This window comes from Equus asinus, chromosome 12 (genome assembly GCF_041296235.1).
Source record: "Equus asinus isolate D_3611 breed Donkey chromosome 12, EquAss-T2T_v2, whole genome shotgun sequence".
Taxonomy (NCBI): Eukaryota; Metazoa; Chordata; class Mammalia; order Perissodactyla; family Equidae; genus Equus; species Equus asinus.
This window is the reverse complement of record NC_091801.1, coordinates 67064109-67136197: the sequence shown is the minus strand read 5'-3', so window position 1 is coordinate 67136197 and position 72089 is coordinate 67064109. Positions and strand designations below refer to the sequence as shown.

Sequence of the window (72089 nt, the reverse complement as noted above, 5' to 3'; positions counted from 1 at the left end):
CACCTACCACATGGCCCTATATGGGGAAAAAGTCACAAGATGAGAAGAGGTGAGAACACCGCTTCCTGGCAGCTTTGCTGGGGCAACAAGAAAGACCCGATGGATGAAATGGCTGTACAGGATCACCAGGCAAATGGGAAATCCAACAAAAGTTTACTTTGCCCCAAACATAGCACAGAAGCAAGAGAGAAAACTGCAAGACCCAAAAGCACCATGAAGCTCAGATAGCGGTGAAATTAGGGCCACCTAGCACAGTGTTGACTTCACAATGACCCAAGACCAGTGGCATAACTCTAGAGATGTAAAGCCCTCAGAGGGACTGAGGCCATTTCTTTTTTTACAGCAGAATGGGGACCTACGGATAATTATTAAGCTATATAAAACGAACTTATATTTCTTAGACATCTCTAGACGGAGAGGTAATGCCTACTAAAACTATTTTATTGTCTATGTCACCCATTAGACTTTAAATTTCATGACAGCTGAGACAAGAGTTGTTCTTACACATTTCTAATAAATTAGTATTCGATACAAAATTTTAGGTTAATGAGTAGAGAAGGTATTGAAGTTCTTATTTCATAGTGAGCATTTGTTTGTTAATTCACACTATACTTTCCACATAGAAAAAGGAACTTTAGATTGATCTTTCTGTCTTACACCTTAGAATTTGTTTTATATAACTGTTGTATGTGTGGAGGGGAGATTTATTTAAAAAGTCTGAATTCAAATGTGTTTTATTCAAAATACTTTCTTCCTTGGAAGTGAATCTGAAATTTGGTGTACCAATATATATTCAAGGCCAACTTATATTGAAAATAATACTGTAAGTTTTGTCTGAGCTTACTGACAATGAAAATATGGCTGGGAAACACAGCTGGACAGAATTAAGTTTGTTTCCTTCCACAGTGGTAAATGAGGTCAGTGTCTGGAGTAAGACACTGTGGTCGGTTATATTTTGTCAACCTGGTGAACTGCCTCCAACCTTATCCCAAAATACCAGGGGTTTTACTGCCCCTCCTCCAGCAATAAATCTGCCTTACCAATACGAAGGATATACTGACTAGTCATTTGAAAATGAGGGGTCTTTACTTCCAGAAACTGTATTAAAACAGTAAATACATACTTAAACAAACAAACGAAACAAAAAGACTTTGAAATTGTTAGTTCAATACCATCAATTGGTAGATGAGGAAACTGAGGCACAGAGTGATTTTTTTTTTTAACGTGAAAGCTAAGGTTAGAATGTACATTTCCTACATTGCACTTCAAAGATTTCTCCAGAATACTGCTTTTCCATTTATCCCTTTATATATACAAGGAAAGAGAAAATTTAGAAGGTTGTTTGTATCTTTTATAAGAATTGCAAATATCTCTGTGCATCTATGGTTTGGTGGGAGATTTTGTGGTTAAGAGTAAGCCTGAGCCAAGAGCCACGCTGCATGGCTGAATAGAAACCTGAAAATATCTTTAATTACACCATTTTTAAGGTAAACAATTCATTCAAGTGTGTTTAAAAATCAGAGCAAATGATTGCATCTTGATGCAGGTCTGGCTACAAAAAAGAATGTATCTGTGTGTGGGATTAGAAAGAAAATCTTTCATTCTTTCTTTTTTTAAAAAAAATAAAATATTCTTCCACAGATGAGATGAAGGAACTCACAGAGCCTGATTGCTATGATTTTAGACGACCATTACTTGACAAGCCAGGAGAACCCTGCAGTTCCTGACCTTTCAGGAAATTACCGGATGTGAGGTAAAGTTGGTGGGAAGAAGCTGATATTTAAGCCAATATGAAGTAGTTAATTTAGACTTTGGGAGTGTTAAGAATAATTTTCAATTAGTTATGGTAATATCTCACAAAGAAGGTTTAGACAGAAAAGTGGGAAAGAGAAGGCCAGAACAACTTCCAAACGGATTAAACTGAAAGGAAAACTCGGGGACGCAGATTAAGTAGGCTTCAGCGGTATAGACATTACCCACATGATAGAGGAATACAGTTCAACAAACCAGAAACAGTCCCCCTAAAGTGATATTTAGAGAAATTATGGTGGGCATAAAAATATAAAACATAAGGGAAAAGCCTGATAAATTAAACCACATTAAAATTAAAAACACAAACTCTTAGTCATCAAAAGATACCACAAAGAAAGTGAAAAAGATAAGCCATGCACAGGAAGAAAACATACTTAACACATACAGTTGACAGAGAGCTCATGTCCAGAATATGTAAAGAAATCCTACTTATTAAAAAGAAGGAAATGAGAATAAAGTAAAAAGAGAAAAGACACAAATGGGCCTTTCTCAGAAGTAGAAACACAAATGATCACAAACACATGGAACATTGCTCAATGACGTTATCGGAGAAATACAAATTTAATCACTAAGCCAGTATTTCACACAGACCAGTTTGGTAAAATGATGCAGTTGGATTATATAAAATGTTTGTGAGAATGGGGAGCAAGAAGGACTATTATCCACTGCTAGTGGAGGTGTAAATGGGTACAACCACTTGTGGGAAAAAATGGAATTACCTAGTAAATTTAAATACGTTAATGTCATAATACACAACAGTTCCTTTATTTGGTGCGTGTTCCAGGTAAACTTGCGCATGTGCTCTGGTTTGGGAGATGGGCACCAGGATGTTCACAGCAACAGTGTCAATATTAGTAAAATATTGAGAAAGACCCTAATGCTCAGCCCAGCTAAATGAGTAAATAACCTGTGACATATCCATGAGAAGAAATAGTAACCACAGGATCGAGTTCACCCATTACGAGCAGGGATAAACCTCAAACATATAGTGATGGCTAAAACAAGCATACACGACTACCCTATTTACATAAGGATCACAATCAACCAAAACTAAATACTTTATTAAATACAGATATATAAGTAAGTGGGGAAACTATAGACAAAAGATTAAGTTTACTTCTGGTGGGTAGGAAAAGAGATGGGTAAAGATAGGTTTATGGCTAAGAAGCTGTTGGTTGCGTATTGGCTACACACATGGCTTTTTATCACTATTTAACCATGCAAATGTGTCCTATATGCTTTTTAATGTCTCATATATTTTAATATAAAAATGACAAAAGTATCAGTAAGCTGGAGAATAGAAAGGGTAGCACAAGCAGTATATTGGAAAAAACAAAGTTGTTATATATTTATATATATGCTGCTAGACGACCCAGACACATTCTGCTATCTCAGTTGTAGCTTCCATTTCCCCAGGAAGTCCTTTTTTGGTCCAGTCATCCTACTCAGCACCACCCCACGCGTTCCAGGTTAAAGACATTAGGGTTTCACGAGAAACAATGGCAAATTATTAAACTTTCCACTCTCTGTTTCTAACTAGCTCATCATGACTAGTTTCACTGGTGAGAATAGATGTATTTTATATTGAGTATCCCATACAGGTCCAATTCTGGCTAACACAGCATTCTATAGGAGATAAAGGGATCATAATTAACTTTTTATACTCTGATTGTCAGAATCTTGGTTGTACCTGTTGGGAAGATGGGTTTGAATCTAGACCCAATGCTAATTTATCATTTAATATTTGGCAGTTTAATTTATTTATATGAGCTGGATTCTTCATTTGTAAACGGGAATAGTAATTCAAAACTCTCAATGCTGTTCTGAAAATGTACACAAAACCACATAGCACATTATCTGGCAAAACTAAATGACAGCTCTAAAGGAAACTGTCAGATGAGCTCCAGTTAGCCTGCATATATACAGAGTATTTCATGGAGAGATTTTTTTTTTTTTTACTTTAGACTGACTGGATTTCCTTCACACTATGGGTTGAGAATTTTATAAGTCGAGTATAGGGTTAATCTGTGTGTGTTTGTGTGCTCATAAAACAAAGCATAAATGATAATATGGTAGTAACAATTTCAAATTTCTCAGCAGTAAGAATTAAAACTCTGTTGTCTTCTTCTACCTTGCACATTCCACTATATTTCTTTACGCCTCCACTGTGTTTGCATTGCCATAGCTGTTTCTCTGTATTAGAACACACATCGGGATGGCAGAGAAGACCCAATCCCTTAGTTTGCAACTGTTCAAAGTTCAGTCCTCATTCTCTGTCTTTAACTACTCTAGGGTTTCTGTTTAAAATTCCCCCAATTTAAGAAGGTTCTCTCCGTCTTCAATACATTCAGCAACATGTCTGCTGCCAATTACTTATCACCAGGGAATTGCATTGCTTCGTGTCTGCTCTCTCTCCTTCTGCATTACATCTTCATCTCTTAACAATGATCTCTGTGTTCTGCTTTTGAGCCGAGATGGCCAGTTGAAGTTTATATCCATTCATTTTAGCAGGAAGAAAATCTAAGAAACATGCCTGTTACAGAGATGCCTGAGTTCAATCTGCATACTCTTTAAAAACCGAGGATTTTACACTTTAAATATTTTACATTAATGATAGTGGAAGAAAAATAAGTACAATTCCGAATGGCCCAAGGATTTTTTTTTTCAGATAAAGAGAAAAGATAAAATTTGATTAAGCTCTATTAGCTGTTCATCAACATGTCTCCTGTGCCTGACACAGTGTTTGGTATGTGGTCTGCTACAAGGCCACTTATTCAACAATGTTCATTTGAATGAATTAATGCACTAATGAATTAATAAAATTGACATATACGTAAATGTCAAAGGAAACCTTTTATTCTAAGCCTTGACATGACAAGACTGAAAGTCTTGGTTATTAAGCAAATGTATGAGTCTCGAGGAATTCTTTTCAAGATAATCACTTAAAAAAAATTTTTCATCTTAGAATAGTTTGCAATTTACAGAGAAGTTGCAAAGAGAGGACAGAGTTCAAACTAAACCCAGTTTTCCTTGTTGTTAACATCATACATATATTTGTCACAACTAATATGAACCAATATTGATATTGATACATTATTATTAACTAAAGTTAACACCTTATTTGAATTTTTTTTAGTTCTTAGCTAATAGGTTCCAAGATCCTTCCAAATGGCTCCTCCTCCTCCCGCCAAGTGACACAGATCGCTTTGACTCCCATTTCATTGGCCAAAGAAAGTTCCACAACCATATGTTACTCAAGGAGCTACCATTCTACAAAGTTTATGGAAGGCTGAGGAAATGAAAATATTTTGGTCAATGGTACTAAAATGATTACTATAATTAGTAATAATTTATGTATGTACTGCATCTTTAGAGTTCACAGAGTTGTTCAAGAATGTTTATCATCTTTCATTCTAAGGTCAAAGATAAAGGTAGCAGGGACTCTGGAATCAGAAGAATCCAAGGTTAAATAGCTTGTTCACAGTTGCATGGCTACCAAATAGCCAGCCAAATTCGAACCCAAAACTTTTGACAAGACTCTGAAAAACATATTCTTCCCAGTGAACCACAAACATCTCCTGCCTTCATTTGCTACTTTTTGTTTCGTTGACCTAGCCCGAGGAAACCTAAGGCCCTGGAGCAGCACTCAGCAAATTTTTCTGCAAAGAGGCAGATAGTAAATTTTTGAGATTGTGCAGGCTACATGGTCTCTCTCATGACCGCTCAGTCCTGCCACTGCAGAGCGACAGTGGGAGTAGAGAATACATTGACAAATAAATGTGTTCCAATAAAACTTTATTTACAAAAGCAGAAGGTGAGCTGGATTTGGAGCATGGGTCACAGTTTGCCAACCACGGCCTCAGAAACTGGAGGAATCTACACAATAATCTGTGATATATTAATATACGTAAGTCTGTGACATATACAACTCAAAATTCATTAATTTGCTTATCCCATTACTCTTTAAAACTCTCTTTATCAGTGCTTTTTTTTGAGGAAGATTAGCCCTGAGATAACGTCTGCCACTAATCCTCCTCTTTTGCTGAGGAAAACTGATCCTGAGCTGACATTCGTGCCTGTCTTCCTCTAGTTTATGTGGGACGCCTGCCACAGCATGGCTTGACAAGCAGTGCATAGGCCTGCACTCGAGATTTGAACCAGTAAACAGCGAGCCGCCGAAGCGGAATGTGCAAACTTAACCACTGGGCCACTGGGCTGGCCCTATCAATGCTTTTTTAATCCTTATCATTGTATCGTAAAGAATAGTCTCTGTTCTTTGTTAATCTCCTGTTAAAATCCTTCTATATCTCATTGTAATTTATGATTACCTCTAGCCTAACAAAATTGCTATCTCTTAAGAAGGAAAGTATATGCAGATCAAAGAATTTTGAGACCACACTTAAGGATATTGGAATTTGAACTAAGACTGATACAAGACCAGGGTCAATTGAAACTATAAAGGGTTAGCAAGGCACATGCTAAAGTTTCAAAAAAATGGATCATGAATCTTAAAGCCTTCCCATCCTGATCTGTGCTGTTTTTTACCCAAAGATGCCCTTCAAGTCTTTGCTAATCTACCCCATAGTGAAAAATCACCCAAGGTGACACTTTAAAAAAAATTTCCAACCTTTCCTTTCATTATTTTTCTATGATTTAAAAAATATATAGATAGAAATCCTGTGTGGTCTTTATCACACACACCATACCAACAAATGATGAGAGAAGCCAAAAAATGTGCTATAGGGTATTTTTGAAAGGCTTTCAAGCTACATTTATATAAATTATTTTCCTCTCTTGGGTAATCACAATAAAAGAGTTGGATTGAAACTTTAAAATGTTTTTCACTATTGAAATATATTTATATACAGTTTGTGAATAAGAGCATGCTTATATGTAAATAATACATATGTTTATATATTTCTATGTATATGAGCACACAGGTATCTGTACATAAAGCAAAGTTAGGAGTTTAAAAGGAAACCAAGTTGGTGGGATGTAAAAGCTAAGGAGATTTCCAAGTGTTCCCCATATGTGGCCTGCACCCAACACAACAAAATATTTTCATAATGATTAATGAACAGGACAATATTCTCCTTTTAAAGAGTTTCTTTGGCTCATTCAGGGTTATATTTAAGCTCCTCTTATATTCTGATACTAGTTCGAATGATTGAATGGAACTTCTTTAGAACTTGGTCTCAAATCCAGGTATAAGAATTTGGTGGATGAAAACTGGCCTCAAACTCTTTGCAGCTCCTCCCAACAAGAAGTTTATTTTCCCAATCTTGACATTGGGCTAACCTTGTGATGTGTTCTGACCAGTAGAATACAGTGAAAGTGAATTTTGTACAACTTCTGAGAAGGGCCTCAAGATGTCTTGTAGCTTCTGGGCTTGCATTCTTGGAACAGTGAGACCACATGGAGAGAGAGGTCAGACAAGAGTTAGCACCGATCTCCAGATGCATGAGTGAAGCTTTTTTGGACCATCCAGCCCCAGGTAAGCAATCAGGTGGTCTCATCACACATGTGACCCCATATGACCGTAGCAGAAGAACCACCCAGCCAAGCCCAAACCTACAAAGTAGTGAGACATGATAAATAATGTTTGTTTAAGCCATATGTTGAAGAACAAAATATGATCGTTTCTGAAGTCCCCTAAACATGTTCTCATTTTCTAAATTAGGAATATGTGAATGGATGAGTTTGTGTTTTTATATGTGTATGTGTTTGTAGGTATGGATGTTGTGTGTGAGCACAGTGTAAATAATAGTGGGACACCACTAATATTTATCGAATTCCTGATATATGGAAACCACTGTGAGATATGTGTTTGTTTGAACTACATCTTATGTGGTTATTCTGATTATGATATCAGTTTTAACCAAAGAACCAGTTAATTTCCCTCTTCCACTTTGGCACATGAATAATTTAATTTTCTATGTCAACCTAATAAGATGACATCACAGGCACACTCAAAGGAAAATATTTACCTGCATAAAATTTTTAAAAACTATTGCCAAACACACAATAGACAAAACTAAATGATAGATAAGTTAAATGGGAATATTTTTAACTTATCTAAAACACCTAATGTTCATAAGCTTTAAAAAATCTTTTTCCAAAATAATAGTGAAATTCAAACACCCCATAAAGTAGAAGGAGATACTACTACTAAAATTACAACACACTGATATCTAAGGAAGAATATGCATTCAAAACAAAATCTTGAAGCAAAAATTGACGTCATATGTTTACTGACCAGAACTATTTTGTTAATTCATACATCCACTCAAATGACATTGTACGATGCTAAGTATCAGGAATTGAAAGTGAGCAAAACATTATTCTTCCCTGAATTAGTCCAGAGCCAAGTGGAAGAGACGGATAAACAAAATGAACAACGTAGTATAATGAGTTAGTACAATTTTTTGAGATATGCAAAGAGTATTAAAGGATTTGAGAAACTTTGCAAGGACATAAGAGAGAGAGAGCTTCCTACAGGAAACAAAGCCAGAATTTTCTTCGAGGAAAAGTTAGAATTTTCCTGATGAAGGAAGTGCAAGGGGAGGTGGGAAAGTTCTTGTGGGAAAGTGGTAACCATATGCAAAGGCTAAGAAGAGAAATAGCACACTGCATACATGGAAATACAAGAAGCACCATTAAAGGCAACGATGAAGTAAAGCTTTGTAGCTAGAAGTAAAGCTAAAGAGATATATCGTACCCATTCAAGAGTTCCATTCTAAATATTCTTGATTTAAGCTGAAGTTGTAGGCGGAAGGCAAGGAACTAGCAGGTCTGTGACATGTTCAAACTGGATTTTAAATAAACCTTGTTTTTTGGAGGAGAATTTTTAGGAGTAAAATTAGAGGGTAGGGGATGAATTAGGAAGCTGTAGCAGTAGTCTAGAGAGGAAAGGAGTAGAATTAAAGACGATTCCTGAGTTTAGAGCTCAGTGTATCTATATGCAACTATGAATTTTTTATTCCTTATAGTGGCTAAGGTAGTACCCATGATCTCTACCTCTTGGTGGTCACAACTTTGTGCAATCTTCTCTCCTTGCATTGGAGAGGGACCAGTGGTTTGCTTCTAATCAATAAAATATGACATAGGAGATGAATCTGACATCATCCCTATGATTGTGTTAAAATACATGAGACTTCACCTTGCTAGTCAACTTGCTCTAGAGACTCTCCTTGATAGCTTGACAAACTAAGGGGCCATGCTGGGAAAAACCCACATTTCAAGGAACTGCAGGCAGCCTCAAGAAACTGAAGACAGCCTCCAGCTGGAGCCAGCAAGAAGCTGGGGCCATCAGTCCTACGACAGGGAAATAAATTCTACCAAAAAACTATGTGAGCTTGGAAATGGATTCTTCCCGAGTTGTTCCTCCAGATGAGAATACAGCCCAGCTGACACCTTGATTACAGCCTTGCAGAAGACTCAGACAAGCTGTGCCCAGACTCTTGACCACAGAAACTTTGGGATAATAAATGCATGTTGTTTTAATCCTCTAAGTTTGTGATAATTTCTTATGCGGCAATAGATAAATAATACAAGTATTTATTATAAAATAAATTTATTTCTCTGTGTGGACAAGTCAGGTCCTCCAGAATGCAAAACACTTCTGTAGCTAATTCTTTAAATTTATATTTTCCAGGTTAACTTTTAATGGCTTGCATAACTTGCTTGTCTTTTAACCCTCCATAATGGTTTGGCAACTCAGATCCAGTTTACAGAAATTCCCCTTAGTAATAGATTTAAGTACTTATGTTTTCAGTGCCAAAAATCCTGAGTTCTTGAGTGATATTTTTGGGAATATTGCTTAGATGTCAACCAAAATGCCTTTTTTCTATTGCACTGATCTCACACCAAGAAGATAAAGTTCCCAAAATTCTCTGAATGTTTTGATTGATTTTAATGATAGTGAAGTCTAATGACATCAAGCTAAATACCATTTCCAACAGCAACAGTATTATCAGAAATCTCTGAGAATCCAAAGGAAGTGGCTTCCAAAGGTAAAGTCCATTGAGTGGACTTCTTTGTCAGTCAAGACCTACTCAGGGAGCCTCTTTTTGTATCATATTTGAAGAACATTCTTCCATTCTCCAGCTTTCTTCAATCTCCTCTCTGAGTGGCATCTCTTCAGCCTTCTGATATTGTGTCCTAGTTGTGAAGTTCTTCTGAGCTTCTGAGAAGATTAAGAAAATTCAACAGCAAGACAATTATCTTTTAATACTCACCTGCATGAGAAAGCTACAAAGACAGAAATATGTGAGAAGGAAGACAAAAGGATGCATCTAGAGCTCATTTTTCAGAAGGTTACCATCACACTATCCCTGGACCATTACTATGACCTTCTCTTAGCAATGACCATACCCTAAATATATCTGTAGCCCAAGGCATAATAACTGATACTAGTAGTAGGCAATCTAGTTTTTCTTTAATTGTGGTCAGAGAATGGAAAATTTTGAAGAATGAAGGTTAGAGTCTTGTCCCACGTGCTATGAGAATTCTGTATTTCTCAGGCACAGACATAGGAATTGAGTTTGATTTCATGAAAGACATAAGCATTGAACTGGGTTCCATGTGATGAATAGAATTTAGAGAGACAAAAGTTTTAAAGATTATATAAAGTGAGAATAAGTGCTCATAAGACAACCGATTGCACACATAATGGAGGAGGATGGGTATGGTCAAAGAGTTTAGGGTGAGGGTGGGAGCTGGTGGTCAAAGACAGGAAGGAGCTCTGCCTTTTTTGAATGTAATATAGCGATTGCAAAGGAATGGAGACAAAGTGAGGTTATAACTGTTTAGAGGGAACTTTAAATATCTCAATGAGAATTATAAGCTTCATATGAAGTATCTCTCCTTAAATTTTACCCTTTTTTTTAGGAAGCTTTTCATGCTGTTCCTCTTTGATTTAAGAGTCATTCCTTTATTCTCCCATGGTTATATTTTTCACAAAATAAGGTAAACGTCAATCTACTTGCCACTCTCTCCCAGTGAATTATAAGCAACTCAAGGACATAGATAATACCTTCTTTTGTCAAAAAAAGAAAAAAGGAGTCAAGTAAATAGGGAAGAAGATAGGAAGAAAAGAAAGCTATAAGATGCTAGACTTTAGGGTCAAAAGAAGCCTCTAGTGATGTGCCACATATTAGGTGAGCTCTTAAGAAAGCCAGTCAAACTTTAATCTTCAGTTTCCTCATCTAAAAAATAGAGTTAATAATAGCTATACAATCAACCTCAAAAGATAATCGTGAAAGTGAAAAGAGACATTGAAGATAAGAGCACTTTAGAAAGTGAAAAACTTCACAAAAGTGGCTTGCTACTTCTAGACTTTTTGGTAAAGTAATACGGTTATAAATTCAGCAGGGCTTTTCTTCCCTATTTTGGTATGTGAGCCTCTGCCACAGCATACCCACTGACAGACAAGTGGTATGGGTCCATGCCTGGCAACCGAACCCAGGTCACTAAAGTGAAGTGTGTTGAACTTAAAGACTAGGCCACTGGGGCTGGCCCATAAATTCAGTGCTTTGAGAAAATTAATGAAAGAAATAGCCCTAGCTTTAAAGTTGGTCATGAAAACACTATTTATAATATAAAATGTTAGAAATAGCAACAACAGGGCAGTGCTTAAAGAAATTCCATTTAGTCATAAATGAGACAATTGTGTAGCCAAAATAATGGTGTGAAAGAATTTTAAATTGTATGAGAAATTAGTAAAACTATATGAACAAATTTTCAAAATATTACTAAGTGATACATACACATGTATTTTTGTGTATGTGCATGTGCAAAGACATAAAACAAATGTAACAAAATAGTAATGTTATAGATTCTTTTTCTTATTTTCAGTTATCTTTTTTTTGTGAGAACAGTTTGTAAGTTGCAAGAGACAGAACTCGTCCCCTCATATACCATTAGCTTGTGTTAATTCCATCAGATGTCTTAGCTTCAGGAGAGTCTGGGAAAGGAAGCAGTTGTCATTTTCAGCTTCTATGTAGAATGAAGACTTTTTCAGAAAAGAAGAGGAAGGGGATTACTCTTGTGTGAGCAATCGATGTACTCTAGCGCAAAAATGTAATGATTGTGTCACAAAGAAGGAAACGAGTCTAGCAGTAGGTATATCCCGGTGTGAGAAAGACTGGAACAGAGTAACACAGTCTCCATTTCCACCTTGGGCTGGCTGCCTATGTTCTCAAATTGACTCTTTAGAGCAATGAAGTGGAAGAGGTACTGGGAAAGGAGTCATGAGACTTGAGTTCCAGCCAACTCTCAATCTTCAATTAGTTGTATGACGTGAGGCATATTGCTTAAATTTATTTATTTTCTAGTTTATATAGAGTAAAAGTCCCTTCAGGCTCTGAAATGTTATGTTTCTCTGAGTATGAGAATATAATTTCCTGGCCACAGACAGTCATATATTCTTTCTTTCAACCTTTAGTTGTTTAGAACACACGAAGTGTCTAACTCTTTGCAAAGGATCATCTGAGGCAAATAGGAAAAAGGAAAGCTATAATGTGTTGCATTATGTACCAAGGTTCGTCAACTAGTTTATACATCACAAAAACCTTGTGAGGATAAAAAAATAGCATTCACCATTTTATAGATTAGGAAGGGAGACTCAGGGAGGTGAAATAGTTAGGAAATACTTGAGAATAATTTACAACCAGGTACATCAGACTCCAAAGCCAATGCTTTTCCCACTAATCATACTTTTACATTTCTGAGCTTGTTTTACATGATAACTTTAAGCTTATAAAGGCAGATGTTGATCTTGCATAGATACTGGATGAATATTTATATGTACTGAATAAATATTTGTTGAAGGAAAGAGAACGAGGAGAGACATTGTAAAGACTTCTGAACCATGTAAGCCCCCTGCTCCCCAAAAAAATGAAAGAGAGAAAAGCAAGAAAAAAAAGAGAAAGGGAAAGAAAGAGATAGAGACGGAGGGAGAGAACAAAAAGAGGGAAGGAGGAAAGAAGGAAAAATCAAAGGAAGAAAAGTAGAGAAGCTTTCAGGGCAATAATGATTCAAGTGCTTCTTCAGCAGAAAGGAATGGATGAATTGAGGTTGAATTAGCCTCATTGTTCAGCATTTTTCTTGTAGATTTGATGTCAGATTCTTCCCCTCTTCTAATGGGGTCTATAGTGGGAGGCCAAGGGGGAGGCTGCTGATTGTATTTAATTATGTTCAAAGAAAGTTAGAGAACACTCAGCAGATGTCAGGCTTGCAGCTGGGATCCCCTAACAAATGCTGCTCTGCTATCTCGGCTTCCACATTATTGCACTAAAGCAGGGCCCAGAAAATGCCCAGCAGACACATTGGCTGGGGCTGGGCGAGAAAAGATAACAAATCTTAAGGAAACATGTTGTCTATTATTTCTCATAATGAGAGCTGCCAGGGTGTACACTGAGCAGGCCTCCGGCTGATACTAGGACACAAAGGATCTTAATGCATCCCACACCAGGATGTCATCTGCAATCTGGAGCAACAAAAGAGATTGAAGCCTTGGAAAGTAGGCTTTGTTTCTTGATACTGTATATCCCAGGGAGGACAAATAACAACCGCACAATTCAGCTTTCCCAAGCTCCATATGCATTTAAAAGGAGCTGGTTGACTGCAATTAGGATACCTCAGCTTTTAAAAGCCGATCCTCTCAGCAGGCAATGGAATTCTATCATGGGCGATGCAGTGTGAGCATGTTTCGTATTTAACATGGAGGCGAACTCATTGAAGGAGATGACAAGGAGGAAAACACTAATGACTTAAAATTCACATCCCCTTCAAAGGAGTCTTCATTGATGCCTCCCAGATGGAGTAGGCTAGTTTCACACTTTGTAGGAAAAAAGTTATCCTCTTTCTAGTTCTATCAAACTAGGCCTAGCTAAGAGGTCACCTACACGTGGCTCCCCTAAGCTAATATTTCCTTAATCTCTCCACCTAGAGGCTTTCTCTCATGAGAGTGCTCTTAGTATAGGTCGGGCCAGAAGTTCTGGGGAGTTAACACCCCAGAATTTACCCTCAATGGATAAAGAGTAGAGTATGAGGATGAATGCCCCAGATTCCTCACACTTGGTGAGACAACACTATGGTATATTCTGCATCTCCCAGTGAATGTTAAGATGAATTGAGCCCTGGATGTCACGGCGGTAACCCCCTCATTTTCACATCCACTTATGGCTTTCCTCCTTTTCCTATCTCCCCTCTCTGTTCCCTCATCTTGATTCCTGAGATTGCATCCCAAATAAACTACTTGCACCAAAATCCTTGTTTCACCCTCTGCTTATCTTTTTCTGCTTTTTTTCCCCCCAAATCTCCCCAGTACGTGGTTGTATATTTTTGTTGTGGGTCCTTGTAGTTGTGGCCAGGCTCTGCTTTTGAGGGAAATCAAATTCAGCAAGTTGTTGTCCTGGGGGTTTCAGGATCTCCTTCCATCCTCCCATTTACAAACCTTGGACGGCTCCCCCAGGGCCTATGAAATAAGCAGAAAAATATGAGTGTCATCTATGATTCTTCTTAGCAGGTTCCTAAACTACTTCTAGACTCATGTCTAACCCTTCTTTCTCCACAATACATCAGTTCCAGAATATTATTAATAATTTCATTATTTTAAGCCTTAAAATATAGACTTTCTTTAATCTGAATTCCTCATTTAGCAGATGCACGTTTTTCTCCTTAGCCTTCTTTAAGTGATCTTTTACTCAATTAAGTTTTTTATGCTTCCAAAAATAGAGCAGGGTTCTCCCTCTCTAAGTCATGATAACCTTTGGCACGTACCTGCATTTATGGCCTTCACCAATAAACTATGAGAAACTTGGGAATAGACACCATCTTTTTCTGATCTTTGTGTTCTCAATTTCTGTCACAGTGCCGGACACTTAATCGATGCCCAATCAAAAGGTGTTCTTTGAATGACTAAACGAATAAAGGAATGAAATATCAATCCTTCATTTTCAAAGACAGACGTTTGATGATTCTGCTACTTTCCTCTCCCATTCTAGTAAGAGGCAATGATAGAATTTTCCATCCTAGGTTATCTAAGAAGTCAGTAATTTTTTCTCAAGGACGGGTGAAATATGAAATATTACAATTTACCAGACTAAACACCTTGTTGAAATTTTCATCTATGTCTTCCTTTTATAGCACACATTTCAAAGTATAATATACTCTGTGCCAGTGACCAACACGGTGAGAGATGATGACTTAGGCAGGGAGCTTGGTAATTGGGATCTGGTGAAAGAGTGGAAATTTGGAACCACAGGACCTAAATTCAGCTCCTGGTTTGGCTAGAGGTTTCGGTCATTACTTAAGATTTATGCTTCTGTATCTATAAAATGGAGATAATGTTTAATCTTCAGTGTATTTTGAGACATTTAATGAAATATCATATGCAACAGCACTTTGTAAAATGTTGTGACTACAGACACATATGTGTATATATATACATCTGTCTCTCTATATGCATATATTTACCTATTTATAATTCATAATTTTAATGGTGAATGTTATATGTAAAATAGACCTTCAGGAGCCAAAATGAACACCACAAAATGCAACCTAGAGATACAGAGCTGGATATGGAACTAGAAATTTGGGTAGAATTTTGTCTTTGAGCTAGATCCCGAATACGTGAGAACTTATCCTAATGTTAAAGACCTCTGGAGAAGTAAGCACCTCCATTGCTAAGGTACCCCCACAATTTGAATTGGGAAATTTAGACACTATACCCATAACTATATAAAAGAATATAAGCCTACATATCTTTTCAAAATAGGCAGGGGGAAATTGCTGTGATCAAGACAGCACAAACACAGTTTTCTTGTTCTAACGGAAGTTGACTCCAGGACTGACACTTGATATATTCTTCACTCTCACAGAATAATTCAAGTGGTTTCCCAGGGTGTTGCAAAATTTAATGCTTCTGGTTGTGATTATTTCCAGGAAGAGGAATTATTACTGCAAGAGAAAATGTGCCAGCAGTGCTATATGGCATGTGGGATTATGCAATCCCACACACTGACCAGAATGGGATACTTGTCTTCATATTCAGCAGCGAGGATTTATGGGATCCTGTGTGTCATATGTCTCCCCAAAGTTTAGTGATGCAATGGGATAAGGCAAGCAGAAAGGCTCTGAGAGAGATGGATGCAGGAAAGAGATTAAACACATGTATTAGAAGTAAGTCCAGTCCATCAACAAAACCCCAAATCAAAGAGTTAATGATGAAGTAGTACTCAGGAAGCATATACTATGAGAGAGGGTTTGAAGGAAGTGTATATAGAGGTTTACTGAGGTGATGGAATTCAGAGGAAGTGCTAGTCAAGAATCTAGGTAGCTGTAGGTATCAGGGAAAATCTACTGTTGGATAAAAATGCTCTGGCATAGAGGAAGGAACCAGTGCCAGAATGTTAGTTACTGACAATTGGCTTGAAAAGAATAAATCCAGACCCCAGTTTTAGAGGTATGGGACTTCAAATAAAAAGCCAAGTACAAAGAACAAAACAGGGACCTGATTACCAAATATGAGGTGCAAATGTGGACTGTCTCAGAAATAGGGTGGAACTGGGTGTGCAATCAGACCTTGAAGCTGAGTCTCAGAGTACTAGTTACATCCCTTCTATCTTGAGTTAGGAAAATCCCTAAGGACGAGGACCAAGTTAAGACTGTAAATTAGGCTGAAGTTGTTCTAGCTGAGAACGTGGTGATATGCAAGGGCTGGCAGCCAGGTAGAGACTTATAATGTGGATATTGTGGTATGAAAATAACAATTGTCCACCAATGGTTAGAAAATCATCATAACACAAAGCATTTTCTGTCTCACTGCTCAGACCTTCAGAATCACTTTCTCTGAGAAAGTGTACTACATGCTTTCTCTCCAGTGTATTACATTTTTCTTTTAGGAGAAGCGTTTTTTTTTTTTTTTTCCTCTGGAGTTTTGGGATTAAGTCTCTATCAGAGATCTTGTCTTGAAGGACAAAGTAATGACTTATTCAAGTTTTGCTGTGGAAATTATCCTTTCTCAAATCCAATTGTATTCCAGCTGGCAAATGACAGTGGCTGTCTCAAAACCCACACATCTGGAAGAAGGCTTGAATTGGCCACCTCTCTGCCTCTTACGTCTGAAACCTTTCTTAGATAGTAGATTAGAAAACTCGTTTTTGGCTGGACAAGATAAATATATTTTTTTAACCATAAAATCTCTGAAGTGACATAAAGTAGACCAAACAAGACATAGAAAGCACAAAAATCATTGCAGTTCTAGTTTACTTAATGATTGTATATCAACTACAAAGTTAAGGCCAATGAAACTGTGGATATGTTGTTAATAAACCATATGCTCTGACTCTAAAAGATCAAACTGATGATTCATTTATTTGTGGGTTGGTTGGTCAGTTAATTGGATGATTCAGTTGTCCAAAGTTTGGTCTGAATGGAGCTGATGGTAGGGCATTCAGTAGACTCAGGCACTGGAAAGAAGAACTGAGATTAACATGCTCACATTTACCCATGACATTCATTCTTTAAGGACATTCATTCTTTTTGAGGTTTAGCAGGAAACACTGCTACAAGAAAACCCTCAGTTTGAGACTCTATTGAGCTGTTTACTAATTCTGTGAACACAAACAACCCTTCTATACGTCTGGTCCTTGGTTGCTTCATCTGTAAAATGTAGATAGTAATAACTATGCGCAGGTTTGCTGTGATGATTACAATAGATAGTGTAGGCAAAGATGTTCCAAACAATTGGCACTCATTACATGGCAGTTATGATTTTATCATTATTATTATTATTGTTAAGTTCTGAAGCAGAGGTCAGACTGGCACCACACACCAAGAACATTGAGAGTTGTTGCTTAAAATGACAGGGGTTTACAATGCCCCATATGTAATAATTAGTGAAAGGAGTCAGGAGACAGTTGACATCAGTGACAGTAAAATGTATTCCCTTGGAAACATCTGGAATTCAGCTGTGGAAAAAGTTCATCCCCTTCCTCCCTTTTAAGGACACCCACATAAATATCAGAAAAGGCTTAGCCCAGTGTCCTCTTTCCCAGTTCTCATATGGCAGCAAATCTTTGCTAGAGGCTTCCTGCTGAATTTCCCAAATCTGTTCGCCTGTTTCCTGTTGGGAAAATATATTTGATAAGATCCCTAAAGTCTGAAGTTCTTGTTCTTCTTCTAGCCACTCTAAAAGTCAGTGTTTGAAAGACTAGAGGGCTAAAGGCAATTTTTTTCCTTTTAGATTCTTTTCCTGCAATTAAATTTAATGACCTAGTACAATAATTTTATGAGAAATCAATTACTCAAATTGTAAATTTACATTCCTAAACTCTTATGGAAGCATTTTATCTAATAAAAATATTAACTATCAATATAAAAATGCGTTGCATCTTTCTTTTTTCACGTCAATATGTAAATGGATAAATTATTCTTTCTTTGTTACAAGGTTTCTGAAACTCTAAATTCATTGACCCATTCAGCAAATGTTTATTGGGTGACTAATATGCCTGAGGCACTGTGGAATTTTTTTTCTGAGAGACAATAACAAACAAGACAAATATCTTAATCCTGTCCTCACAGAGCTTAGAATCTAGCAAAAGAAAAAGAAATGAAACAATAAATCAACCTAACGTGGTAGAAAGAATGCTTTATATTAAAGCCAGGCAGTCAGGGCAAAGGGATAGTTCTCTGGCGAAGAGACTGTCTTTATTTACAGACATATCTTGGTGACCTTTGTTAGTATAAAAAAACCACACCTTTAGAGTGATTTAATGGATTTATTCAGTGGTTCTCAAATCTGGCTGCATATTAGAATAACTCAGGTAAGTTTAAAAAAAAAAAAAAAAAACTGATGCTTGAGCTCCACCCCCAGAACTTCTGATTTCATTGTTTGAGTGAGACTCAAACATAGGGACTTTTGTAATGCTTTGTGAGTGTTCCTAATAGGTGAGTCTAAGAGTATATTTAATTTGCTGTGCCGCAATGTGCAAGAATTCCACCCCCTACCTCTACCATTACCAGTGCCCCCAACTTTTCAGGAAGGTCTGAAACACACCAGCTCGTACTTTGCTCAGTGAAAGAATAGAGGTCGTATTCTACGAGGAGCAAGGAGGTGTGAAAATGGGTCCAAATGTACAGGTAGCAAGATGTTAGATCACTTGCATTCTAGGGATTTGGATACAGAAATGATCAAGAGAAATTTAAGTTCCCTATTAATTTCTAGAAAACTTAGAAAATTCTGGACTTCCATGTATGGAGTGAAAGTTCAATCCATTTGTCTTTAAATGTTATAGAAAATTATGATTCTATAATTCCAGAGGGCTTGATCACTGCCAGGGAGATGGCATCTCTTTTGTCTGTAAACAAATAAATAAATAATTACATTATATTACATTACACTGAAATGAGTGCTATGAAAAAGAAAATGCTAAGAGATCCTGTAGCAGGGAGAGGTCAGAAAGAGCTTCCTGGGAAAACCAAAATTTTAGCTGAGACTGTGCAAAAACCTTGTAATGGAAAATGTGTGCATGTGTGTCTAGCAAGGAACTAAATAAATCCAAAGATGGTGAAACAGAGGGAATTATAAAGAGACAAGACAGGTGAATGAGGCAAAGCCAGTTCATGTATTAAGTAGAGCATGTGACGGAGGACTGAGCCAGAGATAGTGATATTTCTTGATGTGGATACAAGACAGAAGAGAGAGGAGGGTAAGAAAGAGCTGATAAGGCAGAGGGAGATGAATATGATGTGAAGACTAAAAAGAATGGTCCGACCAATCTACGATACTTGCCCACACACAAAAACAGAAAACACTTTACTTAAACTATAACTTTGAAAAAAGCCATCATCTTTTATCTCATTATTGCATATCTGTGAGTAAAGAGAATAAACTAGATCATCTCTGAAAATCCAGATATATGAGTTGGATTAGCACAGTGGTTAAGAGCAGGGGCTATGTCGTCTGACTGGTTGGGTACAGCTCTTGATTTTAGAAATTACAGGCTAGGGGACTGTCAGTGACTTCCCCTTTCTGTACCTTGATGTCTATGTCGGAAAAGGAGAATAATAATACTAGCACCCCAAAACGTTTGGGGAAAACATTTAGATAACACATTTTTTTTTTCTTTGAGGAAGATTAGCCCTGAGCTAAGTGCTGCCAATCCTCCTCTTTTTGCTGAGGAAGACTGGCCCTGAGCTAACATCCATGTCCATCTTCCTCTACCTTATATGTAGGACGCCTACCACAGCATGGCTTGTCAAGCAGTGCCACGTCTGCACCCAGGATCCAAATGGGCGAACCCTGGGCTGCCGAAGTGGAACATGCATGCTTAACCGCTGCACCACTGGGCCGGCCCCAAATAATACGTATTTTAAGTGTTATTTTAGGTCATTATCATGATGGTAATGTCAGCATATGATGATATAACATATAATCATATGAATTTTTATTATCCTCTGAAAAATTGAAAGTGTTTTGTGTAAGGTGATATATATCAACTAAGAAAAATTGCCATCATATTAGCCAGGCTCCCCTAGTTGTGGGATATGGACAGAAAGAACTTAGCACACTTTTCATCTCAATTGTTCTCATTAACTTTTTTATTGAATCAGTTATTCAAATGTTAATCGAACCTATCTTTGTAAGATGTTGTCCATGTGTTGAAGTGTGTGCAATGATGAATCACAAATAGCTACTCCCCTTAAGCCACTTGCAAACTGAAGTGTGAACTATAAAGGAATAAAAGTTACCAAATTATAAAGCAATACATTGTCAAATGCCATAAGAAAGCTAAAAAGAAACAAAGTTAAATCTCGGAGTAGGGTAAAGGAGTTTTAAAATTCTGGTGATCTCTAATACGTGACCTTAATGTTTTTCTTTTTAAAATTAACTTTTGAAAAATTATCTTTTATTGTTAGTACCTGGGAGCTCTAATTTTGGGCACTCAAAATGCAGAAATGATTGAAACAAGATTGTTCTTTGATAACTAAGCAATGAATCAACTAATTTGACTGGAGCGAAAGCAGGACAAGTTAGTTCAAAGTAATATCATTAACAGAGTTAAAGATAGAATAAGTGGATCAGAAGAGGAATCACAGGAAAAAGAGTGAAAAACATGAAGTGGAAACAGTGTAGCAGCGGAGGGGACTCCTTAGCTTTCGTTTTGACTTTGAGTTTTTCTGATCCTCAGGATAAAGCCACTCCAAATCTGGAAATGTAGATGGTTTATCATTGAAGACAGTGATCTTAGCTGAAGACGTACCACGGCATATCTGCTCCCATTGCCAAGAGAATCACGGTTGTGAGATGCACCACGTGACTTCTGAATCATCAACTCTTACATCTGATTCCATGTTCATGAAGCAACCTCTGATTAAGATTTGGCTTCCTAAGTACACCTGCCTAGAGGGACTCAAGGGGCTGATTATACAGACTTTGAGTATATCCAATTCTCATAGAACTGTGCAGTAGCTTCTGATTACAATTTGGCATCCTGTTTATCTTGACTGCATGAAGAAACTAAATTGGTTACATGGACCTGAGTGTCTGATTGTGTGATAATGATTTCTCATTGTAAACTCAAAAATTGACATTATTTTTATACGTCGGTCTCATGATCTTGGTCCATTTTAATCTGTCTCAAGAGATGGATTGGTCTTTGTGTGTTGACAAAGTTAGATATATGAGCTTGCAACACTGAGATTCTGAGACATGGTACATTCAGGAGAGTATATCTGTCTTCCTTGTAGAAATGATAAGCCATGCTTTTGCCATTGTGACAAGATCTATGATGTTGCCTATGAGGATTTTCTTCTCCCTGGCATTTCAGTTCAGTTCTACCTGGTTCAAAAACTTTTTAGCCAGTTCCAAAATACTGGGTAGAAGCAGTGTTTTTGTTGTTGTTGTTGTTAGAGCGCAAGGTAATGTCCTGTAATAAATTCACCATTAATTACAGTGACTTAAATAAGACAAAAATTTCTGTCCCTCAGATGTGACAGCCCAAAATTAGGTGATTTGTCAAATGTAGGTAAATTTTTCCACTCCACAAGGTTGTTCAAAGATCCAGGCTTGTGCAGTGGCTCTGCTGTCTTCAAAATATGCCACGTATTTCTGGACTCAAGGAGGCTGGTTCAACAGTTACCATCTTGCGTTTCCCAATAGGTGGGAAGGAGGCAGAGAGGAAACGTGGGTGAGCAACCAAGTAGCTTTGTGACGTTAAGCTAAATTCACCTAAGATTCAGTTCCTATTTTAGGATAATGAAAAGAAGTATACCTACATCATAAGATTTTCATGAAGATTAAATAAGTTAATACACGTGTATACCTTAGCAAGAGCACCTGATTATATAGCAAGCACTGCATGAGTTATTATTATTAACTTCACTTTATTGTTTTGAAGTGGGGTTAAATAAGAATAGAAATTTGAACCAGAGAATGGACACGCATCATTGAGCAAACTTCAGAAGTAATATAGTTGTTACTATTTTTTTTATTTGGAAAAGCAGTATATTACATCCTCTGTCATATATGATATAGGTTCATGTGTCAGGCTAAAATGACTCTTATTCACATATTCCCCATACTTTAAGCTTTAATGTCTTTAATATTAGGGTTTCACCACAAGTGATATTTGTTTTCTCTTTTATTGATTTCGTCCTCTTCCCTGCAGCAAGTTAATCTCTGCTCTTAATTCTTTGCTTCTCTCTGTCTTCTCCCTCCCTCCCTCTCCCTTCTTCTGGCGGCTTCCTCTCCCTCTCTCTCTCTCTCAATCTCTCTCGACACACACACACACACACACACACAAATACACACAGTTGCTCTGTGATACAGGCAGAATAGGTACCTCAGAATTCTTCCAGAAATTATTATGATTAGGAATAAACTGGAGACTGACATGATTCTAAAGACCAGCAGGATGACAAATGTAGTCAGAAAAATTGCTCTGGAAATTCTAGAATTTTTAGAATATTTTCAAAATGGTGTTTGATCGCATTCTGCTTATTTATTGTTAATTCAACAAATATTTATTAAGCATCAACAATGAGTCAATATTTGTGTTCAGCACTGGGAACTCAATGGGGAGAAACATCCCACAGTCCCTTGCTCTACTGGAGCATGTGGTCTAGTGGGGACACATTAATGTGAGAATAATACATGGAAAGGTAAAATTACAGTCAGTGGGCATAAAGTTTTAGTCAAGCAAAATGAATAAGCTCTAGAGATCTGCTGTATGACGTTGTACCTACAGTCAACAATAATATACTGTAGACCTAAATACCTGAGTAGATCTCAGGTTAAGTGTTCTTTCCACAGTAAAAAAAAAAAAAAGTATGAAATCTGACACTAAGGAAGTTCTATGAGCATTCCATTCCACTAAACCTTGCTAGCGTGTGGGGATTAGACATTGACTGGAAATTCAGGGACAAATTCTCTAAGGAAGGACAAGTGAGCAGAAATCTTAAATAAGAAGAGGCTTTCGTTCATTTGTTTAGTTAAAGAATGCAAGGGAGGAATGAGGAAGAGTGTTCCAGAAGATAGTCTTCTGGACAACTAACATGCTGCATATTATCTTCCAGATTATTATCTATGATTATTTATACATAAGTATGCATCATACTACATAGTCTATCTTGGAACTCGGACAATGGACAATATCTATAAATATGGGGGTCTTGGTTTCTTCACCTCTATATTGAGGGATTACACAAAACATTTCCTGAAGTGTCTTTCAGATTTAAATCTAAAATCTCATGACTTCATAAGTTTTCACAGATCAAGCAAAAAAAAATGTCATACTGGAAGAGCAACACGTTAGGCTCATTTTTTGTCAAATATTACATGTACGCCTTAGGAAGATCGTTCAGTCATTGTCAATATCTGATCATCAAACTAGAGCACACTTTCCAAAAATGTCTACTATTTGGTGTCCTGTTCTTACATCCTAAACTCACATACAACTGTGACAATATTTGGTAATAGAACCAATAAATGCTTACTAGTTAAATGATAGCTATAAAAATAAAATAATTTTAACACAGGAAAATATGATAAAGAAAATATAATACATACAAATATAAAATTAATAACCTAATTAAAATTAACGTATTAAAATAACACAAGATCCGCAAAGATAATTTCCTGGACTTTGGCAGAACTGAAGAGAAAATTAATTATTTTGGCTAAGGTAGGGTAAACAACATTTTTCAGAAGGCAATTTTCATAGACTATCTCATTTGATCTCCACGAATTCAATCAAGTATGTATTATTATTACTTATTTTAAAGGTATGGAAATTGTCACTCTGATAGATTATTATCTAGATCAAATTAATGCTAAAATTCATGGATTTAAACCCTAGTGAATCCTTGAATTGAACTGATTGCTGTCTGATTCAAATATCTTTTTCCACAAAATTCATTTTGCAGCTATACCTACATTTAGAAAGAGCCAACTCCCTTCTTCTTCCATTTCTCTCCTCTCCACTAAAGATTTTCATTTTCCTCTCTCATCAAAAATTGTTTTTAGAAAAACAAAAACTCACGATGAAATCTCTATGTTTGTAACCAGAACATTCAAGCATCACATTGACCTAAAAATTAAAGTCCCATTAATAAAATCCCAATACCACCATTTCAGAAGACCAGAAATCTATCTGCAGGACATGGGTTCATATTGGTATGCTTAAAGCCGTTGTCCCTGGGCAGCTTCCCAATCTACTCAGGTGTGCAAAAACTCACAAGTTCCACCAAAAAAATTACCCAAGCCATCTCACTCAAGTTTAACCTTTGTAGTCAGAACTGTGAAGTTCAAATTTGGAATAAGAAATGAAAAGAACCTCCCAAGGGTGATATCTTGCCTTCTGCAGACAAAGTTAGACTAATAATTAACTAGCAAATACTTGCTAGATAGACTCAGCCGCAATCTTTGACGTTCATATAGGCTTGTTTGGTCCCATGATGTTGATAGATAGATAGATAGATAGATAGGTAGATTTGCAGATTAAAAAATTTAATTTTATTGGGTTGTGTTGGTTTGAATTGCTTAGCTGTTACCATAACCATCAGCAGCAATAGCACCACCACCACCACTATCACCAACTTCGTCAACACTCCATAAATTTGCAGATGACTGGGTTCTTTATAAAGCACCTTCACATGTGTTATCGTGTTTTCTTTTTTTCCCCTTTCAATGATTACTTGAGTTAATCAGAAAAATATTTCCACTTTACATGGGAGGAAACCTTTTCGTGAGAGGTAAAATAGATTATTTAAGGTCACACAGATGAGCAAAATAGATACAGCATAACATAGCTAGCATAACAGAGATAGCAAAATAAGTTTTCTAATGCAAGATTTATAACTCCAAATCTCATGCCACATGACCTGTTTTAAAAATTATCTTCTGTATACAATTTATCTCCTGGATTTAACTACTCTGTTAAAGGCTTATTACGAGTATAATTCTTACAATGTCACTCATACCTTTTTAGTTATTTTAACTAATCTTCTCATGGGATGCTTTAAATGTTATCGAATGTATTCATAACTATTTTGTTGTTTATAGTCATCTTATGATCCACAACTAGCTCTTCTCTTACTGTCTTCAATCATTTTTGCAAATTCTTTCAGTATTCTGAGACTCAATTCTAACATCTGCGGTGAGGGGGATGTCCCCACACCTCCAACAAGCAATTCTGGGGACACCAGCAGAGCGTTTGACAATTCAACTCAATTCTGACACTATCTATCCAGAGATAGCATCAGATTCCACAGGTTAAGTGTTCAGCCTTATAAGACTACCCCTCACCTGCCCGACTTCAGATGCCATTTGCAAGCCTGTTACCTGTGCTTCTGACTGGCTGGCTACAGATTGGAGGTTTCCACTACCCACTCCTTGTACTTCAGACACTGATCACAAGTCCAAGCTGTTACCTGAATTTCTGACCAACTGGCTATAATTCAGAGGTTCCCATGGCCCTCTCCTTGGGTTCAATGAATTTTCTAGAGTGGCTTACAGAACCAGAGAAACATTTTACTAGATTACCATTTTATTATGAAAGGATATAACTCAGAAAGAGAGACATGGAAGAGGGGCATAGGGCAAGGTATGGGGAAAGGGCATGGAGCTTCCATGCCCTCTGCAACCACGCAGCTCTCCACAAATCCCCATGTGTTCACCAACCCAGAAGCTCTTCGAACCCTGCTCCTTTGGGATTTTATGGAGGCTTCATTACATAGGCATGCTTGATCACATCATTGGCCATTGGAGATTGATTCAACTTCTATCCCCTCTCCCCTCCCAGGAGCTCAGGAGTAGGACTAAAAGTTCCAATCCTGTAATCACATGGTTGGCTCCACTGGAAGCCAGTCCTCATCCTTAGGCAGTTCCAAAACTCATCTCATTAGCATAATAAAAGACAACTTTATCGCTCTACTCTCATCACTTAGGAAATTCCAAGGGTTTTAAGAGCTCTGCCCCAAAAAGGGACGAAGACTAAATATATATTTCTTACTATAGATCACAAAATATTCCCAGATTTTACCACTATGTGGTTAATATGACATCCTCAAAGTTCTCCAAATGTCACATGGAATAAGTGTCATGGTATCAGATAAAACCTCTATGATATCTAAACCAGACTCTATATACTTTAATAAATCTTCAGCAACTTGAGTGAGATTATACAAAGTCTAATTGAGAGTTACCTTTTACTAACAATTTAGCTGTCTTACAGATCCCTTTGTTATCCTCTCTGTAATCCAACATACCTGAGATCAAATCATAGCTGCATAGCTCTTTGTGAACTTGGTCAGTATGTTTCTCCATAAAACGGTAATAAATATTGGGTTTTCAAGATTTAACGAGACAATACATGAAAGCAATTAGTGCATTTTCTTGCTAATAGGAAGTAATCAGTCAATAAATAATAGCAACAACACTAAAATGATTAATAATAATTTATTTTTTCTTTTCTTTAGAATGAAGTAAACTTTGTTTCTCCCTATAGTTTCCTTATTTGATTTTTAATTTTGTCCTGGAAGATACATAAAACAAACTCATTTCATCTCCATCTATCTATAGGGAACTGCTTATAGAAGACACTCAATAAATGCCTTAGCAGGTCACCTAAAATAATAACAATAATAACTACTAATAATCACATTTTGTTTTAGTCTTTGTCTTACATTATCTGATATATTTATGATAGTTTAGTAGTGTTATTGTATTCAGTTTTAACGTTTGAGGAAACTCTGGCCCAGAAGTTTTCATGATTGTTCTAATGAGAGATGGAGATAAGATTTAAACCAGGACTACCTGGCCATTCCCTTCCGAGTATACTTTTCTACCTACCAGGTTAAACTGGATTTCTGTTTCAGGAAACAAAATGCAAATATATGAAAGATTTGGTATATTGCTTCCATCATTTTGTAAGCAGTAAGACTTAAGTACAAAAAATTTAAAAAAAAAATTAATGATAAAATTTTAGGTGTCAGTGAGGATCAATGGGAGATATATTTATTTTGAATGGGATGATTTCTAGAACCCTTTAACTTATACGATAAAGATACTAACACTTCTTCACATATATCTGAGGCTGTTTGCCATGTTTGAAATCCTGGAATAGATTCAGATGATGTTATTGAAACTGGTTTCAATGCAGAATATGGAATTTAGGGCTTTCACCAATCAGACTGACCAGTAGAAGGCAGAATGTGTTTATCCAATACAATCTTACAACATTTTGAAGACCTAGAATTTGAAGGTGACATTGCATATTATACAAGTTGACAGCTGCTAACAGCCACAAACATCAGACAGTTAGGAAGAGTACAGATTAGATGCTGCTATACATTTGAATTCAAGGTGATAGCAAATAAAACATTTCTTTGTTTAGTTCTAAGATTTTGAACGTCAATATCATGGGCCACAAAGTTCTAGACTTGAAGAAATTTTACCCAACAGACTATATTCCCTGAAAGTATGATGATTTAAAAACAATGGAAATATATTTTTTACTTGCTAGTTAGGTGAAAGTGGAGCTCAGTTCTCGCAGTAAGCAGACAAAAGACAATCATATAGCTCTCTCTCCCTCCTCTTTGGCACAGGCAAAGTTGCTGATTACCTTTTCAGGATAACAATAGCAAGAATTCACAAAAGAGACAGATCCGATGGAAGTCCTGAGTATGAGGACCTCTTTGGGCATGAAAAACGCAAGGGAGGAATGTTCTGGCACCATCACCACATGTGGTCGCAATAACTACAGAGGGTGAAATCCATCAAAAAAAATTTTTCATTATGCAAAATAAAATTCTGCACTGAGATGTTGCATGGCTTCCATAAACAATCATATTATTTGAAAAATAACAGAGCTATATGTCTCTGATTGATGTGAAATTTTGGCTTAGTGCTTCTCTCATTTTGAAGAATTTTGAGTCTTCTCTTCATATTTAATTATTTAGTAAATTGAAGAATACCAAAGAAAGATTATTTTGTTCCAGTGGGAAAATCTCAATATTATACACTGTATAATAACTCCTCTTTTTTTTTTAACAGAAAAATAGAAACAGATTTATACTTCTCTCCAATCTATCTCTCAAATAGCCAGAATAGCCAGAACCAGCTTGGCAGAATGACAACCAAAATTGCTTTTCTAGGAGAATGTATGTTCAAGGGGTAGATACTGAAATAAACAAGAAAATATATAAGATAATTTCAAAGAGTTTTAAGCTATGAAGAAAGTAAAATAATGTAGTGTTACAGAGAATGGCTTTGAGTGTATTCATTTTCTTTTTTGCATAATAAATTGCCAGAAATTTAGCAATTGAAAGCAGCACAATTTATCAACTCACAGTTTTCCTTAGGTCAGGAGTCTGGGTGTGAGTTAATTGGGCCATCTGCTCAAGGTCTCATCAGGCTGAAATCAGGATGTTAACTGAAGATACAGTCTCATGTGGAGCTCAGGGTTCTCTTCCAAGCTCATTCATCTTGACGGCAGAACTCAGTTCCTTGCAATTGTAGGACTAAGATCCTTGTTTCCTTGTGGAGGAAACAAGTTGGCCAGAGGTAATCTTAGCATCTTAAGGCTGCCCTCAGGTCCATGCCATGTGACATCCTCCATAATCTCTCTCACAAAATGATTGTGTACTTCTTCCACATGAACAGAAGACTATCTCTGCTCTCACAGGACTTGCCTAATTAGGTCAGGATCACCTAGGATAATCACCTTTTGGATTAATTTATAGTGAACTTACTGAAGACCTTAAATACATCTGCATATTCCCTTGTGCCAAATAACATAGCATAATCATGACAGCGATATCCCAACGTATTCACAGGTCTCATCCACACTCGAAGAGAGTGGATTGTACAAGGACATGGATAATTGTGGTTCATCTTAGAATTCAGACTACTACCGTGGGTAAGCCCACAACACTAAATAGCATAGTCAAGAAAGACTTCCTAGGGGAGTAATATTTGAGTTGAAACTTGAATGTTGAGAAGCAACCAGCTGTATCATAATCAAGGAAGAAAATATTCCAGGAGAAGAAATGACTTGTTTGAAGGCTCCTCTGTGGGAGATAACTTTTTAGGTACGAGAAATAGAACATCCAAGTGCCAAGGGAAAAAGGATAAGATCATGGAGGATGTTGTAGGCCAAGCAGACTTCAAATTTTAAGATAATTAATAGGGTGCATTACGTGAGCCATATGAAATTTGAATTCAAATTTCAATAGGAAGTATTAGGATGGTTTAAGTAGTGAAGTGCCATGATCTATTTCTTTGTGAAATTTTGTGGTGAAGATATTTTCTTCTGTCTTTTTAGTTCTTTGGGCTGGCCTAAGAATTGAATTGACGTGAAACAGATTAACAGGGGAAAATCAAATTTAATTTTGTGCATACGGGAACTCCACATACATGAGAGAGTCAGAGACCCCACAGATATGAGAGGTTCAGAGACAAAAAGATAAAATGAGTCATACATGCCATCTTGAGCTAAGGAATGGGAGAAGGGCCTGAGGCATCCAAAGAGAGGAGGATAATTCACAGGCTCATAAGAAGAGCAGATATTCAGTAATTAGAGGTTTGCCCTGACATACAGATAGGTCGTAAAAATTTATTTCTGGTAATAATTGTTACTGTGGGAAATGCCCTCATTTTAATTTCTTTAAGGGAAAGGTAAAAGTTTCTCTTGGGCCAGCAGGGTCTCATTTGCCTTTAGCTCAAAATATTCCCTGTGCCAAAGTGGCACACCTTGAGGAGGCCTGTTCTGAACCTCTTCTATTTCAAAACCTTTTAGGTTACTTTTCGTAACTACTTTTTATGTTTGGTAATTAAAAATGCTCACAAGAAAGGAAATAACTACAGGAAACATAACTCGTGACTCTGTCAGCAAAAGAAATTTGCCATTGTCCTTGTTTGTCACTGTGGAATACTCTGATTTTCCTCTAGGAAAATAAAGGCAAAAAACCAAAACAAGTATAGATTTAAAGTTTAATTTCAAATGAAACCATTTGCATAGTACAATTTTTTCAAAGTTTTCAAATGATTTTTCCTAGGTAGCTGAACTTTCTAAAGAATGAAAGAAAAATAAAATGTATTGAATCCTTACACAATATTATTATTTGCCTGTCCATTTGTCCCAGCCACTCAAGCTAACGTTATATCTGATTTGACAAAAAAAAGAAGTTTTCGAAGTAAAGTAAATATTTAACTTCTATGTGGACCAATAAAACATCCAGTGTGCTTACTGACTTTTCAAAGTAAGTAAAGGATAGACCTGGAAGAAAAACCCAGGTCTGGTTTATGACTTCCACTTCTTGTCAAACGGCATAAAAGGGACATGATTTACCCTAACATCAGGAAAAAATAGAAAACTGGTCAAAATATGTGGAACTACAGTTCTCAAAACATTGGACATCAGATAATGAAGGACAATGATAACTGAAAGATGGGATACAAACGTGGTGAATCTTATGATTGTCTCAGATTATTGCCTGGAGGGAGTTTCAGACTGTAGTGCAGGAAGGGGGAGGCCAGCCACTGCCTGTCTCCTTGAATAGAGAAGATGAAGCAGAAAGTCCAGGAAAGACCAGACAGCAAGAGTTCACAGAGCAGAGTACCAGAGAGGACAGAGCTGAACAGAGAGAGAACATCATAGATTGGTAGAGGGTCCCCTTTGAGTCCAAAGTACCCAAGACTGAGGAAAGAATTAGGGGAACATTACCCAGAGCTCACATAGTACCATTAACAGCATCTGTTCCCACCAGTCAGAATCAAAAACTTCATAATACACTGGGCACGGGGTACCATACTGAGAATGGTTATACCTCAATAGTGGGGGAAATTAACCCTATATTAAAGACTGCTCTGTTCCACCCAAACAATCCTTAAAAGGAAGATTCAAAGAAACAAATTGCTTTCACATAATCTAGCCACATCTCAATGCAAAGCTCCCAAATATTTATAGGAAGGCAAAAATATCCAATACTCAACAAAAATAAAATTCATGAGTGACATCCAATAAAAAAATTAAAAGTTTGCAAAAGCAGTAGGAAAATACACTCAACACTGAGGAGAAAAGTCAATCAATTGAAACTGATACAGAATAAAATTGGTAGACCAGAACTTTAAAACAGACATTCTAACTGTGCTCATGTGTTCAAAAAGCAAGAGGAAATATTTAGAATATAACATAGAAACGTGAAAAACCTAGAAAATGAATTTCTGTAAGTTAAAACTACAATGTCTACAATAGAAAATACTCTGAATGAGATCAATGGCATATTGGACACTGCAGAAGAAGAGATTAGTGAACTTGAAGGCACAAAAATAAAAACTATACAAAGTGAAACACATAGAGAAAAAAGACTGAAAAAAATGAGGAGAGGATCAATGAGCTGTGGGATAACTTCAAGAGGCCCAAAATATGAGTAATCAGGGTCCTCGAATAAGAGGAGAGAGGAGAGACAGAAATAATTTTGGAAAAAATAATGGCCAGAAATAGTCCAAATTTGCTAAAAACAATAACTCTACATATCTAAGAAGTTCACTGAACATCAAGTGCAACAAACATGAAGAAAATGGCCCATTATAATCAAATTTCTTAAAATTAGTGATAAAAAGAAAATCTTGAAGTAGCCAAATAAAAAAAGGACACATTACATATAAAGAAACAGAGAAAAGGAGGACAGCAGATTGTCACAGAAAACAGTACAAGGGAGAAGAAAGTTAAGAAACATTTGCCTTAAACACAGGAATCAATTCTATACTGCCTACAATGAACCAATTTTATGGATAAAGACAATAAAAGATTAAAATTAAAAGATGGAAGAAAATGTAGTATGCTCACACTAATCAGAGGAAACAGAATGGCAGATTTCAAAGCAAAGAATCCTACCATGGATAAAGGGGCCAATTTCATAACGATAAAGGGAATAATTCATCAAGAAGATGCAACAGTCCTAAGTGTTTATGCCCCAAACAATAGAAATTCCAAATATGTGAAGGAAAAACTAGTAGAATTTCAAAGATGTAGTAGACAAATCCACTATTAGAGTCATAGATTTCAAGATTACTTCCTCATTAATAGAAAAAGTACACAGAAAATCAGTAAGATATTGACAACTAAGATAATACTATCTACCAGCTTAATTGACAATTTTAGACCATTCTACCCAACAACACTAGAATAAAATATCATTTACCAAGATAGACTATATTCCAGGAAGAAAAAAAAAGTAAAATAATTCAAGTAATAAAAAGCATATTCTTTTATCTCAATGGAATTAAATTATAAATATATAACAAAAGATATCTGAAAAATCCCCAGATATTGAAAACTAAATAGTACACTTCTAAGTAGCAATCTACAGGCCAAAAGAAGCCGAAAACAGAAATTTCAAAAATTTAGTACTTTTAACCAGATGAAAATGAAAACACCAAATGTCAAAATTTGCAGGACATTACTTAAGCAGAATTATAGATACATTTATAGGCTTAAATATTTGTATTATTAAGGAAAAACTTCTCAAATCAATGACCTCAGCTTTCATATTAAGAAACTAGAATGAAAAGCAAATAAAATCTAAAGTAAGTGATAAAGGAAACAATAAAGATCACAGTGGAAATCAATGAAATAAAAACAGAAAAACAATAGCAAATGATAGAAAAATAATCAAAAACAAGTCAAAAATCCAAAACTGGTTCTTTGAGAATATCAATAAAATTGATACACCTCTGGATAACATGTAAGGGAGAAGACATATATTACCCATATCGCCATAAAAGATGTGACATCAATACAGATGCAATGTATATGAATAATTGCTGCAATATTATGTACAATTTTATGCCAATAAATTCAACTACTTTGATGAAATGGAAAAATTCTTTAAAAGACAATAAATACCAACACTCATGAAAAGAAGATATAGATAACCTGTATAGCACTGTATTTATTAAAGAAATTGAGTTGTAGTGAATAACCGTCCCACAAAGAAAACTCTAGGCCAAATTGTTTTAGTAGTGAATAATCAAGAACTTAAGGAATAAATAATAAACACAATTTTTCAAAAATTCTTCTACAAGTTTGAAGAAAGAATACATCCAAAGTCATTCTATGAGGCCAGCCTTCTTCTGATACCAAAACCACACAAATAGATTAGAAGAAAAATAAATTACAGATTTATGTCCCTCATGAATATAAATCCAAAAATTTCTTAATGTAATTTTGCCAACTTGAATCAACTCATATACAAAAAGGATAATACATCATGATCAAAAGAGTTTTATCCCAGTAATGCAAGATTGACTTCATATTTTAATATTTAATATTCATATGTTAAAATTAACCATATTAACAGTCTTTAAAAACATGTGATCATCTCAATAGAAGTAGAAAAAAACATTTCTCAGAATCCAACATCCATTCCTAAAAAAATTGTCTCATCAACCTGGAAGGAGAAGGCAAATTCCTTAACCTAAAAAAGGGAATCTATAAAAATCATTCAGTTCACAACATTCTTAATGGTGAAAAATCCAAATGCTTTGCCTTGAAAGTCAGGAACAAGACAAGAATATTCAGGCTTCTTGCTTCTGTTAAATATTGTAATAGAGGTTCTAACCAGTGCAATAAGTCAAGAAAAAGATAGTGCGTTCATTGTCTACATACGCACAGTGAAAAACGCTTGAATCCTTTTCTTCCCTGAAGATCCCCATCATGCTTAGATGTGTGTGTTTGACATTCGGTCCCCTTTAGAACAAGGGAGACCTTCACTTCACTCCCAATCATTTTTTTCCTTAAAGTGGCTGAGGTCAAGGCAGAGGAGGAGGAAGACCTCATGGTTCATGGTGGATGAGAGTGACACTGTGCCAGCAAGCAAAGCACATTTCCTTTCTTGTTTCTAGCAGCATGGCAGCTACACACAATTTAGTATTTCAAAGATACTTTATCGTTTTTCTCCTGTTAAAAAAAAAATTATCCAGGAAATCCAAGTCAGAAAGAGTAAATTCTTTGGGGGAAGAAAACAGCAGTTATTAAATTTAGACTATATTAGTATTAGTATATAGCCATTGCTCATATAATTTTCAATCTTATTTAATTATACCTATATTATGATGTAGGCATGACTATCCCCAAGTTTAATTTCCTAACCTTAATGTTACAGAGATCATAAGTGGCATAGCTAGAATTTGCACCCAGGTCCTTTTGACTGCAATTCTCCTGCCTGTTTGCATACATAAACATCCTGCTATCCATGTCAGTGTTCTCAGTCAACTCTCTAGTGAAGTTTTAAATAAGTGTAATTAATGCTTCTAATGTAGCTGTGTAAAAGCAGTTTTGAAGTTAAATGAATTAGATAATATATATTAAATCATGTATGTATGGGTTTTCCAATATCCTTCTTTCAATTTTTAGCCTGAAATAGAATCCTTGAAGTATAGTATTTTTATATTCCCTTGCTATTACAGTACTATAATTTCTATAAGTATCCTTGGTTTGTGTTCCGCCTTTAATAGCTTAGGAATATGATACAGAGGATATAAATTATACATTGAACATAATATTATAGAGCACCTCAGGTGGCCTGGTGAATCAAACACAAGATTGTCAAGAAACTTGAGTGGAACATCTCTTGATATTTGATGCTTATTCTCCTCTATTTCTTCTCTTCTTTCCTTTTTTCTTTTTTTAACTGCATAAGCCTTCTCTTTAGACAACTTCTTTAACTATCCTCTTGGCTGTTTCCTTGGCTTCATTCCCTAGCAAATTCGCCAGTAAAAACACTGTAAGTTCACTCTCTGGTTTCACCACAGGAAATCTTACATTTCATTTCCCCCAGAACATTTGTATCTCCATCTTGGACCTGTCTTTAAAACAATCCTTATTAACTGGAATAAATGAGAAGGCAATAAGCATTATAACAGGCTTTTAGAAAGATACTAAATAAACTAAATAAATGTTAGTTTTGCTTCCATTTCTATTGCCTTGAAAATTATCACAATCTTTTCTGTCACTACATTATGAGCTACAGGAGAAAAGAAATAGGAACAACTTCATTTAGTACTGACTTTCCTTTTGCTTCAGAGTTTCCACTTGTAAGAAGAGATATTGATGTTTTTGACCAATATATAAATAGTTTCATAGACTAGAATCAGTAGTCCAACTAACAGGCTTAACAGACGTGAATGGATTTATTGAATGTGTTAAGAGTACATAAGCACTTCATACTTTATCTCTTGTAGAACTTACAACTATGCTCTTAATTTCTATTATCTAAATTTAATAGATGAAGGAAAAGAGAACCAGAAACAAAGAAAATCACCCAAGTGAGTAAATGGCAATGCTGAAATTTGAAATTTCAAGTCTCTCTGACTCCAAAGACTCGTATTAGTAACATGACCTTCAGCATGTTGCTTTGAGCTTCAAATTTCTCAGCTGAAAAGGATGGTGGGTAGTGGTCATTCAATTCATTCTCAAGTATTTATTGAGCTGTTACATGCTAGACATGTGCTATATATACAATAGTAAGCTAAACAAAAATGATGCTCAGTCTAGTAGGCGAGAAGCATTAAAATAATCATACTGAAAAATGGATAACTAGACGTTGATTTCAAATGCTCTGGAAAATAGACACATGATTCCATGTTTCATTCCTATGTGCACAAGCAATGTTGAGAATAGGGATGGTCAGGGGAGACTTCCCTGAAAGATTTGCTTTGAGCTCAGAACTGAGGGATAAGAGGCAGCTAACTAAACAGAGAGGGAGAAGGCGCACAGGTTCCCAGGGAAGTCCTGACAGACAAAATCGTGGGAGCAGATGCTGGTGGGGGGAGGAGTGTGGCTTTTTCAAGGCCCTGAGTGTTGCCAGTGGAGCTGGATGTGGTGTGGGGGAGATCTCTGTGACCCTCTTCCTAACCAACGTGGTTGTTCTGTGGTTTAAAGCCAAATGGAGGCGAGGCCAGTCAGGGCAGAGTGCTTTGTAAATTAGAAAGCACTAAGTTGATGTGAAGGTTTGTGGGAGCTTTGCTGGTTTCTTCTTTTAAAAGACTATAACATTTGCCCCAAACTGTTCTTAAAGTCTTAGCATAGAACGGATTCTTTTCATGGCGTGAAATTGGGGTTTACAGAGGAGGTTCTGTTTCAACACTGACAGAGCTGGAGACAATTCTCAACAGAAGTTAGCTTAACTCCTGGGGTGAAAATCTGCTTCAAAGCATTAAAAACACAGGCACTGACTGTTTCTAAAGAAACTCCCTTCAGACTGACAATTCACGTTCGTAGTTTGATTAATCATAAATGTGTGCTTCTTGGCTGATGAGGGGAGAGCCAGAGAAACTCAGGCTGTCTCACAAGACAGAGAACAGAGAATTTTCCCCATGAGGTGTGAAGAAGGGGAGAGTCATCTGTAAGCTGGTGAGTGACGGTTGATAGCTGAATGGTCCTGCAACAAAATGCAACAAAGTCCCACGTGGGAGTCTTGCCCACCTTCCCTCCAGGTGTGCTATCTAGTGAGGACTGGACCACACCCTCTCTCCATAGCAGGAGCCAAGGGTGGGGACCCATCTCCTTCATGATCAAAATGGTTTTCCTTCACTCAGGACACCTGAGAACAATTGCCTCCTACTGGATAGGGCTTCCAAATCAGTGTGGAAAAGCACTACGGACCCCCGGCTTGACCACTCCAGTGGTTTAGGAGTTCACTGTCATTTACTGCTTGAAATGTCTAACATTATGTAAAAGATTGTTATCTCTTGATTAACTGGAGCCTTAGCCAAAGAAAGGCAGCTTGGGGCCTGGTGACACGCATCAGCAAGGAACTATCACACTGGCTCTGCCACTACAGTTCATTTCTCACCAGGTAAGCAATTTATCAAACATTCAGAGTCTCAGGATCCAGATCTGTGAGGTGTTTAACCAGAAAATTCCCTTCTAACTATAAAAATAAATTCCTTATTTAGATTGTTTAACTTTAGGTTTAAATTAAAATAAAACAGTCTACTTAAATGGTAATAAATATAATAACGAAAAAACACTTCCTAACTAACGCTCATATAGTGTTTCTATCAGAGACAACCTGGTTTCTGAAGATGAGAGTGGAGGAAGCAAAAATAAAAATAGGCTGGGGTGAAAGTCACAAGGCTAGTTTCCAGAACTCTGCTGCTAATAAACTGTGTTCCTTTCATCTCTGGTCCTAGACCAGTCTGAGATTAAGTTTCCCCATTTGAGAAATCCTATCCTACCATAAGAACAATATAAAGATAATTATCAAGACACGTTTCTGGAGCATTTGACATGCTGTAAAAGCTCTTCCTCATCTATAATCTCAGTTCCTTCACACACTACCTTTCTAATGAGGATGGCAGAAGCCAGGTGCAGGAAAGTTAGGATTTCTGCCAGGTAATAAAGTCCCATAGTTCTCATATGGCAGAAAAACGCCCTAATCCAGGGTCTGGAGCTGTGGCTCTACAGTGAAAAGTGCCATACTGATGTAGGTCTCTTACTACAACGGGACAAGAAACTGTTCAATTTGCCTGTAAGAAAAGAAGATGAGGACATGAGGGAGGAGCACAGTGAAGTGCATGGGGCGGCCCAGCCAGGTGATTCCTGGTGCCAGTGGGTCCCACTACTCCCCCTCTAGACCTCTGCTCCTCCTCCTCCTCCTCCTCCTCTGCTAGACCCTCCACCACCCATGCCTACCCTCTGTTCTACCTCCCTACCTGGGCCCACAACCCACCTCATCTATTTTTTCCTCTATTTCTCTCCTTACCACCTCGTATTACCGCTACTTCAAAGCCCCTTGTTAGAAGGAGGTGGTTAGGAGGAACGGACCACCATCATTGCAAGCAACATGGTCAGAACCTATGCTTAGTCCATGGGCCATTAACCCTACTCAGTGCACAGATCTCCACTGAGCAATGCTTGAGGGACAAAAAAGACCATTATCAAGGTCATTGATGCTGGAATTAAGTTGTTTGGATTAAGGTCATGAAATATAGTTTTAAAAGTCTCTCATAGCACAAGGTCATTGAAAAGCCTTAATAGTAATGGAGGGGTGCAGGAATTACAGAGCTGTACCTACAAAGCTGGTGAAGTTGCATTGCTGCTATTTATCAGGTTAGACAATCTTCACTCATTCCCTTCACAGCCCTTTATAGATCATGTTCAATGTATCAAGTAATGTGCAGGCCGTTTTAGGATGAAAGACATATGCTCTGTTTTAAGGGAGTACAGACATGCTAAGTATACATCACACATGAGCCACCACTCCTTTCATGCTTCTGGCAGACCTCGCAGTCATTTACAGCACACATACCCTCAGAAACCATCTCAGCATAGTCTAACTGATTCCAGTTTTTAGAGTTGGCATGAGTGGTAAACCCTTTTGTTTAGTGTCACTGCAGAAATATTCATGAATATGTCACTGTGCCTCTATAATGTATTTGAAGTCCACTAGATGCCCAGCTTCTGCCTCATGAATATACATACTGAGAAAGTATAAGTTCCTCTATCAATTTTATACTCAGTGGATTAAGCAGCTTTCTGCCGCATGTGCCCAGTTTCTGACTTTTCTAGCACTCTTCAAATTGGGAAGAGTGCAAATGATTTTAAGGAAGAGTTATATGGATAGGAAAGGCAAACTTTTTACTCCTTGTTGCACGATTGCAGTGTCTTTTCACTCAGGCGTGTCATGAGTGAGAAATTACGGAGTGCTTACTCTGTGCCAGGCACTCCATTACACACTGCAAGTTTGGGGACAATGAGAAACTATTTTTGACTTCAATTTAGTGGAGGAAACATATATGAAAATAAATATCCTTCACAATAAAGCAAGGGTAGAGGAATATACAAAACTAGGAGAATCCAGGGAAGAAAATGCCGGGGAGCATCATAAAATGTGCTAAAAGGGAGGGGCATTTGAGCTGGATCTTGAAGAGTAAGTGGGGTGCAGGAGCCTGATCAGATGAAAACAAGCTTTCTAAGGAAAGGAAGAACAGGGGAGCCAGATGCACTGAGGTTTGAAAGTGCCTCATTCAAAATGAGGCTGATAAAATAGTTTGGGCCCAGTGTGCTATAAATGAAAGAGCAAATAATACTCCTGACTTGTTTATTAACATTATTTCCAGTTTGTGTATTTTCTAGGCTAACTAAATGTCCACAATCCAAGGAGCTATTACTTCCTGCCATTAAATGAGCCAGTTTATCAACATGGGAAATCTTTTGTGACATTCCGGAAGGAAAAAGAAGGGAAGGAAGGAAGGAAGGGAGGGAGGGAGGGAGGGAGAGAGGAAGGGAGGAAGGGAGAGAAAGTGAGAGGGAGGGAGATGGAGATAAATCACAACTGAAAGAAAAGAAGGAAGAGGAGAAAGTAAAGAGGGAAATAAAAACTAAGAAATCATTTGGGTCCACTGCCAACAAGAGTTAGGAAAGCTGATTTCTTAAGATAAACTGAAGTAAAACAAAATATGCTCCATATGTTGAAACTGTATACTTAGTTTAGATAAACAAAAACATGTTTGGAGAATAGCTGCCATAATTAAAAAGAAATTAAAAGAAAGAAAGAAAAACCATCTGGGGATAGATGCATCTTTAAACACACACACACACAAACACACACACACACACACACACACAGACAAAAATACACAGTGATTCCAAAACTTCAAGTTTTTCTTGATTTAAGTAAACTCTCTTGTTGCAAAAGGCCATTGCAACAGTCTTTGCCCAGAGCACCCCATGTTCCTTGCTGGAGCTCTACAGGGCTGTCAGCATTGCTCAAACACTGATGCTCTTTCCAAATGCTGTCCTTTGCTCCTGCTTTCTTCTCTGCTGTGAATGCACATCCTCCCTTCTCCCTCTGGATGCTGACGCTTACTTATCTCTGAGTGCTCAGCTCAGACATCACCTCTTCCCAGTGGTGTCCAGACACACAGCGGAGTTGACAACCGCTTCCTTATCTGTGAACTTTATACATGTGTGTCAGTTTCCTGTGGCTGCAATAACAAAGTACCACAAACTGGATGGCTTAAAACAGTAGCTTATTGTTTCACAATTCTAGAGGCTAGAAGTCTAAAATCAGGATGCTGGCAGGGTTGGTTCCTTCTGAGGGTTCTAAGGGAGAATCTATTCCATGCCTTTCTCCTAGCTTCTGAGGATGATTGGCAATCCTTGGTGTTGCTTGAACTGTAAATGTATCATTTCAATCTCTGCCTCCGTCTTCACATGGCATGCTCCATGTGTCTCTGTGCCTTCACATGGCTGTCTTCTTATAAGGGCACCAGTCATGTTGGATTAGGACCCCACCCTCCTCCGGTATGGCTCATGTTAATTTAATGAGTCACATTTACAACCACCTTATTTCCAAATTAGGTCACTTTCTGAAGTATTGGGGGGTTAGGACTTCAATATAATTTTTTTTAGGAGAACACAATTCAACCCATAATAACATGCCTCTAAGATAGATTTGATTTCATTGAAGGAACCAGATGAATGCATGTCTGTGTCCTGCATCCTCAAAGAAGTTGATGAGAAATTCCATTTTAAGGACTATACCTATTTGTTAACCATATTGTCTCCAAGACTGAGCATAGTAAATTTAGTAAGTCCATAGTTAATGTTTTCTAAATGCAATTAAATATGGAAAATTATGGGCAAAATGTTTCTGATTAAACCTAAAAGAAGATTAAGAAGCAGTTAAGTCTACACTTGAGGGGAAGCACAGGGCATGTGGTGACCCTCATGTCACTACACTTCCCAGACAGGATTTCTTCCCCAGCAGTGGGCAATGTGAAAGAGGAGAACTCTTGCCTGCAATAGCCTAATGGGACGAGCATCTGAGAATAGAAGACCCATGTTTGAATGTAGTTCTGTCTAGGTAGCTATATTGTGTTGATACTAACACTCCTTCTCTGTTTGCCTCAGTTTATCCTCAAAAGATGAGAATTAGACAAGGAGTGATTTTAAAATTTAATGAAGCATAAGAAGTCTCTTTTCAAATGAAATTTTGCCCAAAGCCCAAATGTAAATAGCAGACCCATGTGAATGCCACTGGCTCAGTCATCTCCAAGGAATCTTCACAGAAAGTTCTAAACAATTCTGGAAACATGGATTAAAACCACCTTGTCAGATGAAAGTCTAGATTTTATAAGCAGTTGTAGACATAAGAGAGTCAACCATGAAAAAAAAGAAGAAGAAGAAATGGACAACTTATTAGAAAATAAGAGATGCTAAGGAGGGAAACAGGAAAGATGGACGAAGATCTTTGACAAAACGTGCTATGGCCATAGAAAGGTATTTCAAAGTGGCCTCCCATTTGTTTCATGGAATCAATTCTAAATTATGCTGGCTATATTTTTTAAAAGGACAGTGTTGTTTCTAAACACGTCATAACTATATAATTGCAAAGGCAACAGTCTAAAGGTGAGACAGAGAATGTGGAAGACTCCACGTAAATTTCAACTAATGGATCACAGGGAGACGGATTTGTTGTTCTCAAGTACTCAAGTTAGTAATACTTAAAAGCAATTTATCATAAGTACTCCTTTGCATTTTTTGCTCCAGCAGTCGTGAATCGGTTATATTTCCCAGGGCACACATTTTGTTGTAGGTTTCTATTTTTTGGTGCAAGCTTATCCGTCATTCTGATGTGCCCATCCCTAACTTCAACTTCTATTCTTCTTTCCAAATGTACCTTAAGCTTAACATACTCAAGGAAACCTCTGAACACCCAGGTCCAACCCCACTCTCCTCCTGTGCCTCTGTGCTTCCTCTGTACCTGGGAAGAATTGGTACAGTTGTGCTGTCACACTGAATTGTAAGCTACTTATTCAATTGCCGCTTATTTTCAAATAATGAGTTCTTCTGGGCAGTTTCATTTGTGCCTTTACTCCCCAGTACTTATTCACTGTGCCTGGCACATAATAGATATTGATAAATGTTTGCTGAATTAATTAATCAATATGTAGAAGAGTCTATTTCAAACTGTTTTAAAATTTTCAGGTAATGTTGTTAACGTACCAAGATGAGAGTAGGCGTACTTTGAATGTCAATATTCCATTTGACTTAAATAAGAGAAATGAAATACTGCAGTCAAGTCTCTGGTGGCTTTATATTTCTGATTCAACACAGTCATGAAGAGGGAATTCAGAAAACAGGCATTTTTTTTCAAACTTTTCTTGGAAATTAGCCCAAGAGCCAAATGTTTTATTTTAATGGTGTGTTTCTTCTCTCATACCACAACTAGGAAAACATTTCAGATCACACATACACACAATGTTTGTTTGTATTTACTATAATTCCTGATGCAACTCCAGATGCTTGGACCATTTGGGCATCTAATACATGTTTGATGAATTAAGGAATAAATGAAGGAACACTTGAATAAAATGAGCTAAGATTCTGACATCCATTAGCAAGCTGTTACCAGTTTTCATCTGCCTAGTTTGAATGTAGGCCATCTCTTTGGAGAGAGGGAATGGAAAAAACTGATGCAAATAACTGATCTGTTCAATGCTTTTGAATCAATACTTAAAGTCTAATCACTTGTAAGACATTTGGTACACCATGAGGTGGAATACTGGTATCTGGCTCCAGGTCTGTCCCCACGTTGCTCTGTGAGATTAACTTTTTAGCTGATAAGATTGAGCTTGGTCCCACCTACATTAATATATTCTGACTTTATGGAACACAGACCAGATTTTCTTTAAGTCCAATGTAGTTTAGTATGATTCTGACATGATTATACATGAGGCCAGATTACAATAAGTATATATCCCAGGAAGGCTTTTAATTTTGTGTCTTTGGTAAGCAAGCATCATCTCAAAGTCTTAATTTAAAGATTTAAAAACGTGTCTCTTTGATTAATTTCCAGGAAAAATTGTTAGAAAAAACTTATCCTCTGTGTCTCAAGAAATACACCTTTGGCCCCATACTTACGTCCCATTCTATATTCAAAAATTCTGCAATTAAGTGGAGACCCCCTTCTTAGAAGAGAGTTTCACTCAGCATTATTTGAAAGTGGAGCATGCCTCTTTCACGGGGTAGGAGTGTTAAGGAATGTCACTCACTACCTCAGGTAGTTTATAAAATATCTAACATACTATACACGATACTCCCTTGAGAATTCCAGCAAATTAAGCATTCTCCACCTCGTTACACTCCTCACCCAGTTTATAAATTATTTCCCTGGTCAATGTCAGGGTGACACACCACGTCTGATCACGCATTTATATAGCAGCTCAAAACTCAAAATGCTCTTTCATCTGCATCATCTTAATAGAACCTCACAAGTCTTCGAAGGTCAGGTCAGATTGATTTCTGCTCATTTTCCAGACAGAGAAATTGATGCTCTGAACTTTCAAGATTTATGAAAAGATAGATAATGAAAATGGATGGAATTGTGCCTTGAAGCTAAGTGTTTGATTTCTAGTTCAAGACTAATTGATTATACCACAGTGCTCTAATGGGCATTCAAGAAAGAGCTTTGTTTGTTCATGCAATCTTTCCTTCAACCTATTGACTGAGCATCTATTATTTGCAGATATTGTGCCTGTGCTGGTGTTTTAATGGTAATCAAGCCATAATCCCCTTCCTCCCTAAGCTTATAGTAGGGGAGGAAAAGATAAAGGCAATTGTAGTGCTTAACTCACTCAGAAAAGCAATAAACAAATGAACACAACCACTTCCCAGGGCAATCATCTTCACTTTTGTCACCACTAGGATAATCGAGCAAAAGAAAGGCTTTAGACTACAGTCTGTTGCTAGAAACTGCGTTCTCTTCCAATTTAATTCACTGACCAACTGGAGAAATGTAACACACTAGCTGTAACTGCACCAGACTGTCATCATTAGAAATTAACCATATAGTAAGTAAGTATCAGGGTCTGGGGGAAAATCATTGCGATAGGTTGGCTTTTCTGCCTGGGAACTTTCATTTCTAGAGGACTTTCAATGATAAAAGAAGAGGACACCTCTAGAATACCAAAAGTAAGGAAATTTGGATGATTACCTGAAAACGTACTGGATGGCATGACTCTTTCTCAAGTAAGCTCATGATAAATGAAGTTACAGTCGTCTCTGCTTTTTCAGGATTGCGTCCTCTAAACTGCTTTCCCATAAGAGACATCAGGAGTCTCCACACTTGTCCATGGTTTCAGCTTGCTCTGGTTCCTCTCTTGTTGATAACTCTTAAACCATTGCAGAAACTACTTTCTTTCTTTTCTTTTTTGAGGAAGATTAGCCCTGAGCTAACATCTGCCGCCAATCCTCCTCTTTTTGCTGAGGAAGACTGGCCCTGAGCTAACATCCATGTCCATCTTCCTCCACTTTATACGTGGGACGCCTACCACAGCATGGCTTTTGCCAAGTGGTGCCACGTCGGCACCCCGGGCCGCCGAGAATCGGAACGTACGAACTTAACCACTGCACCACCGGGCCGGCCCCCAATGCAGAAACTACTTCCAATCATTGTATGTAGAGGCATAAGGAAATGGTAGCAGGCACTTCCTCCTAACGAGAAGGAACTGTTTAAAGAAAGTATAGGGAAAAATAAATGGAAGCTATTCCTCGGTTTGCGTAGTTTGGGATTGCTATTTGCAGTGTTTTATTTTACTCACCTGTAAGTGAGTCCAAACACAGGAAGAAGCAAGCTACTATTATTGAGGGAAAAGAAGATTATAGACTTTTATCAGAACTGGAATGTGAAGCATGGATGGAGGAATTGAAAAATGATACGCTAATTGAGAGAGATGTCTGGTCCATGCCTGTTAAAGTGTGGGTATTATCTACTAGAATGCAATAAAGACATCCCAGGGATCTCTGAGATCAATTGGATTATCCACGTGGTTGATTCCCCAGATATAAATGTGTTTGTGATTCCAAATGGACATATTTATCTTCACTGGACTTTCAAATAGTGTAACTGATATTCGTCAACTTTCCTTCCTTTTGGCCATGAAATAGCACATGCAATCCTTGGTCATGATGCAGAAAAGGCTAATATGGTTCATTTATTGGATTTCCTAGGTCTGATTTTTCTCACAATGATTTCGAGCAATTGTCCTCAAGATAGTTTGGTACTCTTGGGACAGTGGCTATAGTCTAAATTGCAGGAGCCACGTGTTTGATAGACCATACAGTAGAACTTTGGTGACTGAAGCCAACAAATTTGGACTAAAGCTTGCTGCAAAGGCTTGTGTGGACTCAGAGCCAGTTCAGTGTTTTGGCAGTGGGTGGAAATTGCGGATAGCCTCCATGGTCATCTCACATCGCTGGAATGGCTATCGACACAGCCTTCTCCTGGAAATTGGGCTGAGCATTTGAATAGACTCACACCTCAGGCTCTCAAAATCAGAGAGATCTGTAATTGCCCACGACTTTCTGGACCAAACCGTTGATTACTCTTCAAACTCAGTATGTAACATTTTCTTGAAGAATTAAAGAAAGAAGACCTAACTATCACCGTTAGGAAACAGAAAATGGATACCCTTCCCATTCAAAAACAGGAACAAATACCATTAACATATATAGTTGAGAAAAGAACTGGCAGTTGGATTAAAATTTATGGGATGTGAGATATATGAAGGATGCAGAAATGTTTATCATTTTTATGTTATTTTAAAAAATGATGTTTGAAATAAAAACAAAAATGGATATTCAGGGTCAAGTCGTGTATGTTACAGGTATTACCTAAATTCTTCTACTAGGTACTTATTTTTCATGAAACATTAAAGCATTTTAATCTATTTTAAAATATCTTCAATGAGGAAGACGTCACAGAATAAATTTATATTAGACATTTAAACAATCACAATTGCACCCCTATTGTGTGCAAGTCATTACTCTAAGCCTGTGGGGAAAAGTGAGCCAGAAAGTAATCCACCCTTGCAGGAAGCCTGTTACTCAGTGGCTGTGAAAAATCAAGCAGCTCAGTATGTAGCCTCCATTTGGTATATGCTACATACCTGGCATGAGAATGGAGGAAGAGCAGAAGACACCTTGGCATATTAGCTTGATATTTAAGAAAACACTTAAATATGTCTTTGAATCAATTATCAGTTCACCTCAGTGAAAACATACACTTGAAGAGACCATAGTCATCATTTAATTGAAGTTCTTGCTAGAACCTGTTTTTCCTTATGTCTCTTGTTTGCCAAATTCCTTTGGTATTACTTTTCAATGGATGGCAGCTATTCTCTCCCAAATGCTGTGCCCAGAGAGGGAGAAAAAAAGCACTATTCCTACACCTTTTCTTTATTTTGTTGTGTTAATTTTGTAATTAGACCTTATTTTTAGAGCGGTTTTACATTCACAACAAAGTTGAGTGGAAGGTACAGACAGGGTTCCCATATACCCCTGCCCCCACACACTCACTGCCTGCCCACCATCAACATCCCGTACTGGAGACCTATATTTGTTGCAATCAATGAGCCTATGCATCATTATCATCCTGAGTCCACAGTTTACGTTAGGATGCACTCTTGGTGTTGTACATTCTATGTGTTTTGACAAATGTATAATGATGTGTATCTACCATTATAGTATTTTATAGAATAGTTTCAATGTCCAAAAAACCCTCTGTGCTCTCTGTATTCATCCCTCCTTCCCTGCCTTAACCCTGGCAACCACTAATCTTTTTACTGTCTCCCTACTTTTGCTTTTTCTGGAATAGCCATTTCAGATTGGCTTCTTTTACTTAGTAATATGAATTTAAGTTTCCTCTATGTCTTTCCATGGCTTGATAGCTCGCTTCTTTTTAATGCTAAATAGTATTCCATTGTCTGGACGTACCACAGTTTATTTATCCATTCACCTACTGAAGGACATCATGATTGCTTCTACAGTATGACAATTATGAATAAAACTACTATAAACATTTGTGTGCAGGTTTATGTCTAGTCATAAGTTTTCAACTCATTTGAATAAATATGAAGGAGGGAAATTGCTGAATACTATCATTTAAAAGTATGTTTAATTTTGTAAGAAACTACCAAGCTGTTTTCCAAAGTGGCTGTACCATGTTGCATTCCCACCAGCAATGAAAGACAGTCCATGTTGCACCACATCCTCTCCAGCACCTGGTGTTGTCAGTGTTCTGGATTTAGGCCATCCTAATGGGTGTGTAGTATCCCATTATTTTAATTTGAGATTCCCTGATGACACATGATGTGAAGCGTCTTTTCATGTGCTTACTTGCTGTCTGTATATCTTTAGAATTTAGATTCTTCAAATCTTTTACCATTCTTTAATAGAGTTGTTCATTTTCTTATTATTGAATTTTCAGAGTTCTTTGTAGATTTTGGATAATAACCTCTATCAGATATGTCTTTTGGAAATATTTTCTCCCAGACTGTGGCTTGTCTTCTCATTCTCTTGATCTTTTCTTTATTTTTTCATATATTTTTTTCCTATGTGCAGAAGAAACATTTATTTTATTTATTATCCTTTATTTTAGAAGTTTTGGATAATACAGATAATTTAGAAGTGGGAATTGATACCAAAACAGTACTCCATGGTAAATGGCCTGTTATCTGGTCTACAACTAAAGGAATCTCAACTTTGCAGAAAACTAAATAATGTCTCTTTCTGGCAGGCTGGGAACAGGGACAAGCTGAGAGATCTCAGAATGGAAAAGGATATCTCTGCAGTTATGGATATGTCAGGCTAAGCTTGGAGAAGTAAACTGGATAATTGTTGGTTCTTGATATCTATAAGGAAGGTGATAAACACAATTAAATATTTCTGTCACACAAAAGTCAGACTTGCAACCCCCAAGGGTATACAAAATCTCCAAAACAGACTCTTCTTTTGAGTCTTAGTATAATTTAGGACTATGTTTTTAACCACACACTAAGAAGCTCTTTATGTATGAATCAGCCACTCTTATGGTGCTCATGTAAATAAAATAGGCAAATAAAATACAACCGTAAGTGAATCATACTGATTCAGAAGATTGTTAAATTAATAAACACTGTCGAATCCTTGCCTTGGGGACAAGAACTTGTACACAAGGGGAATTAATATCTTGCCCTGCCCTCATTAGGAATCAGGGGCATCTCATATACTATGTCAGAGAGAGAGAAACACTTGCTTTCTGAGAAAAACCAAAACAAAATAAAACAAACAAAATAAACACACATAGAAGAATCATTCTGTCAATCACTAGTCCCCAAAATAAACACAACCTTGAACATTTCCTGTAAATTTCATCTCCCTAATGAAAACAACTTTATTCTTGAAGATATAAAAATGATGCAAAATAATGATTATTTTTTCTCCAGGAGAAAATCTACACTCTATAAGAAAAATAAACATAATCTTTGTAATTATTATAAGCTCTTTTTTCCTTTAAATGTTATTTGTATTAAAAGTGTCTGGCATCTTTCATGTTACAATCACAAAATTAAAAGCAAAAAAGTATTAAAATTTATGGACCAAAGAAAGTGTTTGCCATAGGACTCCAAGTCTTTTATTCATTTGACGTGTGTTTATTGAGCACCTTCTCTGTACCAGGCTCTAGGGATGAATCTGAGAACAAAAATAAAGTGACCAAAACAGAAGACAGACCAAGGGGATGAAGATGAAGCTTGGTGGCATTTCAAATCAGAAGGTTAGGGAACATCTCTCAGATAAAGTGAGATTTAAGCAAAGATGTAAATAAAATGAGAAAGTTAGACAGGCATAAATCTGGGGAGTTTCTAGTATAGCGAAGTTAACATCCAAATCCCTGAGGAGTTTGCTATATTGAAGGAACAGCATGGAAGGCAGTGTGGCCAGATCAGAATAAGCACAGATTAGCGTAGCTTAAGATGAGGCCAGAAAGCCGACCAGGGCCAGGTCACATAGAGCTTTGTAGGTCATGACTAAGATTGTAGATTTTCCTCAACTGTAATGGGTAGCCATTGATAATCAACAAATGTTTGTAATTTATTGGAGCAATAACATCTCAGCGGAAAAATATCTTAGTGTTGATACACATTTTCAATGATCAACTAATTCAGGATTTCTCAACCTTGGCACTATTGACATTTGGAGCCAGATAATTCTTTGTTGTGGGGGCTGTCCTATGTATTGTAGGATGTTTAACAACATCTCTGGCCTCTTCCTACTCCATGCCTGTAGCACACTCCCTCTAGTTGTGGCAAACGAAACTGTCTTCAGACAGTGATAAATGTCCAATTACCCCAGTTGAGAATCACTGATGTAATCCAATCCATTTCACAAATTCAGTAGCTGTGAGGTTAAAATTACTTACAAAGCCAGTTCCAGCACTGGAGGTAGAACTAATAAAATGTAGATAGATGATAGATAGATAGACAGATACACATACATGTTTGTATACACACACACACACACACCTATACATATATATACATATACACACATATTTGTGTTTTTACACATACATAAAACACATCATCTAATGTTTTCCTCTACCCTGTGAGGTCATTACCTTTATTCCCATTTGTAGATAAATAACTTGACCCTTAGAAAGGTGAAGTGATTTGAAGTCAAATTGTGACTCGAATTCAGATCTCTAAATCTCTACTTCAGCAATAAATTGTCAAGTTGAGATACATTTTGAGATGACAATAACTTGAACTAATCATGAACCAGAAGTTTCCTTGAGCTTTTTAGCAAAATGCCACTTAACACCAATTCAAGGAATATGGAGACAGGACCCCTTGATCTTCCAACCCCACTTTAACTAGAAAGGAGAAATAAAAAAGAGTTTTAAAGTTAATGTATATTCTCATTTCCATTTTTCTAATCTAAAAATAGTTTAAAATACCCTACTCTTTGACTAGGCCACACACCTGGGCTCCTATCTTTGACCAGAGGTTGTTTTTAAGGGAACTGTCAAAAACCTCTTTGAGAGGAAGTACTTCATCTCTGGGATCTTCTCTTCTATAACGGAGGAGCTTATGCTACTTGTGCCTAATTTCCTAGATATCTTATTACTTCAACACCTAACAAATCTTTATGTGGATCTGGAAGAAGGGTTTCAAATTAAAACATTCTGTGGCCTGGAGGGTTAGAATTTATAAGACTGTTTTTTCACCATCTCTTATCCTGAGAGAGACCAATGTATTCCAGGAGCTGAGGGAAGCATCTCTGTTTACAGAGGAGTATTGAGGCCTCATGGAGGCATTCCTAAGTTACGTAGAGGGCCATTAAGGGGAAGAGAGGACAGAAGGAATGTGAGAACAGCATAAGATAAAGGGCAGAAACTGTTGGTGCCCTACTCATATCACCTCAAATTTACTCCTCCACATAGAAAGTTGCTAACTACAGACCCTTGTGACTCTGAAAAAGGGCTTCTTTTCACTGCTACAAAATACTTGACCCATGCACAAAACAAGCCACAAGTGCCAGAGCTCGTGCTTTTATCCAGTGATGAGAGGGCAATTAGTCAATAAACATCCTAGCTTGCTCTGGCCTTAGTAAACTCTGAAGTATGTTCTAGAGACTCTTCCAAAGTGTCCAAACAGGAATGAATTCCAATTGACCACAGTGATAAGTGGCTACATAACTCACCTTTTTGTGGCTTCTTCCCCTTCCCTATTTACTCTCGTATTCCCTTAAACGTCTTTCCTGGGATCAGCTGCCAAGTACACTGTGTGCACTATCATTCTTGCTTCAGGATCTTCTCTTAGTGGAACCCAGATTAAGAGAGAATGTTATTCCGCTCATCATTGCTAAGCTAAAAGCTGTACTTTGAGGCTCAATTTGCATAGTTTTTCAAAGCAAGCCTAGGAATTTCACTCTTTGTGCCTTCACAATCTGTCTTCCTTTGGCCTTGACTTTCGTTTCCCATTTTTATCCAACTGGAAGCATTGCCTTTTAGAATCCAACCCAAGTGTCATCTAGTCTGTAAAAACTTTCTCTGCCCCTTCCCAGGCAGCGTTAAAGCTTCCTTCTTTTCCCTTGCTTACTAAGCCTAATTTATTCAAAAGAGAACATGCATGCACATATGCATATAAACAAAGCCAAGTGATGAGTAGAATTATAAGAAAGATTAATGACATAATTCAAAATGTTCTTTCTTCTGTTGAGCATCACTCCAGGAAAATCCTAGCTCCTTCTAACTACACAGAGAAACAAAGAAAAATAGATAACGTACCTTTTTCTCTGTACTCTCTCTTTCTCTTTTATCTTGTGTTTCCTGAATATTTGCCTAATCAAATCATTATCCCTGGCACTAATCACATTTTTAACAATGCTTTGACTGAATTTCGTGAAAGATTTGCAAACTCCTCTTGAGAGACAGCACATTGCATAGATAAGATCCAATGCATCCGTATATAAGACCAATAGGAAATGAAGAAAAGTAAGGACAATGGTGAAGATCAACATGAGTATTTGAATTTTTATTTGGGAGGTCATGTTCAGGATGAACTGAGTGCAATGGATAGGCTCAGGATCAGGGCTGTGTTTCAAATCCTTTATTGTGAAAATGTATAAATTATTTGGAAAAATAAGTATTCATTGCTCTAATACCTTATCTGGGGCAAACTATAATACTAGCCTTATTAAAGAGGTAATAAGTATTACTTACATAAAGAGATTTACGTATTTAGTAATAGCAGTAGTAGCATTTGCTCCCTATAAGCACAGCCTTCTTCTCAGGAATTTTGATGCTATTAAATATCAGGCTCTGTTGCTGTGAACATCTTGATAGGTTTAACTAGTTTTGTGAATAGGACCTGAAAAAAAGATAACTTGTCATGGAAAATAGGGAAAGTTGACTTTAAAGTCAATAGGACAGTATAGGACGGAGTTGGGGAGCAAAGAGAGAAAAGGAAATATGGGATAATCGTGAAAGGTTCTGAGCCCAACCGCTACTTGTATGGGGAGAAGGCTCGAAGAGGAGCATCAGTAGCAGAAAAAGGCTTGAGAAAACAGGAAAGTATGGTCTAAAATTTTCTATCGTTTGATAGAATTCCATCCTTATAATTAATTTTGGTTTTGCATATTTTTTTCTCTTTTGGAATTAGTGAAGGGCCAACTGTAAATTTTGGAAAGATTTTAGACAAATGAAGACAGCCCAGATAGAAGTCACATCCCAGCAGTAAGATAAAGATATAAGATTACAGTATCCCTTGGCATTTGTAGAATGATGGTAGAAACATTGATTTCTTTCAGGTATGTTAATTAAGGTTTCAAGACCATCTTATCCAGGTCCTAAGTGGCATGGAGGCACCAGTTGACAGCTGGGCTCGAACATATTTATACTTTTTACACTGTATTGAAAGCCATGACTTATGTGTCTGATTTTTGTACTGGAAAGTGTTTTCCTTGAACAAAGAAACTGCTTATTAACATCTGTATTGCTAAGGTCTAGCATCAACCCTGGAAGGTAAAAGACATTCAATAAAAATTTCTTGGGAAGATAATTATATCATTTTTGAGCAACTACCATATGACAGGCACTATATTAGTCAATTAACAAACATGATTAAGACCTAATAAATAATATATACTAAGTACTTATCATCTGCCAGGAACTGTTCAAAACAGTTTACAAATATGACCACTTTAATCCTTACCTTAATCATCTATGTTAAATCCAGTAATGGTTTTAGAAGTGAGGAAACAGAGAGATAATAAAGTTAACTTTCTCTGGGTTAATCATAGATATGCAAAGGAGCTGGTGTTTGAACACAGATAGTACATTCACACATTCAGCGCATTCCTATTGAGGTTGACTAGTGCCAGGCATTTGTTGTTTTTGGGCTAGAGAAATACAAAGTGAACATTACAGACAAAAACTCTTCTCATATGGGACTATTCTTTTTGTGGAAATGGACAATAGACAAATGAATATATAGCACGTCAAATAGTGGTAGGAGTTATGGAGAACAATAATGAAGAGAAATGGGTTAGGGTGTCTAAGGAAAGAATAGCCATTTTAAATCAGGTTGACCAGGGAACGCTTTGTTGATAAATGACATTTGATCACAGACATGAAGTAAATGTGAAAAGACAGTACAAGGAGACTGCAAGTACCAAGGTCATGAGACATATTTACAGAACAACAAGGAGACCAGTATTGAGTGACAAGTGTGTGTTGCAGAGAGATGTGGGATCTTGTAGACCATTGTAAGGGCTTTGAATTGTACCCTGACAGATAAGAAATCACTGTATGGTGTTGAGCAGAGAAGTGACATAATCTATCTTGCTTTTAACAATTTGTTCTACTAATATGCTGGAGATGTTGCAGCCATCCAGGTGAGATGGTTTAGTGGCTTGAGCCATGATGGTAGCCGTAGAGGTGATGAGAACTGGTTGGATTCTGGCAATATGTTTAAGGTAGAGCTGTCAGGATCTACCAGTGGATTGGATGTGAACTTCACAGAAACAATGGAGTTAAGTGTTGGCCTGAGCAACTAGTAGTGGTGATGTTCCAAACACTGAGTTGAGGATGGCTATGTTTGACATTGGGAGATCAGAAGATCTTATGTGAACATGTTGATTTTGAGATTCCTACTAGAATCCTGAGATTATGTTGGATGAGCAGTTTGATATATGAGTCTAGAGCTCAGCAGATAAGTTGAGGCTTTAAATATAAATTTGGAGTCCTCAACATAGAGATAACAGGAAAAGCCATGCTGTTGAATGTAATCACCAAGGAAGTGAGTATAGATGGAGAGAAGATCCAAAGACTGAGTCCTGGAAAAATCCAGTGATTAAATATGAGGAGGAAAGAGCAAAAAAACCCCTTCCCTGAAAAAACTGGTGAGATGAGCCACGCAGGTTAGGATGTAGGAGGACACCTGTCTCCACATCCACGTGAAGAAAGCAGTTAAAGAACAAAGTTAGTTCCCCCTCCTGCAAGATTGAAGGCCACATGTGGACAGTCACCTTTGTACTTTCCACAATACTCTTTAGGGTGACTGACACACACTGATTACTCAAAGTTGATTGCAGATTTGACTTAATTTATTGATATAAAACATTTTTTGGTGGACTGTGGATAGAATTTTTACTACATTTATTATATAGCTAACTCTTATATGTGAGTGCTGAAAGTTTGTATGTCATGGAATTCTCAGCCGTTCTCCCAAATTCCCAACAAACTATTATTAGCAAGTGAGCTTTCTAGTGGGTGAAATTAAGGTATTAGCATCTTATGTCATTGCCCTGGCTAGAGCAAGTACAGACAAAGTCTTCTAAACATAGCTGTCAGGTTTAGAAACTGCATTCATGCATAATTCTTATAAACTGGAATTATAAGTAAGCAAAAATTTGAGTAATATCTTGGAGACCAGGCCAATGGATGGAATGTAGTTTTTCCATTGTGACATTTAAGACCCAAAGGTGGAGTGGGTAGATGAATGGAAGTGGCATTAGCCCAACAATCTGGAACTCATACAAATCTGACTTTTCTATGCTGACATGCTATTTATGGTACATTCTCTGTTAAAAGTGCCCAGATGTGGCATAAGCCCTGTGGTCTGATAATTAAGTTGTGTGTGCTCCAGTGTGGACTTACACCACTTGTTAGTGGTCATGCTGTGGTGGCAGCCCATATACAAAATAGAGGAAAATTGGCACAGACGTTAGCTCAGGGCGAATCTTCCTCACCAAAAAATAAAAATAAAAAAAAATAATTAATTAAAGTAAAGAAAGAAATAAAGAAAGAAAGAAAAGTGCCCAGATGAAAGTGCTAATTGAGTTAATAGAGAGCAATGTGAATGGGGCAACAGATGGTGCACTACAAAACTGAATGCAGCTTCTACTTTGCTTCTGTTATATTTGTACACATGAGTAGTGCTTCCCTCAAATTTAGCTTGCACAGGGAAAGTGAGTTTAGCTAAGCTGGAGGACAGGATCAAATAGTTATGCTTTGGAGGGAAAAAGAATAATCTTAGGGACAGATAGAACAGAAATCCATGGGGAAGCAGGGAGCAAAATCCACATATACGTAAATTCACGTAGGATAGAGAGGTGCAGCAGCCTTCCACTGTATTCCCAAGGTCATGAACATGAGCTGTTCACCTCCAGCTGCTTATCCACCCTTTCATCCACCAGAGTGGCACTATGAGAATGCTGGAACAAAGCAGTCTGCAGGTCAGCCTCACTCACCTCTCCATCCTTGCACCCATCCAAGGTACACTAATGGTTGTATCAACTTAGCTTTAACCAGAACTAGCCTGGGCAGGAGAGAGTGAAGAAAAGTAATAAAGTGACTAGTTTTCTTTTCCTGCAGCACTGAGTTGTCCTTCCTGCTGGAGAAACAGGTGTTCCCCATATACTGGCAAAATCTAATAAATAAATATCTAAGCATAGAGGACTTGAGACTGATTTGTTTTACAAAATGATTCATAGGAGGTTCCCATTAAATAAGCAGTGGAGAAATAGCCAACGCTGATGAGTAAGGTAAGGGGCATTTCCTAAGCTTTCCCTACATATCACAAATGGAGGTAAAAAATGAAATATGATGAGATCATAAAGGCATATTTCATAATCAACTTAATATATTCAACCCAGAAGTAATAAGCTAGACTGTCTAGAATGTGGCCTTTCTGAGCTTAGATTTTTCTGGAGAATCAAGTAAAAAAACTTCGTGAAAGAAAAGATTCGTGGGAAAAGAATCACCAGAGCCCAATGTTTGAGATTCTGTTTAATTTTAAACACTCATTCAGAATAGCATTACTAAGGTGTTTTTTTCCTTCTTTTTCCTGTTCCGTGACTGATTTATCCATTGGGAGAATTGCCAATCTAAAAATTTCAGACCCTGTTTCTTTATTTCTGAAATAGTATTTCTAAACTCTTGCTCTGCTATGATGCATCTGATGGATCCTGGTCACATGCCATGAGTTTTTCTTCTTAATTCCAACATATTGTCTCTCACACATGCCCCTGACTCCATCCCTCATTGGAAGGACACCTTTGAATCCAGCCTCACTGAGGCTTATCTCGAAGTTGATCCTAATGGGGCAATACATTTGAGAACAAAGTGCTTATTTTGAAAACAGTAGCATGGAGGCCACAAAAGTGGATCCAAATTCTCTCTCCCTGGAATGTCTTCACCCAGGTAAGGTATGGTCGTGCCCTCATCTTTAAAACTCTTGCTCAAATGTTACTACAATAGTAAGGCTCTTTCTAACCACACTACTTCAAATATTTTCCCATAGTATTCCTGATCTTACAGACTTACTCTTTTTTATCTTTCAGGATACTATGCATTTACTTAATTACTGTTTTTCTTCTTTTCACCTCCACTAAAAGGTGAGTTACACAGGGGCAGAGACTCTTGTCTATATTTTTTGCTTTGTAAGGAAGATTCACTTTGAGCTAACATCCGTTGCCAATCCTCTTACATTTTTTTTGGCTTGAGGAAGATTGTCCTTGAGCTAACATCTGTGCCAATCCTCCTCTACTTTTTATGTGGGATACCTCCACAGCATGGCTGATGAGCGGAGTAGGTCCTCACCCAGGATCCAAACCTGCGAACCCCAGGCCACTGAAGCAGACTGCATGGAACTTTAACCACTCAGCCATGGAGCCAGCCTCTCTTGTCTATTCTCTTCGTTGCTATTTTCCTGGCACTGGAACAGTGTGTAGCTCATAATAGGCACTCAATACATATGGAATGTAAGTGAATAAAATTTGCCATTATTCCTATTTTATACATGGAAAAAATAACAGTGTGGCTTGAAAAGGGTGAATAATTTGTCAAGAGTCTGGCTAGTAAAAGGGAGAGCAGTTCTGAAGCCCAGTCTGTCTGACTCCAGGCACAGGCCTTGTTCATTGATCACACTTCGTGGTTTTACAAGTGTTTTTCTGACTGTGATCATTTCACTTGCTAGACGAGAATTTTGTTTTTGTTTTAAAGAAAATCCATTCTTTGGGCTTTTGATTCTGTATCTCTTTCTCTCTCGTTAGTAGCCTAACTGATAAAGCCATCTGTGTACTAGATTTATGTATTGTTATGTATATATATATATATATATGTTAGTTTTTGTTGGTTTGTTTTAATATTAGGTTCACAAAGTACAAAACAAGCTGGCCAAATATATTTGGCTTTGTTTTGGAAACCCCTGAATAATCCATAGGGAACTAAATGCAAATGTTCTGGTTATTTTACATGGGGTTTCAATAATATTTGATAACTAGAGAGTCCATAAGGCATTTTCAAAAATAAGTAATGGGAGGTTAGGCTGAGTTAAGAGAGAAATAGTTTGGGTTCCTCCCCCACAATGTTCAATCACAACAGACTGTGTAAGAAAGCATATATAAACGACTCAAAAATATGGTAACTTGTTTTATAAATACCATAAAAATAAAAAATATTTTAAAATAAAAATAATCAAAGTTCTAAATCTATGGAACAAACCACTGTTCCACGTAACACTGTGGGCGCATTATTTTTCCTGGAGGACAGTTCTCTTTTAAAACTAAGCCCACTTCTTTCTGCTCCTACTTTTGAAGCATCTCACGAGCTAGTACCAATCTGGATTGACAGAAAGTCAACCCCTTAAGAATGAAGAGGTTCTTTCTATACCAATACTGCCCCCCTTTCTGGAGTGAACGAGCCCACCTCCCACACATCTTGGAAACCACAAGATTCATCTCCTGTCTATGCAACACAAGAGCCCTGAGAAGATCCATGAACTTTGACAAAGACATCTTTTTTGTTTGTTTCATTTTGAAGGATGATGCGCACTTTCAGACTGATGTTCTCACTCTTGTTAATGTCGCTGTAGATTATCAGAGGCTCTTAGTAACTGAGAGGTTGTTTATTAGGTTGAAAAGTAAAATTTAAAATTTAAAAATCTTAAAAATTGAAACTGGAACATGCAAACATACTCATAGTAATATATGACAGCTTAGCAAGTTCAAAGTCTTCATTGGACAGATGTTTAAGCAATCTAAACATGAAATATAAACTTTGAAAACTACCTCTAGAAACACTCTCTCCAAGAAACTAAAGAAAGATTTGTGTGCAGTGTGCATGTATGTGGTTTTAAATTTTGAAAAGTCTGGGATCTTAATTTATGAGCAGCTTAGTAACTCGGCTATTGCCCTGTTGTAACTGGTATAGTGGAAAGAGAGGAGGCTGAAATATAAAACAGACATGTTAGAATCACAACTCTTTCATGCCTTAGCTTTAAAATGGAGATTAAGAATAGTTACTCTAGGGGCTGGCCTGGTGACGTAGTAGCTAAGTTCTCATGCTCCACTTCAGTGGCCCGGGGTTCGCAGGTTCAGATCCAAGGTGCAGACCCAGCACTGCTCATCGAGCCATGCTTTGGTGGCATCTCACATAAAATAGAGGAAGATTGGCACAGATGTCAGCTCAGGGCTAATCTTCCTCAAGCAAAAGGAGGAAGATTGGCAATAGATGTTAGCTCAGGGCTAACCTTCCACACACACACAAAAAAGGGGAAAGAATAGTTACTCTAAAGGATTATTGTGTTTGTGAATAATTATAAATATTTGAGTTTTTTCTAAGGTATAGAAATAAAGTTATCAGGTATTATTTAAAAACGTGAGTTGAAATTGCAGAGTTTTAGGATGAAGAGTGATGCTGTGGCATTTTTTTCTGAAAAGGAAAATTGTTTAAATATGTAACGGCAGTTAATATAAAGTCATTAGAGATCTCAATCACTTTACATATTATAGATGAGGAAATATACTGTCCATATGCAGTTTGTATTGAAAATCTGTGGTATTGCTAAATAATCATATCACAGATAAGTTAGTTGGTGCATTTTAATTGTTATATGATGCAGTCTTCTTAAAATGTTTTACATTTTTATCATTCTGTATTTATATTCGCTAGTACCAACATTTATGTAAAAACTGTTCTGCTTATCAGTGAGGTGCTCACAATCTGTGAGATCGAAAAAAGGAAGAAGCAAACTCTTGGCCTATGTGAGCCACAAATGAGACATTCAATCTCTGATAACGGAGAGAAGCTATAACCAAGTATTACTATAATCTGAGGCATTTTTCTCTAAAATTCAGCCTCAACTAGGACAACATATTTTCCAGGCCTGTAATGAAAGTTAATATTCAAAATTTTTTTTCCATTTTAGATTAAAAAGTGTATCAGCAATTTGGGCCATATAGAAGCCAATTAAGGTATAAGTATGTATTGATTCACTGGCTAACTGACTCAGATACAAAAATTTACTGCTGAAAACTCTGACCATAATTTCATTTCAGTTCAATGAACATTACTAAGCAAGGCCCTGGGCTATGTGTTTGTGATGGACTTCTAAATGCAAAGTTAATGGTACCCTGGGTGAGTTTATTGAATCATACAAGAGATGCTCCAACAAAGAAATAATTGAGAATAACCTAAGAGAGACACTAGCTTTCAGAGACAGTTAATGGGAACATGGTGCAGCATTGACCAACCCTTAAAAACTCTGGGAGAACTTCCTGGAGGAGTTAGATACATTTTAAATCTTGTTTTAGCTCATATATATGTGTGTATATATATAGATAGATATGTAATACATATAATACATTATCATATTATACATATATATAATCTTGACTGTAGAAAGATAAGGAGCAGATTAACATTCTTTTCCAGGTAATAAAAATGATGGAAACATCCGTATCTTCTTCACCTGCTCTGCGCTAAACTGTTATTGGGCATCTATTGAGTAGATTAAAAGAGATCGGTGGGATTACCGTAAAGTTGCAGGGATCCTTGAAGAGTAAGAGTGGAGCTCATATGTCATGTATATACGGCTCTAAAACTTCTATTTTTTTAAACTATGATTAAGTTGGAAGAGGAAACATTGAAATCTAAGATTTATTTTTCTCTAATCAAGGTTCTTTTTAAACCCAGGACCAGCCAGTTGCTGTGAGCTTCCCACTGCGGTTAACTGTGAGTAACCCTTATAGTTAAATCTCACAGACTGAGAAGGTATATGCAACTGGGATATATGACCCAGCTCTGCTGGTCTTATCTTACATTTGGATCTGTCCACCTTTTCAAAGTCACTCATTATGAGCTTGACGAAGAGTCCAGTTGGTTCAAATTCCCAATGTTTACTATAAACACAGGAAGTTCATAATTCTCAGAATTAAGCCTAACTTGGAGCCTGTCTTCTGTGGGATGAATTCTGCAATTTCACAGAGAACCCAAGTGAAAAATACTTGAAAGAACATGTACACTGATGTATATCTTACTAATTCAGTCCCCATTAACTTCGAATCTGGAGTCATTTGAATATCATGTGTGAAATATATCTTTTTATCTGCCTGTGAAGAAAAATCTGATAAGCAAATCAAGAGTGAAATAGGTGTTCTAGGGAGATCTCTGACACATAAGAACTGACCAGCTGTTTTTAAGCCCCTTTCTGGGATCTGTGTTGTTAATTGGTGCATTGTTATTTCAAGACAATTGTCATCACAGCCTGGGTAGTTATTATTTCTGAGTAATCTGCCAGCTTCTCAAAGACAAAACAATGCAAGTATCTTTTGTTCTATACCTTTACTCAGATTAACTGGTATAGCACCAGTTCTCAAATCTTAGCCGAAATATCACAGATGGAAGGCAGAAAGGCCACGTGGTGGGGCAGTTTCTGGGGAAGATCTTCCCTTTGACTATCATGAGCCTAAAAATAAAGCTATTTGTTTGGCTCACCTTCTGTCTGAACTTCTGTGGTTGACATTGAAGTACAGGTTATGAAGACTTTCTCCGAAAGACAAACAGACATATAAATACTAAGAGCTACTGTGTGCTTTCATGTTATTTTATTTATAATGCTTCAGTAAACACATGAGGTATCTTTGATTGTTTTCACTCAATATTTGAATAAATTGAGGATCTAAAAGTTTAAACAAACATCCCAGGATTGAGTAACTAGTAAGTGGTGAAAACCATCTATGAATCTTCTCTGTGGTCTCCAAGCTGTATGCTTTGTAGACTCCATTGCGTTGCATCAAAGGTGCTGTTACTTACCTACTAAGAGCTGCAAGGGGATGGTCTTCATCCAGGCCTTCAGCACAACATTTATCATGGTTTCTGTATCCATTTCCTGCGCTAAAATACAACTTCCTTATGCACGGCACATCTTGCCTTCTTCAAGTTAGTATCCAGAGGACCCAGCATATGTCTTGGCTCCTAGTGTAGCTCAATAATTTTGATTAAATTAGTATATTCAGAACTAGAGGACCTAACCCAGAAGCCAATCTTCAGGTTTCTGGGAGTGATGTGGTACAAGAAAATGAGTTAGGTTAGAGATACTTATTTAAATAAAAGAGCTAACTCTACGGGTGGTATTTTAATGCTGCTGATACTACTTGAATTAAATAGAAGATGTCCTGGGAGTCTCATACAGGATGTGGCAGACAGAATTCCAGAAATGGCCCTGAAGACTCAACATCTTAATCCCTGGAACCTACAAATATGATGAGATATTTTTATGGTGATTATGTTATGTTATATGGCAGGATGGACCTTAAGATAAGATAAGGATCATAGGATAATTTTGATCCTTAATCACACGAGCTACCATAAAAGCAGAGAGTTTTCTCTGGCCATTGCTAAGAAGAGAAAGTCAGAGAAATCCAAAACTTGAGAAAGACTTGACTCACTGTTGTCGGTTTGAAGATGAAGGGAGCCACATGAGAAGGAACATGAGTAGCCTTAAAATGCTAAGAGAGGCTCCTAGCTGACAGCCAGGAAGGAAACAGAGACCTTGGTCTCATAGCTACAAGGAACTGAATTCTGCCACCAACAGGAGTGACCTTGAAAGAGGATCCCAAACTCCAGACGAGAATGCAGTTAGCTTGTGAGATCCCAAGCAGACAACCATGCAGAATGGTGAGGTAATAGATGGGTGTTGTTTGAAACCCCTGAATTTGTGATAATATGTTACACAACAGTTGAAAACGGAGATACAGGATGACACACTGTCTTATAGGAGCTAATCTAAAATACATGATATTCACTATCTTCTTTAATGAAACTGTAATGAAACCTCTAAAATGAAAAGGTCAGGGAACAAGCCCCACCTGTTTCAGCAGGAACAAGCTTCATTATTCAATTGTAATTTACATTATGCAGCTATAGCTGCTTTCCACCACATAACAATGGATGTATGCTGTGGGCTTCTGAGTGGCATCCATATTAAAGAGGCAAAATCTTTTTTGGGAGGAAAGGGGATATTTTAGAGATCTTTGAAAGAAACTAAGGCCTTTTTTGTGGCCTCATTCAACTTCCCCCAAAACTTGCCTCAGACCTCTGTCATACTGAGAAAATATATGTGACTTTCTTTTATTCTTTCATGTGTTTTGAGTTTAATAACATATGCTGTTTATATTTGGTTTCTATAGAGAGTTCCTTTCTGTCTTGTAAACAGTTGCAAAGATTTACCTAGAGCTGTGTGGGTTTTCTCTTTCTTTCTTTATCCTCCCACCCCCCTTGGAAAATCTGAATAGTTCCAAGGATTAGCAGCAGCTTAACTTCAGTCATGATTTGTAATAGATAAATGCAGTTATTGTTCTATTTTGGCTCTTCATGAGAGTGTGAAATTAACCAGTTGTCTTGTTCTTTCCTCACAGTCTAGATCTTAATAGTCACTCCAATTTGTGTTTCATTGACTTGTCAGAAAGTACTCATAAATGAATCCTCAGTATGAAATGAGGTCCCAAGGTCAAGTTATTCTTTTTCCAAATGAGTTAGATACTTCTGGAAAGGGTAATCAGGTCCTTTTTCTTAAGGGCTTAATACGTGACAGATACTGAACTAGTCAAATCATGCTATTTTTTGTGGTTATTAGCATATTATTTTTCAGGTTAGGGCACTGACACAACGAAATTGTAAGACTTGTCAGAAATGTATGGATACTAAGTGAATGATCTGTATAGAGTTTAATCCAAGATGATTCTACATTGCTGGCACTTAGATAAAGGTTAGACCTCGTAAATTGCCGCATAGGCATACGTTTTGTCTCTAGGTAATACTGTGTCCTTGACCCCGGCACCTTGAAATCTACTGTGGGACAGCATGACAGTTCCCTTGATCTCAACATCAAATACGGTAACAATAAAACTATGAATTCATCTGAAACTTCTACATCTTTAAGTTAAGTCTTCTTGGAAATAACATGTTCTGTCATTCCCTCATGCTATAGATCTGAGCTGTTCAATAAGCTATTTGTGTTTAAATTTCTTAAAATTAAATAAAAACAAAAATTCAGCTTCTCAAACACACTAAGCATTTTTTAAGGGTTCAATACCATATTGGAGAGTGCAGATTTATAGAGCATTTCCATCACTGCAACAAGTTCTATTGGACAACACTAATACAGACCCACAGTAACACCAGCTACGCATGGGGCTGTCTGCTGGGTATGCACAGGAAATAAGAAAGAAGTAAAATATGCTCTATTGAGACTAATGTCTATAGTGTCTCAAAGTTCATAGTTCCTTTATGCTACTGAAAACATAAAAAAGCGGTTTTTTTCCAGAGTTTCTTGTAGCAGGTCCTACCCCGTTCTATTATACAAGGACATAGGGAAGAACTCTGCATTTCCCCTTATCACAACTTCAATATCCTTAGAGATTTTAATCATATACCCTCTTAACTGTCAACATGAATAATATTCACCTTTTTAAATTTCCTTCTTAAAATCAGTTTATCAAGTACTCATTGGATACCTAAATGTTTCAGGCACTGGAATAGAGATGCTTGAAATGTAAATATTAATTAGGTAATATTCCCTAACCAACCTTTATTTTTATCCTAGGTAACTCCTAACTATCCTTTGATTCTCAGTCCAAATGCCATTTCTTCTTGGAAGTCGTTCCTGATTCTCTAGAAACTAAGTTAAGTGTCCTCGCTCTGCATACTCACTACAATTTAAATTTGTCTTATCGTCATAATCATCCTTCCTTATTACCAATTTAAATAGAATCAATTGCCTTTGCTCCCCACTTAACCCGTGAGCACCACATGGGCGGGAACTCTGTGTGCTGTGTTTTGTCACTGGATTTTTAACTTCTAGAACAGTGCCTGAGACTTTGTAGGGATTTTTAGTTTGTTTTATTATTAAATAGTTTTTGTTTCTGTTTTGAGAATATAGGCAAAAGAGTCAGCTTCTTGACATATTATATTATGTACCCTATCTACCCATCACAATATCATCTCTAACAACAGTTAAAAAACATTCACTTTAATTATGCTGAGAAAAATACTATGCCTTACTTGTGTCTTCTAATGTAAACAAAGTATAAACAGAAGCATTTCTCCAGAAAATATAAGGCAACAGGAAATACCATGCTAAAGAAGGGCATTGGAAGCAAAAGACTCAATTTACAATTTTTTGCTGCTACCAAATTTGATACGTGACCTTTATCCCATGAGCATATCTTTGTTCTCTAGGATCCTCATCTATAAAATGGGTATAAGCAGGTCTACCCAATAGGATTTCCAAAATAATTTAGTTAGATAATGCAGGATTAGCGTCAAATGCATGGTAGAATGCTCAACATATGTCAGCATCTTACTCTGTATGTTTGGCCCTGTAGAAAATGATTGGCAGTTTGGTCTGCTTTTCTTCCTTTGCCTCTTTGGTTTCTTTTAGAGATCTTTTTAATTTATTTTATCTCCCCCCTCTTTTATACGTATCTTAATATCTCATCTTCCTCTTCCAGTCCATTTCTCTCCCCCTATAGAATACTCCCTTTGTCTGGCTTAGCTGATGACACACAGTATAATTGAGTATTGACCTCTGGCTCACATAAGCGTCTGTCTTGCACATTTAGGATATTATGTTTCCTGTAATCCCTCCCAGCTCATGATTTTAAATTACTTTTGAAATTTCTTTTGTAATTTCAGGTTGGTAGGTTAAAATTGCAATTTTATTTTGGCAAATAATGTGTTTTTAAATGAGCTCTTCTCTATGTGCATATTGAATAGTTTCCTCATAGAACAGAGTGACTTTTTATTTGTCCTTGACCACGTTAGAAATTAGAAACTATGACTTGTTTGGCAAAAATTCGTTTACTTTCTGGGAGAAGCTTAAAATCTGACATTTAATTTGTGTTGTGTTCATATTGTGCTGGTTATAAAGTTATACTGATGCCTTTGCTTTTTTATTTTGAGAACAAAAATGAAAAGAAGAAATCCTTCATAGCTATTACTTTCAGAGTTATTGCTCTCGTGAAAGTAATTTATTTTTATTTTTTCTCTCTCTTGGTTATTGATGTGTCTGGTGGTCTGAATAATGGATGCCCAAAGAGGGCCACATTCTAATTTTCAAAATCTGTGAATATGTTATCTTTCATGGCAAAAAGGACTTTGCAAATGTGATGAATTCAAGGATATTGAGATGGGAAGATTATTCCAGATTATCTGGATGGACTCAGTGTAATAACAAGAGTCCTTAAAAGAGAAAGGAAAGAAAGTCAGAGTCGGAGATGGAGACGTGACAATTGAAATAGAGGTTGCAGTGATGAAGGGCCGTGAGCCAAGGAATGCAGGCTGGAAGCAAAGAGACAAATTCTCTCCTGGAACCTCTAGAAGAAACAGACCTCTGACACCTTCATTTTAGAGCTGTCAAACTCATTTCAGATTTCTGACTTCCAGAGCTGTAAGATAAATTTGTATTGATGTACGCCATTAATTTTTTGGTAATTCATTAAGCAGCAATATGAGACTAATACAATATATAAAAAAGAGGATTTTTTCTTTGATTGTTTCCAAAGTTGAAAACTAGCGCCAAACCCCAAAATGTACCTTTAACATCAAAGAAGGTTGCTCATGTATTTAAGTGCACATCTTTTTACCAAATTATTGTGCCCGAGCATTTGAACTGAAGGAATCCTTTACTCCTATAACGATGAGGTGGCTGCCAAGTATATTCTGGAACGTAAGTACCAAACACATTTGTATAACCCTCTGGGAACTAATATACTGAGAATACATCCGTATGCATACATCTATTTTTTAGTTGATTCTGAGCTAATATGTAAAGCTTTCCTTTCTACTTCTACTAAAGATCATTTGAGGAAAGTTTTTCTATGCCAAGGAATTATCCTTTGACTGATAGACTTGGGAGAGTTTAGATACTTAAATAAATGAGGTTGAACAAAGTCAGTTTTGGGGGCTACAGACAGGGACATTTTCAGGGGACAAGAGAGACAATTTTACATTTTAAAAATAGTCAAAGTGTCCTAGTAAACACAGGAAGCCCACCCCTTGGGGAAGGGAAATGAGTCTCTCCTCTCTAGCTTCACTGGCTTTTCATAATAGTGCTAAGGAAATTCAATCAAACAAAATACATTGCTCAGCAGTTAGCCTCATTCCTTACCCTCAGGGACTGGTGAAAATGTGTTTGGAAGCTCACATGCCATGTGATGGCTCAATTTGTCTTGGCCATTGTCGCCGACTCTCTTGGGCTCATGAATTAAGCCTCTCAGCATCTGGAGAGAATACATGATTTTGATGATTCTTTTGTATTCTAAACACTGATGAATGCTATGATTTCATTTTAAATTACTTTATATTACATATACAAAAACAATTCAAAAAGTTAACACACTCTTGCTAATACACAGCCTCCCAAGGAAATCTTCCTGACTTTTCTGAACTCAGTTACATGCTCCCCTCTGTGTTGCGTTAACAACCTCAGCGAAGCTCTATTACCACCACTTTCATGTTTTATTCAAAATATCTCATTAGGACCCTGCATTTCTCTTTTGACTGTAAGCTCTCAAGAGCATAGCTCAAGTCTAATTTGTTTTTGTTTGTTATAGGTCCTCAAATAAACACAGTAAGCCCTGAACATACATTTGTTGACCACTTCCCTTCTCCATGCCATTCCTTTAAGATGCTTAAATGATTTCAATTGGGAACATGGATACCTCTTACTGGGGTTATCAGATGTCTTCTCTGGGTCGAGCAAAATATCCTCAGCTTAAAGCTCCAACTTTTTCTCTTCAGCAATGAAAGGCTCCTCATAAAGCCCGATTTCCTGCTTTTTTAGTTTCACGCACATCAAAACTCTTCTACAATGATTTCAAACACCTTTTGCAATCTGTATAAATGAACGTCAAGAGCACATACTTTTTGTCATTACCTAAGTCTCTGTCAGGGATTCAGATAATTAAGGATTAAGCCATTTCCTTAGCAGAGGTCACAAATTTTGCTGAAGCTCTTATTGTCTTTGGTACAACAGAGATAGTCTTTGCCTTCACTCTCTTTTAGTAATCTGGAAAACATGATTCTGGTATTTTCCTATTATGTAAGGCTATATTTGCACCCTTAATTTTGCTGGTGGAAACTACCTTTGCTAACTAAGCAGAAGACAGAGAAGGTTTGAAATAAGAACGAATAAACCGCTATGTGCTTAGAGTGATTGCCTTTGGAACCCAGATTTTTCTCAATGGCTAAAGCCCCAATAAGTATGCTTTTGATGAGCTGCCATTTTGGTTCTCTGAGATGTGCCCACAATATGTCCTCAAAATGTAGTACAAATTGTGTATTTCTGGGTATTTGACGTTGTTTTTCTTGAATCTATGTTAGCAGTTAGTTAGTTTTTGGATATTCTAACAGCCTGTCTAATTTCTCTTTGTCAGTCCATCCACTGGCCATTACAATGTGGGCATTCAATATGTAATACAAAATTAGTGAGCAGTGTCACTTCAGCTTAGTCAGAGAAGTTTGACCATTCCAATACTTTAAACTAGAATCAGAAAACTTAACCTTGGCCTGGGCTGAGTCCCAGAATCAACATGCTGTCTTAAATGACTCATTTTTCAGGGATGTGATTTCCTCATCTCTTAAAGTTAATTGAAAATATTATTCCCAACTCAAACTATATAACTTGCCATGATGCAGGCGTCTAGTATTCTAAAGAGATTGAGTAATTCTTCCTCTTCCTGACTTAAATGTATTTGATCATCTGGTCCCACACTGTTGGGAACATAGTGGCATGTGTATAAACTTACAGCTAAAGATGACCAAATTAAGAAGCATTTGCTGGTGCCCTTGTCAGAAATGAAGGGAAGAACCATTTTTCCTGGAATAATTTCCAGCACGATAGGAGTGGAGGACCAGAGTCCATCTTCCTTTGTGGTTCATGCCATGCTCTGCCCAACCCGTGATTGTCTTTTATCAACCTGAGACTTCCTTACATGCTCAGAGGCCTCTCTGAGTACCAACTTAAAGAAGCTAGACTGTCGGGGCTGGCCCCGTGGCCGAGTGGTTAAGTTCGCGCGCTCTGCTGCAGGCGGCCCAGTGTTTCGTCGGTTCGAATCCTGGGCGCGGACATGGCACTGCTCGTCAGACCACGCTGAGGCAGCGTCCCACATGCCACAACTAGAGGAACCCACAACGAAGAATACACAACTATGTACCGGGGGGCTTTGGGGAGAAAAAGGAAAAAAATAAAATCTTTAAAAAAAAAAAAAAGAAGCTAGACTGTCACTCTGTACCGTACGACTCTATTTTAACTCTCTGCTTGGAACTTATCACCATGTAATATTTTTTTCTCATTTATAAATATATATTTTTTCACTCTTTCTTTAAAATATAAGCTCAAGGAAATGAGGAACCTTACCAGCCCAGTTTATTGTTGAATCAAGAGTGTTTTAGAACAGTGTCTGGCATTCAGCAAATACACAAAATATCATGATTGTTATTCATTCTTTAAGAAAATGGAATATAGGTAAAATCTAATCACTCGATGCAAAAACCTGCCATCATCCTGAAGTACTAGCATGTGATACAGATAGCTGATCAATGCATACGCTTTCCATCCTTTGTCTTCCTCAGCACCTCTGGTGGTCACCACCATTGTACTTCAGTCACTAATTCTATGTCAATATCCATGGCCTAAACATCACTCTGAATTGTTCTGTATTTAAATATGCAAATATCTAGATTCTTTTTCTGACCTATTCATCTCCCCTTCCATTTCTCTCACTTCCTCACTCCTACTCATGACTTTGACATTCCACTTTTCTTCCATTTTATCAGTAGACCCTTCCTGTATTCACTTCCTGTCCCATAGTCCATGACTTCAACAACGAAGTTATTCCCTTGGTCCTCTTATCTTCTCATTCTACTTTTCTAGACAATTTAATCATGCATTGCTTTAAATACTATCTTAAAATAGTGAATCCCAAATTTGTATGACTAATGCTAGCCACTTGCCAGAGTATTTCCAGTTAATAATTAGACAGTCAAGACTGGAGCTAAAAAAGGAATATTTTTTAAGAAATAGCCTGTAATTTTATTTATTTATTTATTTATTTATTTATTTATTTATTTATTTTCTGGGAAATATTCACCCTAGCTAACGTCTGTTGCAAATCTTCAGTACATAGTTGTGTATTCTAGTTTTACATCATTCTAGTTCTTCTATGTGAGCTGCTGCCACAGCATGGCTACTGAAAGACAAGTGGTGTGTTTCCACACCCAGGAACCAAACCTGGGCTGCCAAAGCAGAGCGTGCCAAGCTTTAACAACTAGGCCATCAGACATGCTCCTGCATTTTATTTTTAATTCATTATCCTAGGGTTTGATGGAGATAGTAAATAATACTCCTATTGCATATCCAAGTTCAAAAACATTGATAAACACAACAGTCAAGTAGATGGAATATGGTAACAATAGTTTGGCTAACAATTATAAACAAAATTTAGACACAAACCCACCCAGTAAATACATTCCTAGAGGTCTACTCTCATAAAATTTGTGCACGCAGGATCAGAGATGAACTGGGGTTTCTTATAAAAACTTGGATACCAAATAGAGAATGGAATTCAGTCATGCATGCTCAGGTCTTTTTACAGACCTCACTTATCAAATGAGTCATCTCCTTTTCCATGAGAAGGAGGGAATAAGGAGACTGTGATGCTCACTATGAAAACATATTGAGAAAGAGAGAAAGTTGTTTGCCAAATTCTCTCATCCAAAATGCTATTTGATCAACTTTTACTGACATGATAATTCATTTTCAAATCTGTGACACATCAACAAGGATATTTTTTCTTCAGCATCACTTTTATTTGAATTATTCTTTTGCTCGTATTTCTACCTCCATTTAAAATTTGGTTGTCTGGCATTCATCAGCTGTTCTTTCTTAGCCTCCTCTCTCCTCCAACACTATTTCTCATTACTTCCCATTGCGTTCCCTCAGCCACTGCGGAGCATATCTGCTATCATTGCCTCTTGGATGATCTCTACTTAAATTATACATAGCTTTGCCTTGCAATGCTTTTCCCTAAACCTAACCATGCTTACCAAGAAAAAATTTACTGCCTTCTTTTGCTTCTTCCAAACAGTACTCAAAAGTTTGCCTGTTTCTGAAATATTTCTATTTTGTTCATATTACGTATATGTACTTGGATTAATATGTACTTATTTATTTTCTCTTATTCATTTCATCATATATATTTTATTTTCTCTTATTTGCTCTGCTTATAGCCATTTAGGAATTCATATTACATCAATCATTTTTACAACTCTATAGTACTGTCGTATGTCTTCTTGATCCTCTTGGCATTTCCTCACCAAACAAGATTATAATCCATCTATTTTTATCCTATCCCTGTCTTGTAGAATATATAATCCTATCTTCTCTACCTGTGATTGCTCAGGGTCTCATCCAGTCTGGTTGGCAGTCTCTCCATTTCTCATTCTTTCTTTTGTCTAGGACAACTTGAATTCCTTTTTTGATGAAGAATCATGATGTAAATCTGCTTCTTCCAAAAGAAACACTAAGTTCTATGATGGCAGAAGGTATGTCTCTTTTATTTCCCACTGTATAATTAGCCCAATTTTATGGATCCACACATAAATGCTCAATAAATATTTGCTAAATGAATGAATGACCCTCAGGGTTCATTATCAAATCATTTTAACTGTGAAAGTGACAATAGTACAGAAATCCTCATGGTGACACTTAAACTTCCATTTGTACCCAGTCCTCCATATCTGCCTCCTTATCACATTCTCTTTAATTTCATACTTCTTGCAACAAGATACCTGTCTTTCTCCCATTTCATCTGTCAGTTTTTGTTTCACGTATTTTGAAGCTCTGCTTCAACACCTTTATCATTGCTATACTTTCCTGATGTATTGATCCTTTTTATTATGAATTTTCTCTTTTTATCTCTAACTAGACAAGACTATCTTGAAGACTATATAATCTGATATCAATACAGCCACTCTAGCCTTCTGATACTTTTGTTTGCATTTTATCATTAAAGTGCTTAAAGTGAATTTTCTAGGATGTATATAGTTTTGTCTTCTTTTAAATTTATTTTGGCAGTTTCTACTTTTGATTGGAATACTTGATATATTTAAATTTAAGGTAATTATTAAAATGGTGGACTTAGGGCTCCCATTTGCTGTCTTTTCTATTTGTCTCATAAGTTTCTATCCTTTGTTCTTCCTTGTCTACCTGTTTTGTATGAACAAATATTTTTGCACTCTATTTCTCTTCCTCTGTTGCCTTCATAGCTATGCCTTTTTGAATTATTTTTTGAGGTTGCTCTAGGAATTATAATTATTATCTTTAAATTATCAAAGTCAAATTAGATTTAATATTGAATTACTATTGGTATTAACATAGGAACCCTGCAAGGTATGGTTCCATTTACCTTGCCATCCTTCATGCTATTATATTTGTATATATTACATTATGTATAAAATAAACCAAACAAAATTGTTATGCTTTTTAGCAATTTTGTCATTTAGCAAATTTGTGATACTTTTTAGCAATTAAAAATTAAAAGAAAGAAACTATTGATGAATATGTATTCATCAATAGATATAGATATAGAGAC

At 37.0% G+C, this 72089-nt stretch overlaps 1 pseudogene; it reads left to right on the top strand.

Annotated features, from left to right (window-relative positions):
* Positions 1-41595: 41595 nt before the first annotated feature.
* LOC106840125 (metalloendopeptidase OMA1, mitochondrial pseudogene) lies at positions 41596-45889 on the top strand (annotated as a pseudogene).
* Positions 45890-72089: the final 26200 nt, after the last annotated feature.